The sequence below is a fragment of the Cinclus cinclus genome, chromosome 8 (assembly GCF_963662255.1).
Source record: "Cinclus cinclus chromosome 8, bCinCin1.1, whole genome shotgun sequence".
Classification (NCBI taxonomy): Eukaryota; Metazoa; Chordata; class Aves; order Passeriformes; family Cinclidae; genus Cinclus; species Cinclus cinclus.
The window spans coordinates 13777237-13838184 of NC_085053.1; the positions used below are offsets into that span (position 1 = coordinate 13777237).

The following is a 60948-nucleotide window of genomic DNA, read 5'->3' on the forward strand; positions in this document are numbered from 1 at the left end:
TCTGAACATCTTAACCCACTTACTGTATCATATATATTCAACAACATAACTTTTCACAGCTTCTTTCTCTTTTTTTAATTGTGTAGATGAAAATCAGGAGCAGTCTGATCTATCTTATTATTTGCCTATAAGCTTCTCTATTCATGTTGGAGGCTACAGGAAATCAGTGCTTTAGCACTGGAATAACAAGGAGAAGGTAATTTAAAGAGAAATGCATTTATGTTATACATTCCCAGTGCAGAGATATAGGTCCAGAGTGGTCATAGATTCTCCCATATTTGGTAACACTGCTGCTGCATACTGAAAATTGAAAACAGAACTTCACAAAGAGGAGGAAAAAAAATCAGTGGAATTTTAATTACAGCCCTGTGCACTCTGGCACCATGGTAAACCACAAAAAGCACACACAAGTGTGCTTTAATGCATTTTGAATGTCTTCCTGTGGTCATTTTGATGTTCAAGATCGTATGGTACTGCTATTTCTTCTCTTTTCCAATTCATTTCAGTTGTTGTACAGTGGCATTGATGGAAAATCTGTTCCTGCAGCTAGTTCTGATAGTGTCTGTCTTCCCAGAACAGGTTTTGTGGCAGGAGACATATTCAGAAACCCAGACTGAATGAATCTCAGTACAGTAGATTTTACTTTCAGATATCAAAACTAGCAAAGAAAAAAAAGAAAAAGAGTAATTCTTTGCACCATCTGTTTGTAAAGCTGGGAACAGCCCCTGCTACATAAAGTGTTTGCTAAAAATTAAGTTTCAGGAGAGGATTACAGAAGTTCATGGGAGAGGAATTCACTGAGAATTACTAGATACAGGAGTCATTCTTGGCTCAGGAAGTTTTTCAGCTGCAAATGGCTGGAAGCTCAGGAAAATGTTCCTATTCAATGTTTCATATGTTTCTTAAGTATCCATTCATGGCTATTATGAGAAGCAAGACACTGTTCTACTGGACTCTTTGTTTTACCCAGCTTGGTCATTCTTACTTTAAAGCCTTACCTACATAAATTCTATGTTCTCAGATTTTTACTGCTGAAAAATCCTTGAGAGATGCTTGAGAGATAAAGTACCAGAGATTATTTAAAATCCCTTATAGTATTGAGATTAATCCATAGCTTGATATATTTCTTACATTAATGCCTTTACTTTTGAGTATGTTAGGTCCTGCACCTAACATATGGAGGAGCCTGTAAGATTAGGACCTGATCTTGAATGTTTGTGTCTTTCACTGTTACATACTTGCTACACTTTGATAAATAATGCTAATAATTTAATATAAGTAAATAAAAAAGAAATAATATTCTACAGTACCTTTAGATATGTGAGTATAAAAGAAAAATATGGATATCTGTTATTAGTCTCCTTTTGAGGCATTAACTGTGTATGTCTGTATTCTAAGCTTAGCAATACATACACTTTGAAGACAAGATAGCTGTTTCTTGTACAGTACATGTACAAGAAAAAAGCAGTACATATTTCTCCCTTTTATTTCCTTTCCAACTTCTACTCATCAGAGAAAATTTTTTTCTCTATGTGATTTTGACCAGTCTTGCTGAACTTCTGCATATCTCCTACCTTTGAAGTCCCTTAATATAATCTCTGAGGATTTTCTTTTAGCTTTCCACCTTGAGCCCTGAAAGACCATTTTCTGACATACCTTTTGATGTTTTAGTAGGTCACTGACATACAGCTTTTACCTACCATCAGACTTCAAAGCCTGTAATGTTTGGCAGCCAAGCCTGTCTCAAGGATTTTTCTACTGGCTGGGAGAAGTTACTGAAATTAGATGGCAAATGCTCCAGCAACACTGGAGTCACATTCCTACGCTAAAGAAGATTGTCAGTGTGGCTTTGTTGATTACATGTTTCTTCATGGCTGCATCTGGCACTGGAGGCTCTCTGTCTCAAGAGGATAGTCTCCAAAACTATTCCACACAGCAGGGTCGGGGTGACAAGGAAGGAATCAGCCCAGGTTTGTGGCCTGCCTTTGATAAAGTCCTCAGGTTCTACAAGAATGGAATTTTCATCTCTGTAGGCTTTTACCTACAGGGGCTGCTCTTGCAAGAGCAGCTGTGTCTGCCAAAGCAAAAGGACCTGCAGTCATCCTGCCCTGACACAAGGCTAAGTCTCCTCAGAGAGGCATCCCATCTTAAGTGGGACCCCATCTTTGTGAATCATGGGGCAAGCAGGGGAACTCACAGGGTATCCCCACATGTTCCCACCAGGACCATTTATTCAGGAGAAAGCTGAGGATGGTCTCCAGACGGAGTGCATTCTGCCATAGCTCAGGCAGTATCAGCAGCCTTTCAGTTCACTGGATTTGCAAACTACCAACCTGGATTTCTCATTCTTGCTGTTATCAACAGTACCATGCTGCTAACTTGCAAATGAACCAGTCATAACTTGGACACAAACAAGTAGGGGGTAATTTATTTGTATTTGATACTGCAGTCTTCTAGTTATATATGGTTTGGATTTCTCATTAAAACTACAGATTTTTAAATAATATTTACAAAAAATGAACTCCTTTTGAACAGCTATCAGTAAATGGGAGCCGTTTATGGCTTTTCTCAGAATAAAGTGTTAAAACACTGTGGTTTTCAATGCAGTGAATTGTAATCTATATTTTATGCCCTATACATAATCAAAAGCAGCAGAGCTTTATACATTTTGTTAGCTTATATCTGTAAGAATCATATTGGATTATTTTACCTAGGCAAGATGACAGAAATAGATCAGTCCTATTACTTTAATTCTTCTCTGATTAGTATCATATTTCAAAAGATATGCTGCTCTTTTAGATACAATATTATTTTCTCATGTTTATATACATATATATTTATATATATTATAATAATGGTCCTGATCTTGTACATATTATTCAGTGGAGAGTTTCTGAAAGAGCAGAAAGCATGGCTTCCATTGCACAAAATGTTAAATAATATTAAATAACATGTTGCATAAAACAAGTCCAGAGTCTATTCTCACATCTGTTATTCAAGTATTATATTGCCATAGCATCTGCTGTCTTTCAGCTAATCAGATTCATCATTACTATTTAAAGCAAAAACAGGAAAAACAAAACAGACAGACCACTGTTGGTGTTGGATTATGAATTTCTGGGACAAATCCAATGAGAGATTGATGAATTATAGCACTTGGTGTCTCAGCCCATGGCCTACATGTAATTCTGCATTAGGCACCTACACTTCCTGTATTGTGAACAGGAAGATTTAAAAGCCTCATTACAGGACAGCTGAGCAACCTGTGCCCTGGGCAAAGAGCAGTTAAGGTCAGTAGGAAATCCCCTTAAGGAATTCAGGTGTTGCACCAAGGCTGAGAGCCAGTCAAGAACTGTCCCTTAGGACAGGCATCTACAATTGTTCCATCAGAGACTACATAGACTCACTATTTTTACTGAAGCTTTGGTACAGTAGTTCACTGATCAGCAAACACAGAGATATGTCAGAGGCATTTAGTACCTTGTCTTTAAAGGCCCCATGCCTGTATCTTTTCTATATTTATATTTATTTATACGAGATCCATTCACATGGACAAGTCTCACAACTGCATAGCAGATGTTTCTTTCCTCTGTTTTTAATTACATCAATTGTGTGAAGATCCAATATTTTGAAAGAAAGAGAATACTGATGGGTGGAAAAGGTCAGTTAGAGTAGAAGGTCTCCCAGAAGCTCTGTCTGAAACTCATATACAGGATCACGACGCATTCCTAATTGTCATTGACAGACCAGATTTTTGTAGCTGAGAAATACCACCCACAAATTAAGCAAATTGTTATGCAGGACTAGGAGCAGAGCCCTCTCCTGATGCTAGTCTAGAGACATGCCACAAAATTCTCATGACAGTATTGCCACAGGAGACTGATCTGCATTCACTGACACAGAAGACGCTGGCAATAGTGCTGTACTTTCAAAACCTGTGAACACATCATAACCACTTTAGCAACTTCATTGAACAATATTATACCCTCTAGCATCTACACACACACCAGTGTTCAATAAAGTGTAATGTCATTTTAAAGACCTCCCTTAATACAGGTGATTAAAACTTCTGTATCACAAGGCAGAGTGTAACACTTAATTTGGTAAGAAGATGTTTGGAAGAACTTGACCGAGATATTCAGGTTACAAAGTCCAGGATGAAAACTACTGAACGAGCTCCTTGTACAAAAAATACTTTCTCAGGTAATGTGACCAGCATAGGAAATTCAGTAAATCTTGAGACCCAGCCATTATAGCTGGATTATGTTTTCCTAGCCTTGCTAATATTATGGTCAGATGCTGCTTTTGTAGTTAGAAAGAAGAGTAATCACATAGCCCTACTTTATCATAGAGCTTCATTATGAGCTTTAGTAAAGGGTAAAGTATATCTTGCTCTGTGGTGATGAGAATAAACTTTATTTCCCAGTCCTTTTTAATCCAGAAGTACCAAATAGAGCCCATTAGTAATGCACAGGAGAATGCAGTTCATCACCTTTCCCTCACTGTATCTAAGCACTCGGCTCCAGCTGCAGTTCAGATAAACTTGTAACAACACACAGGCAACAACAGCTCAATTTCACCATGATTAGCTCTGTTGTCCTTACCAGCCAATATCAGTCTGCTTTATGCTTTAACTACACTCATTAAACAATGTTCACTTGTTCACAGCAAACATACATCATTGTATCTCAAACATACATATTGCCATAAAAACCTGAATCTGAAACTGTTTCTTCCTGAACAAACTGCATAACAGCCAAGGTATCAGCAGTGCTGATCTCTAGCCGAATCTCTCTTTTATTTGTCTAGGCTCCAACATAAAAATATGATCTCTGGCAACAGAACTGCACATGGAAGCCAAGTAGAATCTGTAAGACCAGCACAGAAAACCCTGAGCCACAATGAGAAAAACCATTCCAGCTTCCCCTTAAGCAGGTTGTGAGGTTGCAGCTCCTTACCCCATCACAAACTAGTACACTTGGGTTTGCCACCTTCGAGGCAGGCTGCACTCACTCTCTTGGCAAAATGATCTGAGTGAACTGCAAGACCTTTAACCATAGGGGGTCTTTTAACCTAGATCATTTTGTCAGGGCTGGATTTAGACAATCATGACACAACATTAGAAGCAGGAGAAGAAATGAAGAGGCAAAAGCATAGATCTGGAAGTAGAAACCACTTAATCACACGTAGTGCATTTGATTACTACTTGAGGACCTTATGTGCTCTCCCAACCTGAAATACACTGTTCTCCCTGGCAGAGAACTATTGTTAGAGGAAAAATGGAATGTACGTTAAAAATAGTTCTGAAACTACTGAGGATTAAGGGGTTTATTTGCTACATTTAAATTGACTTACTGTTGTGTAATTATTAGTCAAATTTGGGGGAAGGAAAAGTTTCTAGCCACACCATTTTTTTTTTTTACCTGACTTATCAAATTCTTTAAGTACTAAATACTGTCAAGAACATACAAATGAATTTTTGCTTTGAGGCTGAGAGCAGCAATAGCCAGCGCTTGCAGAAAGACTTTGTGTGCTCCAGAGCAGTGAGACAGAAACCCAGCGACAGCAGGAGTCACTTCAGCACCCTGCGGGCCTGCTGTCCCGAGGGCTTCCAGGAACTGGGTAACACTGTCTCTGTCCTGTAATCAACTTCCAGCCCTTAATTCAAATAGCAAAGCCAACAGAAGCTGCATCACAAGCCCCTTCTCCTGCAAGGCAAATCCAGCACTGGCAGCTTTGCTCTCCTCTCAGCTGGCAGCTGCTGCCCAGGGCACGCCAGACCAAGAGCGCGGCTGACGGCCTTTGGCAGGATACCACCTGCGAGGCGTTCCCAGCCAAACCTCCTGTTCCCTGTAGAAACAGCCTGTTTCTCTGCTAACCCTTAATTGTTGGGCTTTCTCTGCCTTAAATCCTGCTGGTACCAGTAGGGCAGGTGGGGCTAACTGAGCCGGGGTGGTAGCTTCAGGCCTCCCGGCTCCCACAGCAGCAGGTCGCTGTGCTGTAATTACTGTTGGTTAATAGCGTGTTTGGCAAGCTGTGAACGTTCTGGAAGTTGTTCCCTTCGTGCAGTCTTTCCTTTCATTCCTCACCACCCACTGCTCTCCTTGGCAATTGCTAGTTAAGGTGGAAGTTTCTTAAGAAACTGCTTGTTAAAAATTTGGAAATGAGGTGCTGTATATGCCAGTGGCAATCCTTTTCCCTGCAGGATTAGCAAGTGGAGTTGTTCTGTGTCCAGTTGCATTCCTCTCATCGTGCTTCTGGCTCCACATAATTTTTGAGGAACAGTTTAGGATGTTATGTAGCTCATCCTGAGCAGGGCAGGATGCCATATAAAAGAGGAAAGATGAGTTTTAAACGAGGGAGCGAGTTTTAAATTAGGTCAGTTGATATAACTGAAAAGAAAAAGTCAACAGTTTGGGGCATCAGGTCTGATAATAACTGCTTTGCATTAAGCTAAAGAACAGCTAGATCATCTGAGAGAAAAAAACAATAATAACTGTTAATAACTGAAATAGAGGAGAGATTAGTGGAAGGGAGGACTATTAGCAAGGGAGAGGTGATTGAGTGAATGTCTCCCCTAGAAAGAGACCTCGTTTGTCACATTAAAAAGCATGGAGGGATTATCGTGGGAGTGAATTACAATGAGCCATTAAATAAAATGTCATTATTTAATACATGCTAAAGCTATGAATTTCATTTGCCTTGCTTGTCTTTGTGGTCTGCCTTGAAGACTAGCACTGAGAGGAGAGAGATGGCTGATCCCTGTGACAGTGGCACATCTGCAGGAGATGGGCTGCTCCTGTTCTCTATCAGTTGGCTCTGCAGGTACATACCAGTCCATAGTGGCTGCTGTAGTTTCACCCACATAGCTTCCCTAAGGGCATCTGCTGCACTGACTGAAATGTAAGGGTGTTCTAGGAAGTGGGCATGAATCTTGATGAGTTCTCAGATAGGTGGGTGGTATTTGTTACAACCAAAAAGATCTAGTGAGAGAAAAAAAAAATATTATTTTAGAAATCATCAGTAGATGCAATAGGGCTGGGGAAACAATTTTCTGAGTTTTCTAAGATTTTAAACAAATAATTTTCAGGTTTGATTTCTAGTTGTTCTTCAATAACAGTTCACTTAAAATAAAGCAGTGGGCAGGTTTTATTTTACTAAAAATGTGCTATTATTTCCTTAAACAGAAGCTGAGTCTTGAATGGTTTTCTGATACACAGATTATGTTGGCCTTTTGCAGGAGCCTATATATAAATTCTTGAAAAGAAATGCTTTGTGGGGATACTTCTTGAGAGCAGAATTCTGCTTGTTGCAATGCCAGCAGAAGTTAGAAACTTCTAACAGGTTACCTCCCTAAGTAATTAGTTAAAACTTATTTGAAGTGAGGCTCATTGTGGATCCAGAGCTGGGTTTCTTGCTGTTGCTTCCCTTGCAGATGTGGCAGGTAACAATAGTAGCAAATATCCAGCTCTGTACTGAATTATTGCTTATTGCTTGCAGTAAGATATCTGCTCATAATTTATGTTCTCCAAATAGTCTAGAATATCTGGCACTTCTGCATATAGATAGTATAGAGACAGTATTTTGAAACTGATTTCTTAACAGCAATTACTTTCCCAGTTCTAGTTACATTAATGCTGCTATCTAGAAATGTTTCCTCCCTCAATGGTGATTGGAGGCTGCAGTGTAGAACAGCTTTCATCAGATGGTATGTCTTTGGATTTCAAAGGGACTTTTGTGTGAGTAAAGTAAGAAGGAAGAAACAGGGACTTGGAGTTTGGGGTTTTTGTTGGTTTGTCTTTTTAAATTGTAACAGAGATATGCTGTAGGTTTTATTTCACTGTGTGCACACGCTCTATCAGAAAAAAAACACATTAAAAGAATCACAGAAGTGGCTCTTGAAGAGTTTGACATTTCAGTGGCTGCTCTCATGAAAATTTAGCATTTTTAATGAAAACAAATTCAACTTTTGTGTCTCTTCTTGGGGACTACATTGTTGAGACACTTGCCTCTTATTGCTCCAGTCTTCACTATTTGCCTAATAATTTGCCTAATAGGTCGTCCCCAGTAAACTGATAGTTGGATAAAGTGCAGAGAAAAAATTACTTTAAGCAACCTTTCACATGCTCAACCTCCATTACTGGCCTGAAGCCTACATTAATGATGATGTAGACTATACTTGGCTAAAGAGGGGAATTTGCCCTGTGGATGAATAAAGAGTGACCAACATACAGCAGCTGTCAGACCCTTAATCCTCTTTCCAGTTTATCTGCTGCAGCAAAAGTTGCAAGCTGTGATGTACACCTGGCCTTTTATGCAAGACATATTTTCTTGAAGGTAGATCTATTATATCCATTTCTCTTTCAGTAATATTTTCCAAGGCAGTTTAGGAGGTAATCAGCACTGTACAGTTTGAGAGATGTTGCAGCTGTTTTGTGCTAGATTTGATTCAGGAACATGCAGGTGATCTGTATTCAATTTGGCAGCCAAACTGAAAATGAGGAGGAAAAAAAAAAAGCTCTGCACAATGAAAATGCAACAGGACAATTGTTTGTTGTTTTACTTTGAGGAAAACCCAAAACTTCACTTAACATTCCCATAATGCAGCATGTGGGCTCAAATCATTTTTTCAAAAGATGTTTGAAGCTAGGCCTCCCACAATGTAGAACACTTTTATGTTTTAAATCAAAAGTAACTGAAAAAATATTTCAAAAGCATAAAAACATGCAATCCTAGTATGTCTATTTCTTTGTCACTTTCAATTTAACCTCTAGAACCGATTTTATTTTTTTTTCAAATAACCAACTCACCAATAAATTTGCTGAACTCTTGTGTGAACCCAGGCTAGCTTATATGGGAGCTGACATGAGAGAAGCAAGACTGTGGAGGAGTTGAAGAATAATGAAGTGTATATTTATTTCAGTAGGGTATATATGTGTATATATATATATATACACGGAAAGGCTGAGTTCGTTCCTCCTAGCATTTTCTAAAATGTGCCTGGGAATAGTGTAATTATGGCAAGATGAAGTCACTTCTGTTTTCAAAGAGTGTCTGTAAGGAAGAGAAACTGCTGTAGCAGGCTTTTCTTCTGAACAAAGGTTTGGCTCACCAAATAGTATCCATTGCTTTGTATTCTATCTATTGATAAGTACAAGTGGAATTTCTTGTTTGTTTTTTTTTATTGCTATTAAACACTTATCTAATGGTTTCAATTACGTTTCCCACAATAAACCTTTCTTTCTCTGATGATGTAATTGTTGATTGTACTATTTAACCCACATTCTCTACCATACTTCCTTGCTTTCACATTAAATTAGTTTACAATTGTTTACTCTGGCCTGATTTTGACACTTGCAGTATTGATTACCTGAATGATCAAAAGCCTTTTGAAGGTTAGAGTATTGTTCTCTTTTTTACTTTTTTTCCTCATGCTTAGAAGACTTGAAGAATTTATAACATTTATTTATAATGCTGGATTTGTAAATTTACATCACATTATATTTAGATTTTTTTCAGGGCGAAAAAAAGTTATTGAACAGTGCTTAACAGTGACACTAGAGATAAGAAATGTCACAACTTGTTTTAGTTTAGTTGTTTAGTTTCAGACTTTATGAATTCCAAAGGAAATTGAATAAAATTCTTCCAGTAGAATAAATAATGGCAGATATGGAGAGGAAGGATGAACCAAGGAGAAGGTTGGTGCTGTAGCACAAAATCCTGCATGGGAGTGGCTGCGGAATGAGGCTGGAGCCAGGATGGGGAAACTGAAGATGTAAAGCCTGAAAGTGCTACTGTTAAGAAACCAGACTAGGAATTAGATGCTGAGGGCTTTGATACTTTATCAAAATTAAGTTCCATTCCAGAGCTTGGGCACTGGATCTAAGATTGGTGAATTTAAATGGCCTTTTAATAGCGAGAAGTACAGTGTGGGTTTGTAGTCCTGCCTCTAGAAGATAGAAAAACTACTGCTGGCATCAATCACTGTGAGATGATGTAACAGAAGTCTGTGCTCAGGTCTAAAGGTCGTGGTGTTGCTGGGAACTATCTGAGTTTCTGTATGATGCAAATTTTTGCTTTTCCAACTTCTCTTTCCTCTTAACCAGAAAAAAATGCATATATCTGCACATGCAACTAAAATCAGAAGCTAAATTATGCCAAAATTTGGGCTGTCTGGGTAGCTGAATGCACTCCCATGCTGGGGATAGTCTGACGTTATATATTAATTTTAATAATTATTAATTTTAATAATTACTAATTCTAATAATTTTTAGCTTATCAGGAATAAAAGTGGGCTGAGCATAGTCGAAAGTGTGTGTGTGTGCATGCACACGTTACTCATAACAATACTGGAAGCTGTACAATTAATGATAAACTGGATCCAGGAACACAAAGCGTGGGAGGTTGAGCACCAGAAACTTATTCTGTGCTTTGCCACGGTGTTTGTGTTTCTTGTTGGCCAAATCATTTAAAAGCAAAGCCTGTTTGCTAAATACCACGTAGCCTGAATTTGGACTTTTTCTCCCTTTTGAAGTTTGTTGTGTACACAAGTTGCTGCTGTGCAGCGCCTTTCCCTGGGCTTGGTGCGGTGCGGTGCGCGGCAGGTCCCGCTGCTCGCGGTTCCGTTCGGTTCCGTTCGGTTCCGTTCGGTTCCGTTCGGTTCCGTTCGGTGCGCGCGCCGTACCTGCCGGGCTCCGCTCGCTGCTCCCGCCCGGGCCCGCGCGGAGGGGGCGTGTCCCACGGGGCCCCACCTCCGGGCTCTCCGGCCAATGGCGGAGCGCGGGCGGGGCCGGGGGCGGTGGCGACCCCCGGGGCGGCGGTGGCGCGCGGGGCTCGCGGAGGGGAGGGCGCTCCATGGGCAGCGGGGCGGCCGCGCGAGGGGCCCGCGGCGGCCCGGCTGCTGCATGCGCTCGGCCGCCGCTCTCCGGTAAGCGCCGGCCGCGGGCTACGGGAATGCCGCGGCGGGAGGAGGAGGTGGGGCATCGCCCGTCGCGGGCGGGAGGAGGCGTGGGGCAGGGCGCCGGTGAGCCGCCGGAGGAACGGGGGCGGCTGGAGGGGCTCGGCGTTCCCCTCCCGGTGCGAGTTTGGCCCCAGCGACCCCCAGCGCCCCGCCCGGCGCTTCCCCGGAGCGGTGCCGGGCTCTTTCCCGCACGCCCGCCTCCGCCCTGCCCCGCACCTCTGGCGCCCCTGCCCGGTACCTGCCGCGGCCCCGGGGCGGGCGCTGCGCGGGGCCGCTCGGGGAGTGCCCGCGGCAGGGGCCGTGCGGTGCGGGGCGGCGGGAATGGGCGGCGGGGGCAGGGCGGATTGCAGACCCCCGCTCGGGGCACCGGGAGCGGCCCTGCCTTCGGCTCGGCAGCGACGTGGCCCCTCTTTTTTCCTTTCTCTCTCTCTCTCACTCTCTTCCCGCCCCCCCCCTTTCTTCCCCTCCCTACCGGAGAGATTGTGCTGGGAGAGCAAATTTTTGAAATATCTGGCGCTTTATTTTTTTATCTTTTTTTCCGTCGGGACGGGCAGTGGCTCGCTGTGAGCCAAAGGAGTCTGGAGGCGTTTATAGCGAAGCTGGTGGATGCTTTTCGTTTTCAAAGCCGGAGTCTTCCTGAAGAAATATGAAACACTTCTCAGTAATGAAAGGCATGTGTTCTGGAAGGGAAACGTTCCCCATCTGAAATGTAACACAGGAGGAACACGCGTAAGGGCTAATATTTACGAGGGAAAGGTGTTTCTTGTGCTAAGCTGCTCAGTTTTGGTTTTCACAAGTTTTTCCCTCTTAGAAACTTTGTCATCACTTTTATAATTTTTTAAGTGGTGGCATTGTTTACTGCTTGTACAAAGAAATAAAACAACTGGTAGCATTTCTAAAATAACACAGCTTTAAAAGCATGGACTTGCTACTGAAACAGGTCTAACACATCGTGCTACTTAAAAAGTTGACTCTGAAGCTGGCCAGACTTAAAAGAGGCATGTCTTTTAAATAATATGAAAATATTTCTCGATATAAATAGATATCACACTTGTTAAGAGGAGAGAAGGTTATGTGTCTTGTTTTGCCTTAATTGCAAGGTAGAATTGCAAAGTGGCTTTGTAGCCATGAGAATTATACGTGGGAACAGAAGAAACTTGCTTAAACACTATGTTTAATGTAAACCTCACTTCAATCTACTTGAGGTGTTTGGAATTGCTTAATTATCTGCATTATTTGTATAGTGTCATGAGTGCTCTTATGCATACTGAATTTGAGCAGTAAACAGAAATTAGAGCAGTTAATTTGTGTTAAATTCTGACATTTTCTTCCCTTTCCCCCAGCACACACTCCTTGGAAGGCTTGCACATTAATTACAAAAACAACTTCTTTGACCACATTTCCTCTGATATTTTTGAACTGCAAACAGAAATAAAACAGGAATAATGGAAAAATAATTGAACTGCATTAGAGTTATGCCCATTGAAATTCATAGTGGGAATGTTCAAAGTGGTAAAGGTGCTACTACTTCAGTTGGTCTAACCAAATATAAACATATGCAGGAGAACCCGTTTCAACCTGTATTTTTTAGTTGATAATAGCTTTTATTTTTAGTAAAGTAATTGAAATTGAAGATTTGCTGCAGATGTGTCTGCAGCCTACATTAACTTTTTAGCTGTTGTGTTCTAGCTTGGTTTTTTGTTGTTTTTTTTTTTTTTTCCCCTGTGGTGTTTACACTATAGTGTAAACACTGAGGATTTCTCCTGGTGTTGAGAGAACAGCAGCAGGCGTTGTGGGAGCTGCTGGAAGCATACCTGACTCTGCCACCTGCAGTTTGCTTTGAAATGAATCTCTTAACCTGACATGGCAAAATTTTCAATAGCTTTATGAGTTTTTTATTTATTTATTTATTTTCCCTAAAAGAAAGGAATGCAGGTAGTTTCTTGGTTTATACTCCCCCAAATTTGTGCATTTTTATGGTAGAACTTTCAGAGCAGAGCAACATCCATCATTCAAGATAACTGCACTGAGACTTGCAGATAAATTTTGATACTAAAATATTTTTTCATTCTCTTCATTTTTTAATGTCTTTCTTTTGATTGCCTTTCATATTAATAGATAACAGGCTGAAAAGGCCGTACAACTTCTTTGAGGATGTTTTCCTTTATGAGACAAACTGGGATTGGCCATGGTTTCTTGCTTGGCACGCTGCACAAAGAAAATTCATCCTATCACATCAAAGCTGTGTATTATCTTGAGAGACAGGATGCTGAATACAGCTTGGTGGCTCATGCAAGAGGGGATGTTGGTTGTCGTCTCTATCACATCATGTTTTTATGATTGTATTCAGCTGAAGTAACATTTCATGGTAAAGAATAGGTCTTGATAGAGGTAGAGAATGCAATTTCTAAATATTAATGGAAGAAACTTTTCTCATTAAATAGCCATGCATCGTGATTAGCTTTTGAAATAATTTTGGTATGCCTTTTTTTTTAAAAAATGCAGCAATCTATCTGCTGTACAAATTTAATTAAGTTCAAATAGTCAAAGCCTTTACAGTATTCAGTTTAGCATTTTTATGTGAAGCAGTATCATCTTGAAACAAGTTTTGGATCGTGTCGGTACAAAAGTATTGCTTCACATATGTTTCTATACTAATCAGCATTTTTCCTTCTCTTCCACCTCCTTCCTTCTCCCCAATTTTTAAGAGTTTCACCTTTGGCTTGTCCAATGGACATCAAGTGACAGTGAGTGTTGACTGCAGGAGCTCTACAAGCACAGCGGCTGCTGGGATGTTGCGACAGAACTGCGGAAGTAACAAGCGTGGTTTGGGATTAGCCCGACTCTCTACCTCCAACTTCTTCACCATCTCAACTTCAGCAAACTGGGGAATGGGGCGCAGCACCAAGAGCAGCTCTCTGAGCAGCATTAGCTCCAACTCTGACTGCTATGATAATCCTGTTGTGGATCCAGAATATATCATGCAACTGGTGAATGATGTCAGAAAATTTGCAGATGTGCTACTCTATTTGAAGGAAGCCTTTCTTTCAGAAGGTATGTCACTTGTTCTTAATTCTTAGGTTCTCTGAAACTCTTAACAACTTTATTTGTATGCTTTAACTAGTGTTTGCTGTGGTTGTTTCCCCCTGCCCTTTAACTTCACCATTTAAACTCCCTTCCTCTTCCCTCCCCACCCCCAGCATGATGATTACAGGAAGTGATGGTTTTTAGTTTGGGTTCTGTATTTCCTCACCAGAAAAGTACAATCTGTTTCATAATCCCAACAGGGGAAAATAAGATCTTGCAGGCTGTCTAGGCTGATGTTTAAATTTGTGATACCATCGACTGATTAGTGTTTTAACCACTTGAATGCTTTTTTCTAATTCCAAACAATTATATTACTATTTTGGTTATGTTTCAGTTTTCTAGGCTGATTTGGTTTTTGAGCGTCTTCCACACTAGTAGTTTGAGTTTTAAGGTAGAATATAACTACACTGTCTTCCTTTACAAGAGAAGTATTTTCTGTCTTCTGCCAGCAGGTGGAAACTGCAAATTTTTCCTGCTTGGGAGAGGTATGCGTTATAGTGTTCCTGTTCCTTTTGGGGAAATACCATTAGTCCAGTTTTGGTCATCAGTAGGAAAGCTTTTAACTAAATTTTGTGAGATTAGTTGCTGAAATGATAGCCAGAGCAGTTTTGTGTAAGAAGTCCTGAGTGCTGAACAGCTGCAGTCACCTCTGTGTTCAAGTGAGTGTGCTCACAGCTGAAATACTGCTGCTAGAATGTGTGTGAACAGTTCTTAAAAGAGCAGTAATTCGACATTACTGATCACTTTAGAGCATTGTGTCCTCATAGTTTTTGCTGAGCACACAGGATGAGCAGAGTTGTTTGTGAGGTTGTGTGTCTCGTGCCTACTGAGAATGAAATGGGCATCCTGTAGGAAAGGACTGTCAAAACACTGAGGTGTTCCTGTTGCTGTGCAGCAGTATTTAATTACTTGTCATTTAAAATTCTGAGCTCAAAAGATCAAAAAAAACTAACATGGGAAACAGGAGTTGTCATCTTATTTTATAATATGATGTAGAATTAATTTGTTAAACAGTGTTGTCCATTTAAAGTATTTATAAAGCAAAGATGTTTCTCTTCCATAGTTGGGAGTGTTTTTTGACCTTAGTCCCCATAATATAGTGAGTTCTGGCTATGCTTACTGCTGGCTGGAGACAAGCTCCTAGAAGCTGCATAGTTTGGTTTGCATTTTCTGTTGTTTGGAAGCGTTCACTATTGTCTGTCCAAAAACTAACAAAAAATTGCTAAGGTGGTTGAAGAGACTTCTTGCACATAAAATTCTGGTTTGTAATGCTTGCAGCTTACCACCATCCTGAAATTAACTGAATTAATTATTTGAAGATGGAATCAGTTTCAGGGATAGGAAATTAATTTCTTCCTTTTTGGAAGGGTTGCATCAGTGAGTGTATTTGCTTGGTAAGCATGCCTAGAGACTGCTGTAGGTCTTTCAGCTTCTAACCACTGTTCCCTTAGCTTCTGTATCAACTGTTAGCTGTTGTGTTTCTTCTAGCAGATTTGTCTAAACTCTTGATGCGCAGTAGCTTCAGGCTTGACCACGTGGCTTCCAGTTGTCCCCGTTCTGCTGCTGGGGTCCTGCAGTGCTTGGCAGCTGATTGCCAAGGGTGTGTGCCTTCAGTGTCATACCAACTGATGCCTGTATTCCCTCTTTGTGGTACCTGAGCTAGCTAGCTAGCCCAGCAGTTACTCACCTGTGGTTCACTTAGCATTCATCTCGTGTAGTGATCCAGTCTTGGATGACAAATCTGAGATTTTGGGTTATAACGTGTTTGTGTCTAAACTAGAGCATAAATGCCTTGGGATTACAGACTTGAACAGTGTTTAGTTATGGTACCATTGCAAGTTGATTTGTTGCATGAAGAATAAGTTGTAATCTCTTGAAGAGAGTATTAGGTAAATGAAATGTTCCATAAATTTCAAAGCTACTTCTCTTTGCATTCCTTATACTAATACAATTTAATTTCTGACAGTAGTCTCACTGTCATAATGCTGAATAAATGTTTAATACCCTTCAACAAAGGGAAACCTAAACCAACAACCAACCATTCAAAACACCCCAAACCAGCAAACAAAACACTCTAAATGTAACTGTGGAGTTTAAAAGTTTGACAGCTGTTTGGACGTGAGGGAGCTGCAGTTATCTCTTGTGTTGAGTGGAATACTGTATGTTCCACACCCTTCAGTTCTTTCTGTTATTTAGGCCTTATACTCACTGCGTGTAACATTCTGTTATTAGTGATCCTATCTGAGGCATAAGATCAAGATACTTTACCATTGTCTTCATTAAAGGAGAGCTCTGGGCATGTTTTGAACCTAGGTCAGTGAATCCAGTGCTGTTCCACAAATTTTGTATTTAATTCTACTTGATGACAGGCTGAAACTCTAGTGGTGGTTGGTGCAACTGATGCAGTTAAGTGCATCAGTCTCTTGGTCCAGTCTTCAGCTAAATTTCCAGATGAGCAAGATTGTCGTGTGGCTAGTACTAGTAAGGACAGTTGTTGTTGTGTTTTTTGTGTTTGAACTGAAAGGTTGTCTTCAGTTGTAGCATTTTTACTTTATGAAGTTGGAGATAATTTAAATTTATTGAGAAGTCTCAAAATAGAAGTCAAGAAAGAATAGAAAGAAGTCAATCTTCTTTCTTTTCTGATAGGAAGAAAATTAAAACTATTCCCTAGAAATCCCTGCCTGGAAGGCCAGGCCTGACAGTGTATGTTGAATTAATACCTAGAAGACTCAGAGCATTTCCTATAATTTGTGCTACTCTTAGTGCTGTTCACTTGGCTGTCCAGTTTTATGGATGGCATTATTTTCCTGATGTGCCCCAGGTTTACTTCTTTTGTTTTAATGTACTTCCCAAGTACAAACTGTTAAGACATAATGGCTTGAAAGCTGGTGGGTCTTCTCTGTGTTTTGAGTTCTAATAGTAATATTTCAGCTATGGCCTGAGAGTGTGAGAATCTTATTGTTGCCTTCAACTTACACCCCTCTTTGGGAAGGTAGGACACACAGGGAAGTACAGTCTAAACGCTGTAATGTTTGGATGTACAGTCTAAAGGCTGGAGCTGATCTGTGTTCTTCAGAGTAGTGGCATTCAAGATAAGAAGTATCTTCTTATTGTAAAAGCAGGTTTAGGAACTGAGAATTTTTTTACTTCCCATGGAGACCTTCTGAGGGCTTAAAAACCTGAGCACAGTATTGAAAATACTGAAGATTTTGAAGTGCGTGAGGTATATTTAAGGAAAATCCTTTCACTTGAAGAGGTTAGTTCTCATCCCAAACACAAGGACCTACGCAGGACCTAACTCTAGGAATTTGTCTTAGAGAATCTACCAGTTCAAAAAAACATTGCTTACTGCATTGATGTGCAAAGTTGAGAATCTATTTAATAGTATTTATGTATGAGGTTGGTGACTACAGTCCAAGATTTTACTGCATATAATAAATTTTGCTGTTGCTTTAAGTAAATGATGTTGCTGTGTGGTCTTTGCTCAGATGAGATTCATTTTCTCAGGTTTAAAAAGACTACTCAAAAGAATATTTAGGACACAGTAAAATATCTTCTAATTATGAATTGTGAAAGTAAGTATTTGATCTTTAGACAGTCCATAGCAGCTTTTGCTTGTGCTGCATTAGGGAGGGAGAAAGCATTCCTGTTTCCCTACTCTGAAGGTACTTGGCCACTAGTTTTGTGACATCTGCTTTTTTATTTTTTTTTATTTTTTTTTTTTTTAGGAATATAATGTGTACAGTAAGGTCTGCCCTTGAGACTGTGGGAAATACTGTGTTTCATTATGAATAGCTCTAAGGGTAAAATTTGCATGTGGTTTAAAAGTGGAGGACTAATTACATTTTAATATATAGTCTTCTTGACTGTACTTTAGAATATATTTTGGACTTCTTGGTTATTTTATCACAAACTTTGAAGTAATCTTCAAAGTGTGATGTTGTGTCCTTCATGTGGGTAATTCTGCATCCTTTTAATGAGCAAAACATTTTTCTTCAATTTCATGCTATCTTCAACAAATGTAAATTGTAGTTCATACTAAAATGTTAGTATACTCTTTTTTTTTTCCCAGGTATCTTAGAACCAGAGTAGCAAGATAAAGCAGTTACCTTTCATCACAGATTTCTCTGAGGATCAGAATGTGTCTGATATTTTAGCATTTGATAGATTTTTTGATTTGGGGTTGGCTTTTTGTTTTTTTTTTTTGTTGGGATTTTTTTTTTGCTTTGTTGTCTTGTTGTTTGTTTTTTGTTTTTTTTTTTTTTTTTTTTTTTAACTGAAGCAGAGGTAAAAGTACTGCTGAAGCTGGATGGCCTGGTCAGGAATGTTTGAATTCTCTTTACAGTAGCACCAATACTTTCAAAAGCATCAGGAATGCTACCTAACTTGAAACCTATCAGGTTATTTTTGAAAGATAAGGTATTCACCCTAGTGGGACAATTCTAAAGGTGTCTCAAGGTAAATAATTTCCTCCAAATGAGGAACTTGTAATCTCCAGTGACTTTAAAACCTTCTTTTAGCACCACAAAGATTGGTGTTAATCATGTGCTACCCTAAAAGCCAGAAGAGATTTATTGAATGTAGTGCCTGAGGCTCAAAGGTGAATGATTTCTCTTCAGCCCTTCTTGGCTTGATAATGTATATTGTCCCTGTTTTTGGTATGATGAAGGAACTGCAGTATTTTTAGCATTTCAATTTTTATTTCCTTATTTTCTTATAGTCTATAATACTACTGTCCTCCTTTTCTGAGGCAGTGTTCTTGAAGGTCAGTTTGTCCTGTTTTGCTAGGGAAATCTGAAGTACCTTAGTTATTGCAGTGAAGATTACAAATTGAATTTATGATAATTTTTAATACTAGGGGTAATCTTGCTGTTTGTTCTTCTCTTCATTCCTGTTTTGATGTTTCTCAGTGAAAGGTGCTGTCTTTGATACACCTTAAACTAGATCTATTTACATGTCTAATGACACTTCATATTATGAATGCTTGGTAGGTGGGCAAACTGCTCTAAACAAGGATCTGATAAAATATTTACTTTTCTTTGCAGCAGTTTCTGGAAGCAACATTTGGGGGAGTTTTTAATGTTTGTTTTGATTTGAGGGCAATTGGACTGATCTCTGGACGCTTTTTGTGGAAGATGGTGCTGGTTTTCTGCTGGGTAGAATTTTGTTTGACAAATAAAAAACTTTTTTGAGAGTAGGAAAAGTAAAATGCTGTCAGGGCAGCTAACTTTTGGGAACTTTTGATAATCACTATGTTTTCAATGTGTAAACAACCTGCCTGTGAATTATTAAATAACCTTTGGGAATTGCTAGAAAAAAGCAGAGGAATCCATGAAATGTGTGGCACATTGTTTCTCTTATTCCATGTAGCACAAAAAAAAAAGGAAAACTAACTGTCTAGTAACTAATAAATATTATTTCAGAATTAAAAATACTTGAGGATGTTGGCAAATAGTCTAAAATGGAATTCTAATATTTATCACTTCCAGAATCTGTCAAAGTGTAATATGCTTGCAGTATCTGAGCAATAATTCTGTGATTTATTATTAAAATACAGGTTTTTTTGTGCTTTGTCCCTCTATTCAAACTTGATCCTCAAGGAACTAACTGCATATTTTAAAAAACATATTTGCATGTAATAAGATTTAACATCTAATTTGGTTCAGCAAGAGGATGAACAAAGGTGAATTCTGACAACTTGTGTTTGCTGCTTTGGCTGTTATTGTTCCCATGGGCAGAGTTAGCAAAGTGTCCATTTGAGCCCAGGTAGCAGGGAGGCCAGGACTAAACCAGGCTGGGGTAGCTGCAAGGAATAACTTCTGATGTGCTCCTGCTGAAATGGCTTTTATTTTCCCCTCTCCATCAGCAGCTTCATTGTTGATACAGTTCTGTAACTGTTTAAAATACTCAAGATGTATCTAAAATTGATGTTTTCTTATTATAAAGCTTGTTATGTTTGGGACTTTGTTTTAAACATGCTGATTATCTGTTTCCACAGCAGTTGCTTTTCCACAAAGAAATGTCTACATGAGCTGCTGCCATCTCACTGTTTCTTCCTGACACTGGTGGTAGTTCTCTGGTGACTGCATAGCCAGCTGAGTTTTGGGGGCAGGTCTACCTGAAAACTAGTCCTAGGAAGAAAGGAACTAGTTTTTAGCCAGATCAGTTCCATGAGCTGGCTGTAGGGTTGCACTGAGTACCAGCAAAGAGGGAGAAGTTGGCTGGCAAAGGAACAAGTGGCCAGAGGATAAAATGGAACAAGACTATGAGGTTTTAGGCAGAGTTGGTGTGGCCCTCCAGTCTGGCATCACAGCATATACTGGTAAAACCTGTATCAATTCTGTTGTCTCCTTTATTGCATGGTAAGTTTTACAGGGGTATATGAAAGGTGGGGGTGGTGGTGGAGAGAACAGCAGGTAGAGAATGCCCTTTCTAGATGGCAAATTAAGAGTCACCTTAGCTCTGAGCTTTTGGCATGCTTGAATTTGACAGTCATCTTCTAAATTTGCCTTTCTGAAACCTGCTTCTTACAAGCAAAGTCATATCTGCTTCTACTCTTTCTGACCTGGAAATTCCTTAGTATACCCTTTCGTGTATCTCCAGGTAGTAGTCACTGCTTAGTCAATCTGAAACTGAAATTGTCCTTTCACAAATCTAAAACTGACTTTCAAGCTAAGAGATGTAAAGGATATAAGCAAGGATAAGAACAAAGTAAATAGTTCCTTAATTTTTATTTAACAAGCAAAATTATTGCTAAGAACTGAAAGGTAATAGTAGTGACTTTTTTTTTTAAGAACTTCTTGTGGGTTTTTTAATGGCAAGACTCAGAGGACAAAAATAAATAGGCTGCTTCTTTTAGTCCTTTTGGTCCTACCTGTAGGACCACAGCAAGCCAGAGACCTCCTGCTCATTTTCCCATGCTTTCTTCCCTTTCACAGTGTCCTTTTCTGGTCCCTCTCTTGGACAGAAAGCACTGAGATCCCTGGCCCTGAGTCATGTTCCTGTCCAGTTTCCTCAGGCTTGAGAAGTCTAGGCAAAGAAAGGGTCATATACAGCCTGGATGAAGACAAACCCACAGCAGTGCAGAAAAAAGGGTATTTTTGCAGTCAGTTTATAGGAGGCAGGCATAGCTATGACCCATAGGTTTCCCCTAGGAATGTTTCACTTAATCTGAGTGTGAACTTCCCACCTTTCTTTTCATTTCACTCCAGATCATCCCACAGTCTGTTTTGCCCAGGCTTCCTGTTTTCTGAGTCTGCTGTCTACAGGCTTTAGTCAGGGAGTCCTGGACTTTCAGACACTGTCACCAGAGCCAGAAGAGCTGGATATTTTCTTTGGTTTTGCAAGTTTGCAATGGTAGTGGCTGCTTAATTCATCTGCAGTCGTGGAACAATTCTTCTGTTTCCACTATTCTGAGCAACAGGAAAAAACCAACCTTTTCTTGAAGCTGAGTTCAAGCAAATCTGTGTTCTTCATAGTCAAAGTGTAAGCTGCCTGTTAAATGCTGGTTGCTAATGTTGGATAGTACATGCTGTTTCTTCAGTTTCAGGGAAGATTGAAGTTAAATAATAACTTAGTGGACCAGGAGATAAGTTTGTGACTGATACTACTACCCCTCCCCCAGTTGCATACTCCACATTCCTTCAGAACAAATGTTCACTTGTTGCTATAGTGTCTAAGATCAGCAGTCAGGAGGGGGGTGTCTTGAAGGCTCATGAGCGTTTAAAATGTAAAATCAACCCTTAGGTGCAGTCAGATATTTTTGTTGACTTAAATAATTACCATATCTGTAGGAAAACTCTGGGCTATGTGTAAGAGAGCACAGGCAATTTCAGTTTTATGTTGCTTTGAAGAGCAAAAAAATGTACTGCAAGGAAAAGCTTCATTCTTCCTCCTTTTTGCATATCTGATGTACCAAAGGAGCTCAAAACACTTGGAGCCTTAGTGGGAGTGTTAATTAGAATTAGCTTCCCTTTCCATCACAGCAGCTAGACTAATGGAACTGAAATGACAAGATCAGCAAGATGAAAGGTCACTAGTGAAGAGGATGAGTAGTCATATTTTTGTTTTTGAAAGTAAAGCTAGGCCTTTCAAGAACAAAAATTCTTCTAATATAGCTTGCGGCTTAAGGAGCAGGCTCACTTGAACCAAAAAAACAACCTGTATTTCTCAAAGAACTCTGTCCTAACCTCTGAAAGATAAGATTGGACCCATATCCACAGCAATTCCCATGTACATGTAGGAGTTCTTGTGTTTAAAAACAGAACAAATGCTATAAATGAGTTTCCCACTCTTGATGAAATGTATTATAGTGGATCCACAAAAATACTCAATTTTCTCATTTTGTTCATGCATTAATTTATCAAAGTAGCAACATGAAAGAAGAACATCAATACAAGTAACTTTTGTATGCCTGACAGCATCGAGTTAACAGCTGTAATTGTCATCTTAATAATCTTGACTTCATGAAGGTTTCATAGCCTACACCATTCCTTTTCCACTAGTTTTGTTGGAAGTGTTTGTTCTTCCTATTTATGTAGCTAGATCACAAAACTGAAGCTGACTTGTTTCAGAATTCTGAGTAAACGTTCATCTAATCTGACAGTTTTAGCGATTTGGTTGTTAGAGTTAATGTCTTGGTAATGGATTAGAGTTAGAATAGCATGGCAGGGTAGGAGATTTGATACAGAGCTTGGACCTTGATTTTCGTACACAGCTGTTTCCCTTTTCTCAGGAAAATAGAGATTTTTTGGGGACTTACTCCTTTGTCTGCCTAAAATGCCCCTTTTTGTGGAAGATGGAGGTGACTCATGTAAGGCTGTAGAAAGTACTTACGTTTGAGTTAAACTTTCATCTTCATGACATTTGTTACAGAGCAGTAGGACTTGAGGAGTTTTCTTTTGTAGAGGCTGTGATTTAGCTGAACAAAGGATCTTTCCTTTTCACCACTTTTTTCTCCTTTATTGCTTGAATAATTTCTTGGACTGATTTTTTAAAAGTATGTAGGAATTCTTACTTGCCAATTGCAATTATTTTTAGTTGACAAACCAGTTTTAATCTTAAGTTAATAAAACTCGCCTCTTCAGTCTTGCTTTCTTTGTCATGACTGAACTGCTTCAGATATTTAAGCAGTATAACATGTTCCCTATTTCAAATATGTTGATTCTCTCTGCTGTGCATAACTTGGGTTCAGGCCCTGCAGGTGGGTGTTGTAGCAGCTCCTGATGTTGGTGCAAGTTCTGTTAGTGCTGCTTGTCTGTGAAACACAGAATGATCGTTGGATTGTGGATCTTGCTACACGTACATGGTAAAGGGAAAGGGAGGTTCTTATTTTGGAAGGAATCAGGTGTTCTAGTAGTATTTCAATCCTTTCCTGGTTTTAGAAATCTGCAAAATGAGAAAGACCTAGTGATGAAGGTTCAGCAAAGATGCATTAAAAATGAAAATTAGAAAATAATTGAAAATGTCAATTGTAGGATTGGAGATCAGTAAGTTGCAGGGAGTATATTTGTGTGGTGGAATTAAAATGCTTTAATGCCTTTTCAAAAAGGGTCTTTGACATCTTTAGGACTTGGCATTGTAGTTAGCATTTCCAAGTTCTTCTCTAAGTATTGTATTTAAATTTTCCCAGTTTATGCAGGTGTGATTGCTTTAGGGCTCTGTGTTTTAAAGGAATGTAATATCTCAGTTAATGTTCTGCTTCTCAGCTACAGCTATATTCTTAGATCTACTTTTAAGATCAGATGTCACTGAAATAGTTAAGGACATGATATTCCTGAAACATTAGCTTAATGACTGCTCAGTGTTCACAAATTCATCTTGCTGTTTTAGTGTTGATAGTGGTATGAATGGATTCTTTAGTAGAATGCTTTTCTGTGGGGTTTTTTGTTTGTTCCTCGTAGGGACCTTTTATTTCATTCATTGATTGTGTACAGGTTATGTCAGTTATTTTGTTTTACCGTAACTATGGAACTAAAAGATCTGTCCCAAAGTTGTCCAGTAATGACAGTAAGTGGGAAGTGTTTACTGGAATCACTGAAGTGGAGGTGCAGAGCAGTAAAGATTGGTGGTCAAAATGGGCTGTAGGCTCAGCTTACAAGTATGTTATCTACTCCTGAAAGAAGAGCAGTTGAAGGAGGCAGCTTTTCTGAGGGGTAGTTCTGTGTGCTTTTTTTTCTGCGTTGAGTAAGGTGCAAATTGTTTATCTGAAAGCTTTGCAGCACACATGAATTGTGATAGTTGAGTGAAGACAGTTTGTGAAGGGCTTTGAGAAAGTGACGGTGATAAACAGCTTTATGCCAGTGGTGAAGAAGGGAAAGCTAACAGTAGGATTCATATTGCAGAGTGGTCAGATCAAATGCTTTCTGGTATTCATGTTTAAGCCTCTGTGTTAAGGACAATCAAACAAATTCAGAAAGTAATGGAGAACTCCTTCTAGGTGTAGTTGGCTTCAGATCATGACTAGACATGAGATTCTAGAGAAGGTGGCTGAGAACTTAATTTGGAAAGAAAGCAATCGGTCTGGAGCACATAAACTTTTGACCTAGCATTGACTACCTGGAATGACAGCTTCAGTGGTTCTAGGGGGAAGCAGCTAGGTAAATCCAGAACCACTAAGCAAATGAATTCTGCAGTGTTTCTCACCTTCCTGTTTCAAGGTATTTGTGAAGAAATACTGCTCTGTTGAAAATTCATGGTGAGATGTACAGTGAGTTACTGTTGTCTTTTGCAAGTGCCATTGTGGTATCAGTTGCTGCCTTAATGATAGTGTTAATATGTTTTCTCTTTATACAAAATCTTCAGAAATGTTTTGGTGTGAATTAACTGATATCAAGACATTATTGCAGTGGGGAATGACTGTTCCTGAGTCTAGGGAAGATTTTAAAAGTATTTCCTTTGGACCATTCATCTGGCTGTGTCACCTGTGAGTTATGCAGTCAGGCTTTACTCTCTTGGGTGGTTGTTTCAGCAGGACATCAGTGAAGGAACTTCAAATAATCCTTAATCCTTTATGTTCACCAGTTTTCTGGACAGCTAAAGTTGCTAGCTGCTGCTTTACCACTTTAAATCTAAGTTGATTTTAAAGTGTAACTTTCTTCTTTTAATCAACAAATGAGAAATGGACTACTGTCACATTCTAGAGCAGTCCACAGTTGTGTTTAAAAGATCCCTTAAAATAAATGCACAAAGTAACACACCCCTTGTTTAACACCATATTATCTTGTAATCCTGGTTTTGTGTGGTCTTTTGAAAAATAGGTGGGAAGGCAGCAGTGAAATAGCATCTTTACTCAGTCAGTGGCTTAGGCTAAAAGTGGAAGAAGCAGGCATGTAGAGAAAACAGTATATTAGACTAAAATTAACATGAGTTAAAGGTTAAGTATTGTTTGATAATCTCTCGATGTTGGTTACCAGAGGTTAAATTCATTTTATTTAGAATGAATAAACTGTAACTTTCATACTACCCTTTCTGTGTGCCAGTTTGATATATGATCAACTTGCTGCAGATTCTTTCATTTTGTGCTTTGTTCCTTTTTTTTTTTTCCCCGAAAATTTGTGCTGTAGATGTTGAGTGAATATTATGTCATGTACTCTCAGAACTTGAACAAGTATCCAAGGAACATAGCTGCTTAGTGCATAAGAGTTCTCATTTTATTTTAACAGTATCTTCTATTGGCAGCTGTTCAGTCTAGTGACTGTTTGACTAAGTTTTAGTGAAATATCCTTGAATAAGAAATAAGTAACTAGTCACTGCAAGTGGTATGGTTGCCTTTCCTAATGCATATGATTTTTTGTGAACTGTGACTGATCAGATTTATTGTTAATGTATTCATACTAAAGAATATAGCCTTATGTCCCCTTCACAATTTACAGTTCTAATTTAAAATGTGTTCTGAAACTGCTGAAGCATTATCCTCACTTAGCTTTATTCTTAATCTCTGGGAAGATTCAAGGAAATGAACAGTGACTAAAATGACCATGTAGTGTTTTCACTCTCACTTGTCAGAAACAGGTAAGGAAACACTAGCAATTTTCATTGCTGGTCTCTGGTCTCTAAATTTTGGTTTAATAAAAGATTAAAGTATTCTAAAGATTAAAGTGCATGGCTGAGCACATCTGGGTTGGTTGACTAGAATCTCCCCTCTAGTAGAATAAAAAAGTTAAAGGCACTTAGTGTACAGCATATTGAAATAGATTAAAAGCAGCATTATGATAGTTATTTTTTCTGAAAGTCTTCTCCACTTTAACAAATGGGGAATTTAAATGTGAAACAAATGTGAAGTAACAACTTTGCTGGTGATGTCAGTTGGCAAACCAACAAAAGGAAAATATGTAACTGCTTTCAGTGTAGGCAGAATAACAAGATTTTGATTATCCTGATGTATTTTGCATATGCACCTGTTTTATTGACTTTTTGAAAAGATTGTTTTAAGGCATCTTTATTTTTGTAAATCTAATTTCTGGAAATTAATTTAGTCTGGGTTTGCTCTATATATGTAGTCAAGAAGGACTTCTTACAAATGTTTTGGCTTCACAGGTACAGAATTGGTCCATAATTAAAATGGGTAGGAATGTTTGCCCAATTTAATAAAAAACAAAAAAACACCACAGCTCAAGTTCACATCAGAGGCTAATCAGCATGGTTAGTGGTTGAATCTAAATGGAGAGATTGCTGTATTTTAGCCAGTCCCTGATAGCAAATGACAAATCTGGAAGGGTTGTTTGGGCATTTGTGATACATAAAAAAGTCATCATACTGGGAAACTTAAACTGGAAGGATTAACTTACTGGGGATAGTTTTATGTTCTGTCCAGGGATATTTTTTCTGCAAAAATTGTAAGCTTGCATATTAACAATGCTTACTCGAAAAAGTAAAGACAGAACTATCACCCTTAAAATTTAAAAGAAAAGGTAAGTAGCAGGTGCTTTTTTATTTTAACCTAAATTTGTGCAACTTGACTTTAAGAATAAAGTTAGTACTTTAACAGTAAATAGACAATTGACTTTCCAAATGTTAAATGGTTTCTTGTATTACAAAAGCATTTGTGTGGAATAACTGAAATCAAACAGTGCTACTTTCAATAATGTATTCAGTGAGCTGTTTGCAGGAAGTCTCAATGCATTCTCACTGAAGTGGGTCAGTATATTGCTCTTCTCATAAAAATCCCTTACTAAACTCTAATGTTTTTATTTCAAACGTAGGGGTTTGGGTTACTATTTTTAATTCTTTGTTTTTCTCATTCCTAATCAAACTTCACACATCCCTGGATTTTCCCCATCACAATAATTGTTAAATTTTTTTCCATAAATTGTAAATTTCTGCTGCAATGTAATGTAATTGGAGCATTGGTTGGAGTATGTGTTGCTGAAGACTGAATTTAGTGTGGTGTGTTTTAATGATGTCATGACGACAGGGGTTGCCATGATACTGATGAGCAAAAAGGCTGGAACTGGCTCTCTTGCTAATTTGGAAGCCTCAAGTAGTAAGTTTCTTGATAGAGAGATGGATAGGTAGCTTCTTATTCTGCACTGTGCACAGGGTAGGAAGGTGATAACTTCACCAGGCCCTTTTGCAGCTTCCAGTCTTGCTAGCGATTTTGCAGGAATGAATTCTTGTAGAAATTGAGTTTTTCAGTGGTTTAAAATGTTTCCTTCCTTACATCTACAGCACATAGCCAAATAAAGGAAGAAATATGATAGCTAAGACTGTTGCTCTCTCATCACTCCAGAACTGTGATCACCAGTAAATATCTCTACCACCATTGAAGGAAAAAGTTTTGTTCATTTTATATCCATCAATCAATGAAAATCATGTTTAACTCGTATGTTTACTGCTTAAAAAAAAAAAAAGCTGCTGTGACAGTAGACCAGATAGCAGGGACATAGAGGACATAGATAGCTTTGCTATGGTCAAACCACAGTCAATGTAAAACATTTTTGCACTGTGTTTGATTCTTGTGGTCTTTTGAATGTGATAGTGAACTCTGTTAAATCAGACAAATATGCCAGGCTGTTAATCATGTTAGAATGGGGCTGACAGAGAGATAGAAGGGCAAAAACAAAATGATGGTTTAATCTGGGACTGTTTGCCAAAGTGCAGATGTAGGAATTAGGTGATTTCCACACAGTTCATTGTTGTGTGATTGTTTTGCCTAATCTGTGATGCTCACTGGGAAGTCTCATAGTCTGGATCAGGTTCAGACCTGAGTGCTGACAGTGTCCTAGTATGCAGTATGGACATAGCTGAAGATGATAATAGTGTGATTTTAGATTAAATATGTTTTACTTTGCATCAGTTTCATTCCAATGCTGATTTTTAGTCCCTTGCCCTAGGTGGCGTAACTAGTGATCCCATGTAATCCTTCTATATAATGTAATAGAAACAGGATGTAATTTACCTAAAGGCCAAAATGAGATTTTTTTAGTTAATAAGAGTGAATGGTCTCTTAGCCAGGATATTGTTCTTGCATATTGAAATGTTGGTTACACAAGCCTCTTTTTTCTGAATCCTTCCAAGATTGGAAGTGATGAGATGCTGAGTCTTTGCATTCTATAAGGTGAAACTTTAATAAAAAGTTCTGGATCCAGATATTGGGGAAATTGCTTCCCAGCTTGTTCTCACCATGATCCTGCAAGACTTATTTTGTCTGGCTCATTCATCCTGAAAGAGATCAGGATTTATGGAGAAGATGTGAAATGGTGCTTAAAGTTGGAATTCAGATTATGACATTTCATTTGAAGAGGAGGTGAAGTACATGCACTTCAGCTGATCCCAGGAGAACAGATTTACAAAGGGAACTCTTAAAATGAGGACTGGACCTATAGTGAGGGTGATGGCTACAGTTGGCATTTAGGGGATCTCATCAGTTGCATTTGTTCTACTGGAAATGTCCAGAGTGAGTTCTCTATAGATCTTAGTGAAGGCGTAGTGTGTTTATGAAGGTAGATAGAGAAAATACTTGTGCAAAAATCCAAGTTCTCTTGTTTTTATAGTAAGATTTTGACAAGTGAGGTGAGTTTATGTAGATTTCCCCCCAGTCTGAAGAGGCTGGTCTGTTTGTATAAACTTGTGGCTGTGGAGAGTATGCATGGCGTGTTGTTCACATTGTGTAATGTTCTTGAAAACTGAATGCATGACAAAAGTAATCACATCTTTCTAATTGTAAAAAGCTCCTGATGGAAAGCTGGACATTATTACGTGTTGTGAGTGAGAATATCTGCTATGGCAGTCTCACATGTATTCTGACTCAAAAAATTTTGCAGGGATGTGTTACTTTTCAGTTGTTTTATCTGGACTGCTACCTTGTCTTTCTGTAGTGAGACCAGTTTCAGTTCTAAACAAACTTTTAGCCACAGCAAAGCAATAGTTGTATTAGTGGTTTCCCTTCTTTTGGGACTGGTGGAAATTGGGTAGTAGAGAGAGTGTCTGCTGCTGTTAAAAGGCCTTAATATTCTAGGTGGAGAAGCAGTAAGTAGAATTGCATGTACATCTCTTTTATGGGTCTGAAGGGCAGTATAGTGGGGGAAAGACTGTTTCTCTATTTAAACTTATCCTGGCAAACGCTTGTTGACAAAAACAACTTCAGAAGTGTTTGGGCCAATAATAAATCAGGTCAGACAAAAGAATGCCAGCGAACTGACACAGCAGTGCCTTTCCTGACTGCATGTATTGTGACCAGCCCTGACTTGGCAGGGAGGATGACTGGTGCTGACAGGCTTGATGAGCAAATTTGATTTTGTTTTGTGTGAATAGAATCCATAGCTGTAAGGACATTACTGCTTAGTAATTTACTAAACAAAGGCTTCCCTTTGAGAACTATGTAAAATTTGAAAATAGGTAGATTATGCTTTTATGTTGAAGATGTGTGAGTGGTTATAAAATGTGGTGACCAAATCCATTGAGGACTGGGATGCCAATGACAATAGTGTGCTACTGAGATGGCTTGGCAAACAGACTTTCCAGCTGCTTTGTACTGTCATTCTTGTATATTGGACTTGTCAGCTTTGAATACATGCTCTTACACCCTGTTCTTCTTTTTCTACTTCTCCTACAGAGTATGCTTTCATTTGGGAAGAGCTTGTTTTCAGCTCTTGTAAATGACAGTTCAACCCCAGTGAAAGAAGATTTTCAGATAGGCTACTAAGATCTATCCAAGCCTTTTTTCCCCCCCTTTTCAGTTTTAAGAGATGGTTTTCTCCTTTTGAGAGGTAGGGGGCTGACTCATTCCTCCCAGAGATTGCAGGAAACTGGTCACTTGAGTGAACAGCTGAACTCAAGTGCCCAGAGAGGGCCTTTAAGTGTTGCAGGATCACTGACAGTCATGGCTTTAGACTTCTTGAATTTTGCATTTCATGTTATTAAGCTTGAGAGAGGCTTTAAAACAATATGGCATCCATTGATGGACAATTTCCTGCTGACTTCGTGTGCATCAATGAATGTGTACAGCAATACAAGGGACAGAAGAAAAACTAAAGTAATTTTTTTTGAGTGCTTCATTTATATTAAATTGCTGCAGGAACTCACTGGAGACACATTTCCTTGTGCATTCCTTTCACTGTATTTACTCAAACGTTGTTTTGATCTCAGCCATTTTCAGACTTCTTACCATTAAAACTGTGTTTCTGTTGATCTGACATATTTACACTGTTTTGCTACCTGAGTTTTCTAAATCTGTCCTGAACAAGAAGCCTCTGGTTTAGTGTCTGTTTGGTCTCACTTATTGTGAATGCAGTGCTGTTGTGGTTCCTGATGACTTCTGTCCCTGCCTTTCCCCAAGCACCATTTGTCACAGACTTTTTGTCTTCTGGAGGCACACAAACAATGTTTCAGATACTTTGTAAACAAATGATACAGTGATGGAATACAAAGAAATCTCAGTTGGGTGTAGCCAGACCTTTGCTTTTGAGAGTACAAATAAGTAATCTCCTGCTTGAGTGCATTATTTTAGTGATAGTGTTCTCCTGGATGGTATGATAAACATTTAGTTCAACTCAGTGGTTGTTTTCCACTAGCATTTCCCTTTGAAGCTTGTTACTTCTGTTGTAGACTTGAAGAGGCTTGTGTTTGCTTCAAGATTTTTCTTTAATTTTCCCCCTTCTCACTTACTTTGCTTTTCCCCCAACTCTATTGTTCTGGCACAATACATTACCAAATTGTAATAGTAAGAAATGGCATTTTGGGATCAGTTTTGCTTTGATTAGTCTTTGGAGGGGTGTTGCTTTCTATCTTCACCTAACATGTAAGGAACCCTAAGAGACTTTTTTGACTTGTAATGACAAGTCTGTAGTTGTGAGTTACACTGAAGTCCCCAGAATAAATCCTGCTGTTTGATTTATGTCTGTATTATATTCCTTCCTGAGTACTCTCAAACTGACAATAATCTGTAGATTGGTTGGACTGCTTTATGGCTTTGTTTCCCCTCCCCTGTTTGCTCAGGGTCCAAAAGCCTACTCAACATGTTGCCAAAAGGATCTGGCTATAGGATATGGGTGTTGTGATCACATGATTAGGAACTCTTCTCTCCAGACACAAGTGAGCATCTCTGCATTAGAAGGCAGGGACACCATCATCATCTTGACTAGGCAAGAGATGCAGCTCTGGTCAAATGGTGCCCCTGTGCTGACCATCTCTAGTCCATTGACCACAATATTCATGCTCTTCATGTGAGGCTGCATGTATCCTGGTTAGACAGAGGTGGCTGATCCCATCCCTGCCAATAAAAATAATTAGTTCTGGTGAAAGATTGTGGAATATTTGTCTACCTCTGGAGGTCTGTAAGAAGAGATGAACTCCAAGGACTACCTTCATAAGAATTTCAAAACTCAAGTCAAGCACTAGACATATTTCTTAATGAGCTAATTTGAATTACCTCTAACTATTAATATCCTAATTCCTGAAGATAAAAGTTACTATAATTTTAAGATATATTTTCTGTGTTTTCCGATCCACTTTGAGTTTATGGGCATCAGTACAACTTTGCTGTTTGTCATTTTCATCACTGCCTTTGCCTGGAAATGCCTGGTACTCCCAACAGCATTTATTCTTGTATTTGTGGAGTACAAATTGTGGATTAAAACCTGAAGGGACCATTAAAATTATTTGTTTTTTCATTTTAACAGCTATAAAGCTTTTCAGTGCGTTAGGAGGTGGCAATGGTTATACTGGCTTAGGCTAAAGCTGTGCCTAACCCATTGTCTGATCTCTGATGAGTGCCAAAACTGAATAGCTAGAGAAAAGTAAAGATGAGAGGTTAGTCATATGCTCTGAACTGTTTTTGCCTAGTGGAATTCTTGAGCTGTTGCAAGTTACATTCATTTAGAACAATGTAGTTCAGTAGAACAAAGTGTGGAGTAGTTGAATGAAAAGTTGGGAAAGCAGGTTCAAAAGGAATTAAGTTAATTCAGAGGCAGCAGTTATGTTTTGTTTTGTGTGTAGGAGCAGCTGTGGTGCACCAGTCGTGGGTGCTGGGGAACTGGAGTGCAGAAAGCAGCCAGTCTGGTCTGGGCTCTGAGCAGCAGCACCCAACGGCTGTGCAAGGCATGGGCCAGAGCTCTTGGCCAGACCTGCCAAGGCATTTATTGACTCATCAGTAACTCACAGGGAAACTTAACTTACCCATTTCTCCTTGTTTCCCTGTAAACTTCTTGTGTCAATGTTGTGTTTTGGCAAGAAATTCCACAGGTCTCTTACGTGAAGAATCACCCTTTTCTGTTTTTAAGCTCCTTCTTCCTCACTTTAATCATCTGAGGTGTGTTACACAGAATTGAAAGACATAGAGAAGCAATTGATTCTATCTGGTATATTCATGCCTTTTAAAATTTTCTAATCTTCTTTCATATCCCCTGTAAGTCATTGCTTATCCAAGGTTGCAGCTTCCATTATTGTTGCTTTCTTGGGAACTGCTTCAAGGCTGGATTGCTTTCCCCATTAAGTCCTGAACTCTGAGCTACAGTATGCCTTTACATCAATGTGTGTTTGTCATAAACAGCCTGTGCTGCTAAGGTGGATGCACTGAATCATGGCCATGTTCAGTACCAGGCTTTTGACATTTTTTTGCCTTAGCTGTGCTTGAGTCAGTTAATTATATGTAGGTGTAAGTTAAGATAAAGCCACAAGTGGGGCTTTTTAACAAGTTACTTAGAACTTTTCTGATTTACTGCTGTGTAAGATGGATTTTCCCAGAATGTGTCCTGTTACAGGTAGAGCTTCCTTGTCCCTTCCAGCAGGAAAAGTGCCTGTGAATGGTAGGTAGTTTTTATTATAGTATACTTCCTGAGTTGAGTTTTTTTTTTCCTTTGACAACGTATAAGCTGGTCTGAATTGGAAAAAAAAATCTGATATGTGGCATGTAGGGGAATAAAGCCTGAAGCACAGTTGTCCTTAGGTGACTTGCTATAGTACCTGATGGTAACATATAAAATCTGTGTGTAGCCCCCCCCACCTGCACACCTGTCCTGATGTGTCATGTTGTACTATGTGGATTACTCAGAAAAAATTAGGTGCCTCTAGCCTAAATATAATGTCTTGTCACAGAAAAATGGCTCTGAGTTGAAACTATTCTCTGAGCAATACTGGATCAATTTGCACTGTACTGAAATTGTCTGTATTGACCTGTTTGTTGTCGTGGCCACAGACAACACAGAATTGCCCAGCTCTGTGGGGAAGTGAGTCAGCTTGTATTAGATCCTCTTTTTCTTTTTCATAAGCTAGACTTTCCTGAATTTGAAAGCTTTTTACCACAACCTGCAACGCAGCACTCTAGTGCATGAGAAACTTTTAATTCCATGAACCAGCACCTCTTCTGTAACAGAACAAATTGTGGTTTAACCTGTGCTTTGGATGCAACAAGAAGTATTAAAAAAAAAAATGGGGTTGGGATTTAGAGGCGCATAGCAAGAGGCATGTGATAGAAAGAGCATCACCATCTTGGAGTGTATGTTTGAGAATTTTTCTGATTTGGCCTAATTTAGATGTTCAACTTACTTACCAGGACTGATATGCTTCAGGACAGACCTTTGTAGATCTGGGCTTACATACTAAAGATGCTTAAGATTTTGCTGATACTTTAATTAAAAACTAGCCAACATCTGCCACAAGTTTTAATTTATAAACATACATAAATGGTGTTGAATTTGTATCAGGTGAAGAATTACTTAACGAACAGTCAGAATCTGCTTTTGTTGATACCTTTTTTCATATATGTAATTATCAAAATAGTGGTTGATGAAATGGCATGAGAAAAAGAGGATGGTTTAATTTAGAAGCCTTCAGGTCTTGGTGTAGAATTCCTACCATCTCATCCCCCCTTTTTTTAAAAGTATATTTGCTTGACTTTTTGTAAGAAATAAGTCTGTGTAAATGATGAACAATATTGCAAGTTTACCATTACTGGCAGCTGCTACTGTAACTCTGTATTTTTAACAATTTCTTTATTCTGAGTAGGCTTAGCTTCAATATGGCCTAGAATTCCATGCAGCTGAATACCATCAAAGTTGTTTGTAATGTGATTGGGTGTTAATTCACTGTTTTAACATAGTTTCTCCTTTTTTCAGAAAATCATGATGGCTTGCATCAAGTAGTACATGAACGCCTGGGGGAGTTGCTACGTGTTTTAAAAGCAGTGATAAACAAACATCAGACTCTAAATTCAGTTGACATTCTTAGTGCTGCAGGAACAGTTATTGCAAAAGTAAAAGGTAAGGAATTACTACCTTTCATATTCATGGAAAATTGTAATTAGTGACTTGGTTGACTCTGGCTTGGAGTTATAGATGGAATTCTACATATACTGAAAAAAAAAAGTGGGCTTTTTAGGAATAATACTTTAATTCTTGTTTTTAAAAAATGCCTTCCCTAAGTGAAGAGTAATTTTAAGTATTAGTATTAATTAATAATATTAAATACTGAGCTTGTTATGTCATTGATGTAAAATTCTGCTTATAGGAAGCTAAGTGCAAATTCACATTGAATTCTAAAAGCACAAGCCTTTGATTTTAAGCTTTTCTTTACCTCAGTATCATAGAGTAATAAACCTGGCATTTATCCACTTTGAGACTTGCCAGGAATTTTTTCCTAATTCTGTGAATCTGTAGGGATGTTATAGTATCTATATCAGGTGAAGAAATCTCTGAGCAATCCAAATTTGAATAGTTGAACAGTTACAAATTCCACAAATGGATCATAGCCATGTGTCAATGAATGTATCAATAGCATTGAGTGTTACGGACAAGTTAATGCTTTCTGTTGTTGATCTTTGCTACTGCAGTTCTTGGCATGCCAGACAAATGCAAATAGTGAACCCTTAGGTGCACCAGAAACTGTTCCTTCTCTGTGTAACCTTTGACTGCAGCTCTTCCTACTCTGGAATCTGGTATATTACTGTGGAACCAGCTTTGAGTGGGGTTAAATCTACCTCTTGCCTGCATTAAATCATGTAGGATATCTTCCTTCAGAGACACATAGTTTAGTTTTTCTTCTTTATCTAGGCCTTCCTTCTTGTTTCCTATTTATCTTAGTATGTCTGAAATGTATTGTTGATTCAGTAAAGTGAGAATATCAGTTAAAATGCTAATGTGTTCAGTTTCCTGATTCCTATATATTGGATTCTTCCAAGCTTCTTATGGATCCTTCCTATTGATATACAGTTTTGCCTGTTGATCTTGGCAGGTACTAGCAGACTACTTCACGTTTTCTTTGTGTTACACATAGTTTCCTATAGTTCTGTACCTGGTATTTCAAATGATCGTGGGATAGGACTATTAACCTCTGAACTTGGTTTAGAGGTTTGTACAATACAGCAGAAACACAGAGTATCCCTTGCGGTGCTGTTTGGTTGTTGATCGTGGGCAGAGTTAAGTACACACATACAGTGGTAGTCAGTGTTTAGCAAACGTGTTAATTGTTTAGTGAACATAATTCTTCCACCTTAGACAAGCTGTTTCCATGCATAAATGCTATGGTAAGATGACTGTGTCCTCTACTCCACCCGAATTTCAGTGGTGACAGGACAATGTTCAGCTGTTCTTTAATTTAAGAAATGCTGAGGAAGAGTGACCTAAGGCTTGCAAGTAAATCATCATATCAGCCTTTGCTAAATTATGTTTCAAAAACCATTGCAATATCATCTATTCTCCCTGGACTACATTGTTTATTAATATTGTTCTTGATGTGCATATTAATCAGTCTGTACTGTGAGAGTTCAAAACGTAAAGTAGTAAAATAATTTTCCTTGTCTTGAGTGTAAAGCTGTTAAGTCCATAACTATGTTGGTTATGTTGGAACCTTTCTTTCAGGTTTTTCTGTACACTTTAAAAGTCCATGATGACTCCAAGGTCACTTTCTACAGTTCTAGTGCTGACCCGGTTTTCTAGATCTAGATTTATTTGTTCTCTCTCCTGCCCTTTTACTTCAGAAGTGGAAAATTAAGTGCTTTGTTGAATTACATCATTCATTTCTCCAGAGTACTGCAGCCTTCTGAATTTGATGCCATACTTTTTTTCTCTTCTTGGTGCGTAGTGTTCTGTCATACAACAGATGATAGCAGGTTGAACTCTGGGCAGATGTTTTTTTGTTTTGTACTTTTCCTTATATGCTTCTGTTTCTGTTTTTATGAGTTCAGCTTAGATGCACAGAAGAAATGCTTTACTGTGAGGGTGATGAGACACTGGAACAGGTTGCCCAGAGAAGCTGCGGATGCCTCATTCCTGGCAGTGTTCAAGGCCTGGTTGGATGGGGCTTTGAACAACCCGGTCTAGTGGAAGATGTCCCTGCCTATGGCAGGGGGGTGGAGTTACATAAGCTTTAAGATCCCTTCCAACCCATTCTGTAATCCTTTAGCTGAAGTGAATAGAAATTTGCTCTGTGGTAAATAGTCTTTGTCTTTTCTGTGATCCAGACTGTGTGACCTGGCCACGCAAATGCAAGGAAGGGGAACTCTAGATCACGTTAAAGATGGTCTCAGTCAGTACTGCCTCAATATTTATAGCCATTGATACAAACAAGTACTTTGATGCAAAGATTTTGGTAATGCCTATCAGTGTTTGCTCAGACACATATTGCATTTGTCATGCTTCTGGAGACGGAAGTGGGGAGATTGAAGACTTCAGGACTTTGACTGGTACTTCAGTGCTACTTCTCTGTGAAGGGCAAAGCCTACAGACTATCTCTCCCCAACATAATCTGGTAAATGTGAAGGCGGTTTGCCTTTAGCACCTGTTTGGTTTTTACAGCTGTTCTTTTTCTGGGGATCATAACTGCTCCAAGTTTATATTCAAACTGAAGTGTGTGACAGCTGGTGCTGAGAAAGCGGAAATAAAAATACGGCACATTGTGGTGATCGTAAGCATGTCAGACCTCAGATTTGCTTACTTTGACCTGTGTGTAACACATGCATTCACAGGTTTTCAGCTGTGGTTATTTCACCAGAGGTAATGCAGCTTTTGAATAAACAGGAAGCTACAAGAATGTGAGGAGCTGGTAGAACATATCCAGTATCCTTTTTCCTCTGGCTTCCCTGTCTTTGTTAATGTGACATTATGAAAAGTTCATGTGACTCATCTGTTTCTTGTCATTGGAGGACAGAACTATAAAAAGATATTGGAAGCACTCTGTAGTTGGATTTATGACTAGGAAGAAAATTAACCTGGCATGGAAAAATTCTGATGTTTATTTAGGAGAAGATGAAATAGAAATAAGCTGGGATTTACATGTGATTCCACCTCCTGGTTTTTGAGTCTTTGCATAATGTCAGAGTTTCAAATCCAGTTTTTCTTTGGAACTTCACATGGGGACATACTGCTATTATAACAAACACATGCCTTTTGCTCTTCATTAGATCAGTTACAGTAACGTTGGAACCTTAGTGACTCTTGAAGTCTTAGTGCCTTGTGAAGTGTTCCCATAACTATGACAAGTTGCGCTGTGCTTTAAGCATGATGTCCAGTGCAGATAGACTACCTGACTTTAGATCACTGAGAGTGTGAATATTTCGAAGGCTAACAAAAATTAGAGTGCCTGTGACCCTCTTTTAAGCTTCTTGGCCATTTTTCGGTGCCTTCAATGGGAATGATACAAATGTGCCCCTGGTCTGCTTTGGAAGTTCAATGCTTTTCCTTTTAGACAGATTGAAGTTAAAACTAGCTGCAACATGTCATACGAGTCTTGCTACAGATAATTATGCTTGGCAGCATGGACTTGTCAGATTTGCACTATTTTGGACTGAGGTTGAGGGAAAATGGTGGTGAGAAGAGTGGGACTTGACACATGTGATTTCTCTGATTATATCTTGGTTGTGACGAGCCTCACTGGGTCTCTTTGGGCTCTGCTTATACATGCCTACTTGAGTGCTTCATGAAAAATGACTTCTAAATAACACCTCACTTGACCTGGAAGAATTGAGACTTATTGAAGCATTTTGCTCGGAACCTGTTTAGACTCCTGTTTCTTTAAGTCGCTTCCCATCCTGGCACAGCATCATATTTATAATTGTTATTTTTCCACTCAATGCCTTTAAATAGTTGATGGTCCCAGAGTACATGGTTCTCCTGATCCCGTGCTGAATTAAAGTTTGTACTCTTCTTTTGCCCTTTGACTTAATCACTAGAATGAACACTGATTCCTGGTAAAGCTGAAAATTGCACTTGTCTTGTAGAAGTTTTCTATTTAGGCATAGGGTTTGTTTTGTTTTTGGTTTTGTTTTTTTTTTTGGTAGTAGTTCTAGATCAAGAAGAAATACCACAAATAAGATGAAGTAATTTCAGTTTTGTTGTATCTGTGATATACATTCAGAGCAAAATTCATTATGGAAGGAGTAGGAAACAGTTCCTTGAAATTGTCTTGATTGCATCCAGCTCAAATTGAGGAGGCTGCTGAACCTGGTACTGAGTACAGGCTGGTGAAATTATATGGCACTAAGAGCTAAAAGTAGAACAGTGGGGCTTGGACTGCCTGTTGATCTGTAGGATACAGAAATAGTCTTCTGTTTCTTTCCAATCTCCACGTATTGCCCTTCACTTATGTTCTTCTCCCCATTTATTTTACATGTTTTTGAAGAACAGAGGTAATAACAAGAAGTATTACAAGTCTTTGTTTTCAGAGTGGGAGCGGTCTTTTGGTCTTTGTTGGGTTTTTTGTTTGCTTGGGTGGTTGTTTTGTTTTGGAAATAGTTCTGAAAGGTTTTTGAAAGCATTTTTGTGAGTTTAAAGATAAAATTGGTTGCAAAGGTGCAAAGTTCCAAGAAGTCAGCCGGTTGCTTACTTCTTATTAGTCAGCTAGTAAATCATGGATTGAGGATGTATTCTTGTCTAAAAAAATGCGTTATGTTGCCATATATATCTGTCGTGTATGAGAAAACTGACCTGCAAAGAGCAAATTCTGTGAGCTTTTCCAGGCTCTGCAGACTGCCTGTCAGTCCTGCATGTGTGTATGGGGAGCAGGGTTGAGGCAGCAAGTGAACTTGTGCAGACTCCAGCATGGCTGCGTCCCATTGGGCTCTGTGTGTGAGTTCACTGGGAACAATCAATCACCTTTTAAAGTCCTGGTTGCCCTTTGGTCTTGACAGCTGTCAGTCTTCATCATTTTAGCAGCATTGTTCAAATGTCCTCAGGCAATGCTTCAGCTTCTGGGATTCTCGCGTCCAAAACCTTCATGGCTGTTTTGGGTTCCCCAGCCTGGTCTGTGCTTGATTCAAAAAAGGTTTTGATGGCATGACCCAAGAGCTGAAACTGCAGCATACAGCAGCATTTTTATGATATTGCCAAACCCACCTCATTTTGACGACAGCTTTGGAAATAGAGATCCACTGCAATCTAGGCTTGCATTTCTGGTACTGGATTTGGATTTTAATGTGTCACTGCTGTATGATTTTTTGAAGTTCATTATATGTCACCTGAAATCTTGCTTCTAAGAGTTGTCTAGTTGTATACTTGCTTTGAAATCTGTAGAACTATAGATAGATAGCTGTCATTTCCAGACAGGGCAAGATTACTATAGTTCATTGTTGTCAGTAGCTATTGTGTGCAGTCAGGATGTCCTGGGGAAAGAGAGTGCGTGGTTTAAAGTTGACGTTAAGTACATCAGCATTCCAGCAGTGGTAGGCTAGAAAAAAAGCTGGTGGTATTCTACCAAATTACTAAGAGATAAACTAACCTGTTTTGGGAGAAGTGAAAAGAAGTAAATCTGAAAAAAATTGAGACTTGTTATTCCTTTTGTCATGGATCCTGAAAAGAAAGGATTTCTCTGGCATATAAAGTGCAAAGCTTAACAAAACTCTTCCTGGAACAGGAAGGCAGAGTGAAACAGACGGCATTTCTTTAGGGAAAGGCTCTTTCTATTAATGTCTTGTTAACTAAGTGGAAGAAGTGCTCTGTCTCTGAAGACACTGTGGCTAATGGATATACAAATATTTCTGTGGTAAGTGCTTTGAATGCATAGAAAATTTTTGCTAATTCCTTCTAATTTTGAAGCAGTTTGCATTTCTTGCCAGCTCTTAAATGATTTTTCCAGTTATTAGGGGACTGGTAATCAATAGGTCTCATTGTGATTGTTGTTGCTTAATGATTTGGAATGCAAAATTTAGACTTTTGCATAACACTATTTCTGGAAAGATGAGGTTTTCAACTAACCTGAATTAAAAAAAAATCCACTGCTATTTACAAAGCTATTAAAAAAATCTGTGGACTTTATTGAATCTCATTTCAAACAAAGGTGCCAGAGGTATTTTTTTTGTGTAATTACAAATTGTAGCCGAACAAAGAGGTAGGAGAAGCTGTAATTTAGTAGTGATCTGTGTCAACAGAGACTGATAATATTATTGTAATATGCGATAATTGTTTCTTGCTGTAGGCTTATTGCATTATTTTGTATCTGCAAATAATTGTAAAAATAGCCCATGAGAAGAATATGTATTTTCTGTAATGGCTTTGTATAGAAATCCATTGTTATAAAATGTTGGTCAGGTCTGTTGACATACTGTGTAAAAAGGAGTGGATTTAACTGTGTTACTCCACTGGTTAAAAACTTTTCCTTTCACTAAGGAAGTCTAATGGGGGAGCAGATTACTGTACTTTCTTTGTTTGTTACCCATTAGTATTTAGGCACCTGGCAGGAAGTTTGAATACTTTTTAAGATTAAAGCCTGTTAATTTGCTGAGAAAATTTGTATAGAATGGGCAACATTTAAACATTAATTTTTCTACTTCTACAAGTCATTGTATTCTATTTGTACTTGAAATGTAAGGACGACAAATTAGCCTCGTTAGATTTTGCAAAAAGTGATATGGGTTGAGTACCTGTGTGTCATTGCAGTATCTCTGAAATAGATGTAAGTATGTGTGACTTAAACATCTAGAGAAGTAAGACTATTGCATTGTTTTTAAAAAAAAAGAAACCTTAAAAAAAATACTAAGTGAAGTTGTCATTTCTCACAATGTAACACTGAGAAAAACTTCCCTCCAGAGGATACAGTTTCAGGTTAAAGGAATGTATGCAGCTTTTCTACACAAAAATCTCCCAGTCACCATTGATTAAGGAGTTCAGTTGAAAACAGACAAAAATGGTCATGCTTTTTGTCTTGTCCTTTCTCCCTCCCTCTTCTTGTTGAGCAGTTGGTTAATAGAAACTCTGGATGAATCATTCATCTTGTCTCATTATTCCAGCTTGTCATGGAAGTGTGCTAAAGGCTGTGTTGAGTGGTTAAGTACTTGATCACCACTTTAAACCATCTAGTTTGTCTAACAACACTCTTCTTCCTATTTGGGACCACCAGTAGTTATACTGAGTTTCTTCCCTAATTTTAACAGACAAAACTGAGAGCTTTTGCCAGATTGTGGAGCTAATAATTGAAGGGTTTTGCAGTGGACATCACCTTTTGATAGAATTCTGCTTGCCTGTACTCAAGTCATAAATGCTGTGTTCTGGAATGCATTTGGTTGAGGGGGCACCTCAACAAAGTACTGCTCCTGTTTGGAATTCTGAAATTTCTACTCAGAGAAGAAACAGCTTTTCTAATGTCTGACTGCATTTGTGAGCTGCTTTGTGGTGGTGCTGCTGCTGTGTGACTTGACTCTAGTTGCTAAATGTCTGTTTTTGTTGTCCATGCGTTACCGACATTTCCACACAAAGCTGCTCCTTAAGTGGGAAGACACAGGAAGTGCAGGAGTAATCTGATTTCATTGTGGGAAGCATCTGGATCGTGTTAATCTTTCTTCTTTAGTGTTTACTTTCTTACTAATCTTCTTTAAAACTATGTTTTTTCAGTTATTCAGTAAAGCATAATATTGCATGTTCTGTAGGAGACTTTGTGTATAAAATTTGTCTCTAGGCCTGGTAAGCTTGCTTAATTGATACCACCTCTCACCCCCCCCCCCTTTTTTTTTTTTCTTTTAAGCGGTGAACTTCAAAGAAGTTAATGAAGAAAACAAGAGAGAACTCTTCAGTGAAATATTTTCTTCCATTGAAACATTGGCATTCACCTTTGGAAACGTGTAAGTTGGAATCCAGAAGGAGTTCTTAAAGAACTCAATGGAGCCGAATCAAATTAAGACACAACAATAACAAAAGCTTTAGTTTTCTTTTGGACAACTATTTTCTGATAAAGTAATTTAAATTTAGAACAATTAAATTTTAAATTAAGCTTTTAAATTTAGAACAATTTTACAGTTTGGGGTTTTTGTCTTTTTTTTCCTTCTTAATAAGGAAACCTACGAAATTTCAGAAAATATGACTACCAAAAATGGTTTGCAGAACTTTTAAAGGATTTAGTAACACTATATGAATTCCTGAATTCAGTACTACAGAATTACTTGGTGAGGTAAAGTAATGAAGTAAGACAATTCTTTGTTTTTCTGGCAGTGTTTCAGACTTCCTTATGGGAGATGTAGACAATGGCTCGTCATTGGGACTTCCTGTATCTCGGAGAAGTCGGGTAGGCTAAACGCGTTCTCTTGGAGTGTAAAATGATATCTGTTAAAGGAGACTTCAGTTTCACTGAAACTCTCTGCATCATGGGACTGGGACACTTGGATTCATCTGAGATTTAAAACAAGATTCAACCCAGGAAAAATGTGTATTCAAAGTTTCAAATACTTGAATGTATTCTCAATTCTAAATTATAGCAGTGACTTGACAGCGTTAACTGCTGTCATTGTTTTTGATTTTTTTTATGGGTTATGTGAAAATAAATGGGGAAAAGTAAGGTGTTTTGAATAATTGCTCACTGAAGTAAAGTTAAAAATGTTAGATTGTGCATTTTTTAAAGGTTTTGTTGAAATATACTTAGGACTCAGCATTTCTTCATATAGGCTTGTGTGTAGCAAGCCATGCAGCTACAGCTGAGTAGTCTTTTCAAACTTTCACTATGTTTGATAATACATCTCTCTGTCATGTGTGTTATCACACAAATTCTTCTGAAACTACTACAAAACTTATCTTCATAAACAATATAGAGGAAAAGTAGGCTACTCAGAAAACTGGTTCTAGCAACCTTCAGTTTAGGTCACTGATAGAAAGTATGAAATAAAATAGCATAGAACCCAGCATCTCATATAAATTAAATGAGATTATATGAAGTATTGGTTCACCAGCAGAAGGAAGGTGCTGAATTTGCCAAGATTTTAATCTTGAAATGGTTTTGTATTGATTGTCTAAAAGATCACTCTTCTGAACATGGGGATGAGGGGAGGGCCAAGGGAAAACTTGGATATAGTGAAATGAAGAAGGAATTCCATTCTAGATGCTGCAGAAATCACCAGCTTATATTTAAAATGTGCTTTTGTAGTATCCCATACTTTCCTAATGTGAAAGTGAACAATTACAATTTTTGGAGCAGGTAGGTAACATAGTTCAGTTGCCTAGAAATCTGTCTCAAGTGCATTTTCATTTAGGTAAATACATGCACATTTAACAGGTGAATCATTGCACTTTGATTTACAATTCAGAGAGAAATTTGGAAGCCAACTAGGAGTTGAGTGTTAAGAGGAGTTAAATGCAAAATATTTAATAGCTGTGTAACTTTTTCTGTAGTTGTGTATGTTCAGTGATCATAGCAGTTAGCTGTATTTTAAAGAGAGCATAACATTTTGGTAGAATTTAACATGTAAATACTTTGAGGGTTGATTAAGGAGAAATATTTAGATTGCCTCTTTAGTCAGGGACCTCCCTAATTAAGCTGATGAGGATGGCTCCAAGGAAGGGGGTGGGCAGTGCTGATCGTGCTTCTCTTGACTGCAGGGGAGTCTACATTCTTTACTTAAGGCATTCCACTTGGAAGCTTAAGTTAAATGATATGTATACCCCCTCTTATCAAATGTAATTGTTCTCGTTTTAGCTGTTGTAGTTGAACCAGATGTACAAGGTGGAAGCAAAGATATTTCTTAATTAAAGACAAAAGCACTTTAACATATATTGGAAGAGAACAGACAGACATACCTGACCTTTCATTGCTCAACAAGCTCTTTGAATGCTATTTGATGCTGTGCCGATCTGAGAGCATAATGAAGAAGAAGGATACAATTTTCAAAGTGTGTGATGAGATTTGCTTGTGTTAGAGTGAGAGTCTTGGGTAATGAGGGGAAAAAAAGGCAGAAGACACTGTTTGAAGTTGGGAACAAAAGTCAGGCTTTTAATTTTTACTAGGATCACTGAGGTGCTTGGGGGGGGCAAGCTGTATTGATCACATTCTTACAATAAGTTGTAGGACACAGATAAAAGCTTTTGCTCATGCTAGCTTCTAAAATTTGATGTTACATATTTGCAGTGGGTGAATGAAAGAATGAGTGACCTTTGATTAGCTGCCTTAACTAGTATGCCTGGTTTGCTGGAAAAGAGTTGAGAGTTTTCAATCATTTAGGTCTTACAGAAACGGGAAATAATTTTTAGGACGAGAATTTAAAAGTGCCTCAATTTAATATAAAGTGTGGAGGTTTTCTAATTACTATTTTTTTTGTCCCCTAACAACTGTTAAATCTACTTGAAGACAGTAATATTTTGTATAAAATCTGAACAAAATCTAGAAATGTTCAAGCTTTCTCTGCAAGCAAATGTTGACGGATTGCTAAGTTAGATTTTAGGGGTTTTTACCAATTTAGCTGGGGACAGCTTCAGGTAGATTTCCCACCTGTTCTGGAAAAGCCTTTCCATTTTGTTGAAACTCTCTTGTATTAGACAGCTGCTGTAATCGTGTTTCACTTTCTTAGGAATGAAGCCGGTCTTTAGGCTGTAGTTTGATTCTGTTTGATGTCATTGATGATTAATACCTTGCATGTTTTGGTATATGGAAAAGCTGCTTTTGCTGTGAAGTAAACAATGATTCTTGAGTGATTTTTGTGTGATTTATGATCCGTTTAATACATTAAACAAAACGAACCCCAATTAGTTTTATCATTGGTAACTGTTCTCCATTTTAGTGAATGTCTGAAAATAAACCAGCACCAAAGTCTAAATGGAAACAAGCTGTTCTTGCAGAGCTTTCTTGCAAAGCTGTTCTTTGCAGCTATTTCTTAGCATTTGTTTTTTGTCTGCTTTGTGCTTCAGAAGTTTTAAAAAGTAGTTTATCCATTTAAAATTATGTAGAGTTTGATGTCTGTCTTTGTTTTTTGCTTTGGCTTTTAAGGGGGTAGTTGTTACAAAGTAAACTTTTTATTCATTTGAATTTGTAAGCAGTCAGGTCTACAGCCAGGTCTTAGTATAATTCAACTTGCACAATTAAAGGGGTAGCAAAATGCAGTGAGGACAAAGGTAGGGGTGACTTGATGTGCTAAATTTCTATTGTTATTGGATTACATTTTGTCAGGTTGTACTGATTGTCAGGCCTTAGCAAGTGTTACTAGTCAGCTGTTGTACTTACAGTGCACCACCTGCAAGTAATTTACAAAAAATCTTAAATTTATTCCCTTGAGGAAGAAATACAGGATTGTAATGGCTTGTAGAATGGTGTCTGTTTTATGTATCTGGCATTAGGTCTGTGTGAAAAGGCTTTTTAAAGATGGGTAGGGATTTATGAAAAGCTGGAACTCACTTAATTGTTTAACAAATCTGGTTGATATTTAACTCTTTCATCACAGACTTTCAAGATTGTTGATTTAAAGGTATATAAGGATCCTTGCTGTTTATTCTTTCTCATTTGACAGCAATGAGTATTCAAAACATGCTGTGCCTTAGATGAGAGGGATTGATGGCACAGTTTGCTTTATTTGCTCTATCTGCAAAAAAATAAAGAGGCAGATAATGCCATTTATGTTGTTAGCTTTCAGTTCCAGTGAGAGGTTTTCTTTGCTAACTTAATGTTCTATTTCTTGTGCACCAGTCTTTTGAGAATCTTTCTGTGGAGTCTGGGGGTTCACTGCATGAAAGGGATGATGTTCAAGGTAGGTCATTCATTTAATGTTAAATACAATTGAGTAATCTGTGGGGTTTTTTCTTGTAAAAATGTTCTAAGTTGCTGGATCACTTTATTACACCTATGCTGCCTTCACAACTTCACTGTGAAAAAGAAAAGTAATTGCAAAGGTTTCATTCTTTAAATAACCAACCCAGATTGCCTTCTTTTGGGGCGTGGGGAGGACTAAGGCCTGAAGCACCTTCTGTGTGTTGTCATACGATTGGTGTTTTGTTGGGTCACTTCCTTGAAGAAAGTTGTGCTGACCATATGACTACTCCAGATAAAATACTATGACCCTTTAATTTGTTCTGAAACCTCTGTCAGTCCTGTTTAGAGTCAACTAGCATTAAAGACCAACTCAAGATCAGAGCTGCTTAAGCATTCCCAGTTGGCTAATACTGGCTTTTCTCTGTGTGTGGTCATGTCTAAAAATCACTTCTTTGTGTTGGATGCTTTATTTGCAGGACATCTTCGAGCAGAGGAGGTTGATAGCATGCTCCTAAGAAATGACAGTGGAATTGAGTCGGCTCTCTCCTATGCTAAAGCATGGTCAAAATATACCAAGGATGTAGTCGCATGGGTAGAAAAAAAGCTTAGCTTGGGTGAGTGGCTCTTCTGGCATTTAATCAGCTTTGTCATGTTGAAATTAAATCTGTTGTCAGGCCTCTGTGCTGCAGACTGTCAGTAATGTGATTTCTAAATTAGTAGCTGTTCTGCTGAAGTGGACAGCTATCATGCATTTCCTATAATTAAAGGCCTGTAACAAAGTGAAGGTGGTCCCCTCTGTAGTCTGTTTGTTAAAGGAAGACTGTAAAAAGCATTTAGCATGTGTTATAACTGTTGTGTTGCAATGTAAGTAGTAACTGTGAATTTTTTTAACAGAAGTGGAATGTGCTAAAAACTTAGCAAAAATGGCAGAAACTGCTAAAGCTGTTGTTGGACACCAGGTGAGTATACCTCAGGGGCTTTATCTTAGTCTTAACATTTTTTTTAATGTCTTGCTCAGGAGTAAAACTGTGATGCTTAAGAATGAATTTTTAAGCTGATACACAATTGATCTATACAATAAAGCAGTGGTGAAAAGATCTTAGTTTTTACATTTATTACAGAAATTTGTATATATAACATTATTTTTGTTGACTATGCAGAACCACAATATTCTTTTTTTCTGACTAATATCTTGTATGCTTTGTGATTTGGACTTGTGACTTTTTTCCAAGTAAAATGAATCACAGATGAGAAAGGAGTAATTTTCTCTATTCATATCTGACATTCATGCCTATTTTAGTAAATAATTTACTAAATTTAATTGAAAATCTAGTTCATTTGTGTAGACATGCAGAATGTCATTACACCTTTGTCTTACCTAGAACATCAATATGTTTTGTGTAATTTTAGGATTATATGCCATTCCAGTCAATATTCGTTAATGCTTTTCAAAATGATATTGAGAACAGTCAACTTTGGCAACAAACAGCTGCTGCTCTCCAGTCTAACAAATTTGTGCAGGTATGCTTAAAGAAAAAGACAAAAGCATATATAATTTTATAGCATATTTAAAAGAACAACTCCAAGCCTATATGCCTTTAATGTACTCCATTAATATTTCCTATCTAGCCTCTTCTGGGAAGGAAAAATGAGTTGGATAAACAAAGGAAAGATATCAAGGAACTTTGGCAGCGAGAACAGAAAAAAATGGTTGGTAATTCTTTCACATCTAATGGCTCAGTCTAGAATTCTTCAAAATTATGAAACTAGAAACTAGCCTGTTATGTTCTTACTTTCACACATGTACTTTCACTAAGCCCTACAGACTATGTAACTCCACTTCATGGCAATCTGGCATTTGTAAGAGGTTATCTTTCAATGACAGTGTACTTGCTAGTGCAGCATACAGACCTGTGCATAAGTCACCTTAAACATCACATTAAATAACTGAAAAATTAATGTTGTTTATTCATCTGCTTTATTTTTATTTTTTTTTTGCTGTATTCCAGCAAGAGCTGGAAGGTGCTCTCAGAAAAGCCAAGTTGCTGTATACACAGCGTCAAGATGAGTATGAAAAGGCAAAATCCTGTACTGCTCGTGCTGAGGAGGAACATCTTAGCTCAAGTGGAAGCTTTGTGAAAGATTTCAGCAAGCAGCTGGAAAAAAAACGAAGGCTGGAAGAAGAAGCTCTTCAAAAGGTAAAGAGGTTTTCTTCCTTGCTTTTAAAGTTAAGTTTATGCTGCTTTTATTCACACTTTCCCAAGGAGGATATTTGAGTAAGTTGAGTTCACATTTTTAATTTTCATCATGCTATGCTTCTTTGGGTTTTTATTGTAAAAGGTAATCTCAGATACTGAGATATTCACTCATATTGAGTGGAGTTTTTTCTTGGTTCTAGTGTCAAGGCCTGTAGTCCATCAACTCTTTATACTTGTGTTTTCTTTAGGCTGAAGAAGCCAATGAACACTATAAAGCAAGCATGGCAGAGGTTGAAGAAAAAAGAAATTATTTGGAAAGCTTTAAAAGTGATGTTTTAACACAGCTTCGGGAGCTTATTTACCAGTGTGATCTTACTCTTAAAGCTGTAAGCATGGTTTTTAAAATACATTTTGTGCAGATATTTATATATTGTTAAAACTAAGGGAAGGCCCCATAAGCCCCATTTTGAATAGAAAGCTTTCAAAGGACAGATGTCAAGCCAAGAGAAAAAGAAGGAAAACTTTAAATCTATTTGTGTTCTCTTTCTGGTAGGAGTTAAAAAAATACGTGGAGGGGGGTCTTGAACATTTCTGGGCATTTCATGAGCTGTTGCCTTGTAAGAACCCTGGCTACACAATCCTTATAAAATTCATTTTCAAAAGTTTCATGGCAGTAGTGTTACTCTGTTGCTTAAGAGTACAGCTTTCTTTGCTTTGATTAGTGCCTTAGCAAAGACATTTGGATCAAGACCAAAATGGATATTAACACACTTCAGCCTTGATGGCAGTCTCAGTTACTGCAGGATCCATTGTGACTAGTAGAATGTACCAAACTTATTGGTGTAATAGGGAAGTGATGGTCTGAACTGCATACAACATGCACAGTTTAAAAAAAGCTTGGAGAAGGTAAGAACTCATTATGCCAAGAGATGTATGGGGTTTTTTGTTTGCTTAGATGAGACAATGAAAACTTAATGCTGGGGCAGGGAGGGAAAATAAAACATCAGCCTTAACCCTGCTCCACAAGCAACCCTAAAACCAACCCATAAGAACAGCAAAAAGTATAGACAGACGTGTCAATTCAAGTGTATTTAAATTGCTACTTTGCAGCCCAAAAGCTGATGTTGCAGTTATGCGGTGGCCCCGTTTTTTGGTCTCTGACATGTGATAAAATCTTTTAGATAGAGGTGTTAGGTAATTTAATGAAAAAAGTGTTCAGTTAATCTGTCTGCTGGGACAGAGTTTTGTCCATTTCATGTCTCAAGACACTGCAGAGCTCACCTGAGTTTGGAATTCCAAATACTTCATCACTGTAGTGATGACTCGTATTTACTCCAGAACATGAAAAAAACCTTTTTGATAGTAAAAGCCCTTGCTGTTTTATCTTGATCAGCCCAAAGTGAGAAGCAATTGGAATTACCTTTGCTAGTGGGAGGATTCAATAACCCAGGGAGGTGAGAAATACTCATGTGTCTGTTACAGATGAAGCTTGTGCAAGTCTCCTGAAAGTCGACTGCAAAATTAACATGTTCCTATTTTCTGGAAGTTTTCTAGTCTTGTTGTTCAAATAATCTTCTGTTAGGGTATTAATTCAAGTTGAGCAAAGTGTAAGTAAAATATTTAGTAAATGATCTACAAATAATGAAAATATTTTTCTCCCAACAGGCAACAGTTAATTTGTTCCAGCTGCAGCATGCTCAGGTGGTATCTCTGCCAGTTAACTGCCAGTCCCTCTGTGAGAGTGCCAAACTCTATGACCCTGGTCAGCAGTATTCAGAGTTTGTGAAAAATTTGCCAAAGGATGGTATTCCTGTTGAATCAGGTTGTTTTGAAACCCAGAGTTCCCAGGTTGATGGGTAAGTGCCAAAGTACAGGTGGCAACTGCTTGGTTTAGAATGCAACATTTAGGCAAGTGTATTCAACAATAAAACAATAATTTTGGAGGAACTGAAGGAATCCTGGTGTTTTGACATGCTTTACTATTCTTTTTGTCTCATTTTTTAGACAGTAGATTATATGTTGACATTAAAATCTGCCTCTGAATTCAGTCAGAATGTCATTTCATGCAATAGTACTTGCTGCAACATTGACAATTATGCAAGACTTGATATGTTGACTTGGTAGTGTTGTGTGGCAGTAGTACTTGATAATCAGTTTAGGAAGTCTGAAGAGGTAGTTTTCTTCTTCTACAGGCCTTTCTGCTACATACAGTAGCTTCTTTCATACTGTTTATATTTGTCAACTTTGTGGCAGGAAGTGTTTCTCAATTTCTGTCTTATGCTATGTGCCTAAAAAAAGCTCAGAGTCCATTTTTAGGGACACGTTATAACTTAATTATTTTTTTCCAACCTGTATGAAATAGAGGTTTTTATTGTTAAACTATGAAAGATCCAGCTAATGTGGAAGTAAATACTTCAAGACAAAGAGAGTTCCTTGTGTCAGCATGCCAAATGCTTTTCTACCTTTAATTTGTTGTAAAATAGTCATCTTGGCACTAAAGCACCAGAATATCCATTTCAATCTGTGTGTTTCACAGTTCTACAGGAAAGCCTCGTCATCGTTTTTCAAAAGGAAACTAAATACAAAAAAACCCAATGCTTGAGTCAGACTTCTACCAACAAAAGGCAGGAAATTCAAAGTTAAAGCTGAGATTCTTAATTCTTGTCTGTAAATTTCCTGCCTTTTAAGACTGATTTAGGCTATACTCATAAACTTTGACTTCAGGGGATTTAACCATGTAGCTCCCTGAGAAACTGATGAGCATGAAATTTCCAACACTTTGTGTGCTCTCCCAGCTATTTACTCCTTGACATTTTTAGGAGCATGTTTTTTTTCCTCTCTTCCCACCTTTTATTTTCTTTGTCACAGCCTTGTAGTTCTTCATGTACTTGATCATTTGTATTGTTTGAGTCTGCATTAATTTAAGGGACTGTTCCTTGAACAAATGCAAATTTGAATGCTTTTCAGTCTCTGTTTCCCTTAAGCTTGATAGGGTAGAACTGATTAAGGAACAGCTTCCTGACTGCTAAACTTGGCCAGCAGGCCATTTTATCCCCAGGGTGCTTCAGCATTTTACGTTAATTACTGTTAACATTATTCTGTTCTTAGAGTGAGAGTGGATTTTCAGCATGGATTGACACTCTGGCAGCTTCAACGCATTTGCTGTGCATTTAAAAAGCACAGTATGTGTTTGTATGTGTTTATAGGAGGATGGTCCTGAAAGCTGGTTAGAGAATCTTTTGGAGGGGAAAGCGTAATCATAGAATACAATGGCTTCTGATTATTCTTACCTTCAGATGAACAAGCTGTATTTTCAAAGTCTTCAAGATAATGTTCATAATACATAAAGACATGTGGAGAAGCTCATTCTGGGTGGAGAGAAAACACCAGGAAATGTCACATACTCAATTGAAAATAAATGGCCACTCTTCTTTTAATACTTGTATTTTTAAATTTTGGAATTAAATGTAATTATGAGAATGACATGTCAAAAAAGTATGTTCATGAATGGTTATTAAATGTAGCATTTTTAGGACCCAGGGACTGAAAAAATGCATTATTTTTCATTAAATTCTGTTTTATTCATTCTTCAAATTGCTTTTTTCTTTCTAAAGGGTTTTTAATAAGCAATCAACAAACAGTGTCCATACATCCCACGGTAACTTATCTCAGTGCTCAGGAGATTTTCCTGCTCAGACATTAGATGATGTGGGAAGCCCAGTTTATCATCGTTCACAAAAGGTTAGAGAGAAGAGATCTTCCAGCAACACAGATATTCAAGGTAGTTCTTCTGTATTTCTTTTGGAGCTGTCTCCAAATAAATAAGTTTTTTAAAAAAATTTAAATTCTTGGTGTCTGAATCAGAAATGTAACACTGAAGGGTTAAAAATGTACTATAAAGTTCAAAGCCTATAAAACATTGTGTACTTGAGCATAATAAGGACAAATGGAAAGCTGCCCAATCCTAGATCCTTTGACAAGAAAGTTGAGATACAATTCAAACAGCAAGTACTGTCAAACTCAGTGGAGGCAACTCTTTCAATTAGCTCTAGCAATTGAAAATCCGTTGGTTTTGTAAATTCCATGTTGATTGCAGATATTCTGCAAAAGCACAATTGTCAAGTTTCTGAAATTAATTTTCTTAGCTCCTGAAGCTTTTACAGGAATATATGCCCTGGGTTTTTTTCTCTGTATTGCATGTTCATGTAACTTGTGCAAATTTTCCTATTTTGAATGTACTCGTAGTTAATTTTCGGTTTTAAAAAAAGTAAGTCTTGTCTTTGACATTTGGAATTAGCAGACTTTCTTTTCAAAAGCAGTGCGAGGGCCACCACCATTCAGATCATGGTCAGTTGGCAACCAGAGTGGAGGAATGTGCAGTGACTCTGAAAGTGCAGGGGGAAGCAGCGAGTCCCGATCCATGGACTCTCCATCTGCCAGCCCAGGTACAGCTACCCTCACTGCTATACTCATCTCAAGTCTTTTCCCTGCTCTGCTTCACGTTAGTGAAGACATCATTGTTAAATAAGCAAGTATTGAGCAGAGCATGCAGTGAAAAATGAATGAGGTGTGTGAGACTGATACTTAACAGCTTCCTGAAAGTTTTTCTCATCTGCTAGGGGATTTTAAACGACGACTTCCCCGAACACCTTCCACTGGGACCATGTCATCTGCAGATGATCTTGATGAAAGAGAGCCACCATCTCCTTCGGACTGTGGTAAGTTCTTTCTGTATCTGAAGTCCCCAGATGCTTTTTGTTACAGCGTGTGGCTTTTCTTTTTAACATTCTTAAGTACTTTAACAAGGTGTGATTGCCAACAGCACTGTTTTTCAATACAATATGCATCCACTTGAGATTGAGAGATGAAGAAATAATGTTCAAGTAATTCTAACGAAGTGGTGCAGAATTGTCTTTATATGTTTAGGTTACCATATGGGCAACCACAGAACATTTCTAGTGTCTCCACCCTCTTGAGGTAAAGCAAATGATCCATTAACAATTCCCTCCAGACTTTTGCATTTAAATTTAGCTCCATGACACTGAGTTATAAGATCACTTCTAAACTTTGACATGAAATGCACAAATACATGGAGTTGATAACTTGCAAACTGGAAAAACGTGGATCCAAATATTTAGGGTAATAACTGGAATTTTCACCTTTTCAGCTAAGACAAACAAGTTCAGTAATGTCTGTCCCAGATTTTTGACCAGGCCATTTCTAATTTTTAAATGAATTTTGACTGTGTAGTGACAATGTTGCCACAGGCATTGAAACCTGAATAACTGGATTATCAGAGATAGTTCTGTGGTGTATCTACAGTACTTACAAACTAATTTTGAAATATTTGTGGCACTTGCTGACAAAGCCCTTAGGAAATTCTTCACTTAGTCCCTATTTCCTAAGTGTGTACTTTGCCTTTTAGGAATGAACCTGTGGTAAACAGTATATTAATTCAAATCTAGATTTAAAGCATGGCAATGTGCTAATTAATGCAAGCTTTCATTTGGAGTGGTATTGTTTAATCAATGCTTGAACATTTAAGAAGCTTTCTGGGCAATTAACTGAATGTGCTAATTCTACGTTACCTGTAAAACAAAGGGTTTGGTTTACAGAGTTGTTGAGAGCATTTTAAGTAACTTGCTTGAAAACATTTTGACACAAAAAGGGCCAGTTGCTATTCTTTTTAGTTTTAGAGTTCTCTAGAAAATATTTTCATGTTGTTACAGGAAACTCAGAATCAGTGATTTTTTATTACTTATTTTAATGTGGCTTCTGCCATGAGTGTGTTTTAATTCTCCCTTGCTGCAAAATATTCCTTTAAGTATTTCAGAAACCCTACAGGCCAAAACAAGCTATCTTTCATCCTCTAGTACAGGATTTTGAAATGTGAAAAATTAAACTTCCTTGAATTGTTGCCTGAGATGCAGGGCAGTTTGGAATTAAATGTCCTGATATTTTCACATTGCCACAATACAGGAGAAAATGGAATACTTAAAAAGGGAAAAATGATTGTTTGATTCTTCTTTTGCACAAGATTGTTTGATAGTTCATGTCTCCTGTTATGTGAACTGCAACATGGTTTTGCCTCTTTGTGATTGAAATGTTTTTGGTTATTTTGATAGTTGCCATTACTTACAGACTTGTGTTCTGCAGCATAATCCTTAAAAATCAGAGTAACTACCACCCTAGTAGTAGATATTAAAATGACTATAACAGGGAAATTCTCTTCAGGTTTAAATGATCTCACATCTGAAACTGCAAATTCTCCAGGACCTTTTAGAAATGCTAATATGTCCAAAGCAGCACAAACACACAAACTACGGAAGCTGAGAGCTCCATCGAAATGCAGAGAATGTGATGGCTTGGTGGTATTTCACGGAGCTGAATGTGAGGAGGTAAGTTGAAAATTAGTTTCAATTGCTGCTTGAGATTTATGTAAAGTTTGGAGTTTTGGAAACTTCAGTTATGTTGCTATATAAAAACCAGAGTTTGTGGCTTGTATAATCACCATGAACTTAAAGCAGAGGCTCACCATACTAACAGATTTTTTGTTTTGCTCACATATGGAATGGCAAACAGCAGAAATATTTCTTATGGTGTCAGATTGTATCACACCATGTACTTTTTTTTCTTCTCCTGTAGTGTTCACTTGCATGCCATAAAAAATGCTTAGAGACTTTAGCTATTCAGTGTGGGCACAAAAAACTTCATGGAAGGCTTCATTTATTTGGAGTGGAATTTGCCCAAGCTGCTAAAACTGTTCCTGATGGCATTCCTTTCATCATCAAAAAGTGTACATCAGAAATTGAAAGCAGAGCACTGAATGTCAAGGTATGCTCAAGTTTGTTCATGTTTACATTTGACACAGTCTTAAAAAAAATTCTCTTAAGATTTTAATGCTGTCAATATCATCTGTGTTTTATTTCCATTCAAATTAAAATAGAGTTGTGCTGGTATTTTAATTTTAGGGTATCTATCGAGTGAATGGCGCCAAATCAAGAGTTGAAAAACTTTGTCAAGCTTTTGAAAATGGAAAGGATTTGGTTGAGCTCTCAGAGCTCTATGCACATGATATCAGCAATGTTCTCAAGCTGTATCTCCGCCAGGTATGGAATTGAGAAGTCAGATGGAAAATGAAAGTGCTGTAGCATATTTCTTCAGTACAGTACAAAATAATCACCCCTTTTCAGCAGTCCTACAGCAGCAGATTAAACAAGTGCCTTGTGTAACTGCAGTGCCTTCTTTATTTGCACATGGAGCCTGTGACAAGGGCTGGGGAAACTGCTGGGACTACAGTATGTGTTCCACATGGATATTATGGCTCTTTTTTTAGTACCATATGCATAAGGAGCTTTTGTTTGTCTACTCAGAGTTTAATTTGTAAACCCTTTCTGATTACTGAATTTGCCTGTCTTATGTGGCGTTTAAAAGATTGCCATGTTCTTGCTTCTTCATGCAGACAGATGCTGATATATTGCTGTTAATACCTACCAACAAAAATTTAATTAAACACTCATAGTGGTCATGATGTGTTCATTATGGAGGGATTATCCATCTTTCTTCTAAAATAGAGCTTTAAAGCTTTATGATTGAATATTCTAAAACAGTTTAAATACATATGAAAAATATTAAATAGTTTAATAATTTTAATATTTTAATATTTTTAATACTTTAGTAATTTTATTAATATTTTAACATATTTAAATATGTATTAAAAACTTAAATATGTGAAAAAATGAAGCTGGGATGTTGCCCAGTGAAATTACTGAGTCATTCTGAAAACTTGTTAACCCTGAAAGGAATAATCCTTAGCTGCATGGTTCTCTTCTTTGCTGGATGTCAGAGATGAGCATTCCAAGCCTATGATCATCACCATTAAGTGACTTTGAAAAAAATCTTTATTGTAAGAAAGGGGCAAGAAATTATTTTGGGGAAAAAGGTGTAGGAAGTTTTTTGTTAGCTGGGGATTGGATTTCAAAAGATTGGGGATTGAGCTAATGAAAAGGATTAAACAATGTCATCATCAAGAAAAGATGCTAGACCAGAAAAAGTTGAAGAAAAACAGGAAGGAAACAGTCAAAACAGCTTTAAGTATGTTCCTGAAATGTTCATATTTCTTCAGCTTCCAGAGCCCTTGATTTTGTTTCGGCTTTACAATGAGTTCATTGGACTTGCAAAAGAAAGTCAGAACGCTAATGAGGAGTTGGATGCTAAACAAGCTAGCCCCAAATCAAAGACAAGACAGTCACTCTGTATTGAACTGAACAGGATCGTCATTAAAATTAAAGATCTTCTAAAACAACTGCCTGGACCAAACTATAACACTCTTCAGTACCTTATTGGACACCTTCACAGGTAAGAAAATACTTCAAATGCAAACTGATGTTGAAAACTTAACTGCAATATGCTGCATGTTAGGAATCTCTTGTACCTTTTTATGACTGTTGAGGAAGAAGTCACATATACCTTGAAGACAATGTTCTGTTGTGGAGCTTTTTCCATGTAGTGAATTCCCAAGTGAGAGAAGAATATGAAAGGGAAATAAAGCAGGGAAAGCATTGGCCTCCATTATTTTTGATTCTCTGCTAGCATTGGGGTCAGTAGTAATTAGTGTCACAGGGATCTAAATATGACTTAAATTGTGTGATGTAACAAAGGGCAGTGGTTTGGTGGCTACTTACACAAAATTGAAACTTGTATCCTGTCTCTTAATAACCTTTATTCAGTCACATTTCACTTGCTTGTCCTCCAAATGGTGGTTTGTATGATGATGTACTCAACTGATGATTACCTATAAAAATGGTTTTTTATAGATTTTGGGCTGTAGCTGTGTATTACTTAGAATGAGGTACATTCTTTGCCCCAGCCCCAGAAATGCCAAATAGCCACAAATAACTTTAACAAATAGGACATAAAAACACCCTGTGCGGGAAGCTCAAGCCACTGTTAAATGTGGTCTGCACTGAAGATTCTGCCTGCCTACCAAGCCCACTCAGTTTACTGTCTCTTTTCCTCTTTAGACATAATATTTTAATATCAAAAGTATTTCTGAAGTAATAAAACACTCTAATTCTTGGGGGTTTCTTTTGGTTTTTTTTTTTTTTCTTTGTGCAGAGTTACAGAACAGTGTGATGAAAATAAAATGTCAGCCAGCAACCTTGGCATAATATTTGGCCCAACTCTGATCAGACCACGTCAAACCGATGCTACAGTTTCTTTGTCATCACTTGTGGACTACCCTTACCAGGCCCGGGTGGTGGAGCTGCTCATAACATACTATGAAAAGATATTTGATGTCTCGTTGAAACCACTTCTGAGCACTTCTCATTCTGAAGAAACTGCTGCTACAGTCAGAGTTGCTTTATCAGCAGATGAGAGGGAGGCACAGCAGCAGAGGAAATCGTTTGTTGCTGTTAAGGAAGTGAGTGACTCTTTTGCTGCCACAGTGTTACTTGTGCCATATTAACTTCTGTGTTAAATTCTGGAGCATTCCAAAGCACATTTCTAATAAATCTTTGTGAGTTTTTTTTGATACGGAGTGCCTTTTCTGTTGAGTTCTCATTTACCTCTGCTCTGACTTTTGTTAGCAGGGTATTCAAATAGTTCCAAGTGAAAGAGCTTCAGAAACAGCTGCGCTCTTTTTGGAATCGAAGAATGGCAAGAACACAAAAGAAGCAGCAGATATATCTGTAACTGGTTAGTATGCTGTTAACTCTGGGTGTGGGTAAATAAGGAGCCCTGGATGCATTAGATTATAGTGCGTGTAGCTCTGCAATATAGACAGAAGCAAGTGATAAAACCTGTTCAGCACTGTTTGATTTATTGTTTATTTTTTTAAGAAGAACAGAAAATTAAATCTTTCTAAAGGCTTTTAAGAAATCTGTGTTTATGGAATCAGAGCTCAAAGTGTTTTGTAAGAGAGTATAACAGTGGTTTGGTTTCTCCCTTTTTTAAAGAAAAAAAAACAAAGCCATAGTTATGCTGTGACTATTGATTTCTGAAATCCACTGCAACACTGTAAGCTAATACCCACCAATATATGTATTTTGACCACTGTTTTCCCAGAATGTGTATCATTGCTGCTCACTGGAACTAAACCAGAAAGTTTTGGAAAGAGTAATTGCATTACAGAATCATCAGAGCGTTTTGGATATCAGCATTTATGCTTAAAAAAACCCTCAGGTTTCCTAACCCAATTCTAGCTCCGAATTTTTTTTCTGTTTATCTGCTTATGCTACTACAGGGGTTTGGTTTAATGTAGGTACGATTTCACGTACTTCATTTAGGAGTAATATTCCCTTACAATAATACTGATTTTCATTTGATGTTACTAATTCAGTCATGTCCTGTACATCAACAGTGTGACATCCTGAAACATACTAAACTGAAAATATTCAGGGATGGTAAAGCAGCAGCCAAAAAGTGAAATGTCTTTGTCTGTTTTCTGTTTGGTTGCAGCTCTACAGTGTGTGTTTTACTGCTAGTGAAATGCTTACATTTGGTTAGAGTAGGCCATTGCTAGTATGTATACAAGCTAGCCCTAAAAACTGTTATCGCGTTAAAATACTAACTAGCAAGGGGTCATTGAAGTCTTGCTGATTTCTCTCGGTGAAAAGATCCATAGTAACAATAAATAGTAACCTCTATTTGTGTGTTCCTAGGTGATGCTGAGAGTCCCACTTCAGAAAAAGACAATGATCCATTCATTTCTCTAGGTGAAGACCCCTGTAAAAAGAACTTAGTTCCTGTGAAACCCAACCGTCAGATTGCCAAAGTTCCGTTGCGAGCTCCAAGGACAAAAGCAGTGTCTCGCCCTGTCAGCCTGCCTGTAGACCGAATACTTCCTCCATGTGTTCTGAATGAAAGAAATTCACGAAATGCAGGGGCAGTAAGTTCAGAGAAACTGGGCAGAAGCCCTACTATTGAAGAAGTCTCAGAGGTGAAGGCACTCCCTGCTGTTGATACCTCCTGCAGACTTCCTTGTTACGACACCCAGATGCTGCGAAAAACTTGGGACAAGCAGTACAAGCAGTATGATATCACAGCAAGGACAGCAATGATCATGACTAATGTGCCCCAGGAGATCCGAGCACTCGAGAGTGGAACTGCAGGTGCTTTATCATCATCATCATCATGCAGCCTTGGTAACAATTCAGCTAATGCCATTCTTCCTAATAAGCCATATTCTGTTGTTGGGTCAGGAAGGACAGCAGCAGAAGAGAATGGTCCTGATGTTAATCCTCTTGCTGCCTTTAGGGCACCAAGAACATTGCAACCCCCCCCAGGGACATTTTATAAACCCCCCTCTAACAAATCAAAAGAAAATGGAGATGGTGGTTCTGCTAAAGCTTGTGCACCAGCCAGTGCTAGCTCTGTGCTCCCCCAGGATAATGTGAAACTGGCTAGGAGCTCAGCACTTCCATCAGGTGATGCTGAACAAAACACAAACGAACAGAAATCTAGTTCAGAGGATATTCACCCCACAGACCTGAAGCCTGCTTACCATAGACTGAGACCAAAAAGGATCCAAGAACTGGAACACAGGGAAGCTCATTTTGTATAGGGTGCAAATTCCTCTTGGACTATAAGCAATTTCTTGATGTTGCCAGTGGAGGCTTCCCTTTGTCCCTTTATCCCTTGCCTTCCCTTGAGAATCCCACTTTTGTGCCATATTGGAGTTATTTTTATATATGCAGCATTTTAAAAATGGGGGGAGGCTTGGGGAACTGTGAATTAAATAAGTCAAACTTTTTTGTAGTTCAGTAGCTTTCAATAAAGATGTAATACATTCCCAGTCTATACACATTAATGGGTTTGTCGAATAAGACGTTGAGCTTCATTTCATTGTGTGGAATGGAGTGCTTATTCATAGAGAAACAGCTATTTTTCTTAATAAATGTTATAATAAAAGTGGAAGGTTTAATGTTCACTGTCTAAGCATAAACCAAAGCTTGTGCTTTGCTCTGTAAAAGCATTTGTTCATTTTTCTAATCTGTGCAATTAAAGCTTTGCTCTTGAACAGGCTTACATACTGGCCAACATGGCCATAATTATGTATCATATGTGTATATTTCAGGCAGACATGGTTACCTGTTGCCAGTTCTCTATGTTGTCACTTTAATTTTTTTATTTTTTTTTTTTTTTGTACAGCAAGGATGCACTTACTGAGCTTTCTAATTCAGAAGCAATCAATTCACATCTGGTTTCTTGTATAGCTTAGCAAGTGGGGCAAATGTGCACAGCCTGTTTCACTTGGGTGTCCTTCTGGACACTCAGTTACCATGGTGCTGTCTTTCCCAGGTGAATGAAAAGGCAGTGATTTGCTTGCTGTAGATCAGT

General features: G+C 38.1%; 1 protein-coding gene across 1 annotated transcript; it reads left to right on the forward strand.

The window, feature by feature from the left end:
* The first annotated feature begins 13752 nt into the window (after positions 1-13752).
* Positions 13753-60172, forward strand: ARHGAP29 (Rho GTPase activating protein 29). The gene is made up of 22 exons (XM_062497107.1): positions 13753-14014; positions 34600-34743; positions 42431-42527; positions 42895-42967; positions 46346-46406; positions 46885-47022; positions 47303-47367; positions 47819-47929; positions 48038-48118; positions 48418-48606; positions 48855-48992; positions 50272-50462; positions 52221-52387; positions 52923-53051; positions 53226-53324; positions 54841-55004; positions 55252-55440; positions 55578-55715; positions 56732-56964; positions 57724-58030; positions 58197-58305; positions 59271-60172. Exons 1-22 carry the CDS (start codon positions 13753-13755, stop codon positions 60170-60172), a joined length of 3987 nt encoding a protein of 1328 aa, XP_062353091.1.
* The last annotated feature ends 776 nt before the right edge of the window (positions 60173-60948 follow it).

Coding starts and splice junctions, on each gene's coding strand:
- ARHGAP29 (XM_062497107.1), top strand. CDS start 13,753: ATGTTGCGACAGAACTGCGGAAGTAACAAGCGTGGTTTGGGATTAGCC. Junction 56,965..57,723: donor CTTATTGGACACCTTCACAG/GTAAGAAAATAC, acceptor TTCTTTGTGCAG/AGTTACAGAACAGTGTGATG. Junction 58,306..59,270: donor AGCAGATATATCTGTAACTG/GTTAGTATGCTG, acceptor GTGTGTTCCTAG/GTGATGCTGAGAGTCCCACT.